The sequence below is a fragment of the Colletotrichum navitas genome (assembly GCF_030913465.1).
Source record: "Colletotrichum navitas strain CBS 125086 chromosome Unknown LY79scaffold_64, whole genome shotgun sequence".
NCBI classification, from domain to species: domain Eukaryota; kingdom Fungi; phylum Ascomycota; class Sordariomycetes; order Glomerellales; family Glomerellaceae; genus Colletotrichum; species Colletotrichum navitas.
In genome coordinates this window covers 1-66055 of record NW_026850610.1, presented here as the reverse complement: position 1 = coordinate 66055, position 66055 = coordinate 1, and the positions used below count along the sequence as shown (strand labels likewise).

At 51.3% G+C, this 66055-nt stretch overlaps 20 protein-coding genes and 2 non-coding genes across 22 annotated transcripts in view; 14 read left to right on the top strand and 8 right to left on the bottom strand.

Annotated features, from left to right (window-relative positions):
- The window catches only part of LY79DRAFT_582404 (uncharacterized protein), a gene marked incomplete at both ends in the record, with an annotated part of 999 nt that extends 645 nt beyond the window's left edge, over positions 1–354 (bottom strand). The window contains one exon of the mRNA XM_060560255.1: positions 1–354. This exon is cut by the window's left edge and continues 645 nt beyond it. Coding sequence (XP_060410704.1) covers positions 1–354 — 354 coding nt within the window.
- A 778-nt stretch (positions 355–1132) lies between these two features.
- Positions 1133–3322, bottom strand: LY79DRAFT_582403 (uncharacterized protein; the record flags this gene model as incomplete). Its single annotated transcript, XM_060560254.1, has 4 exons — positions 1133–1440; positions 2119–2224; positions 2573–2713; positions 3251–3322. 4 exons carry the CDS (start codon positions 3320–3322, stop codon positions 1133–1135), a joined length of 627 nt encoding a protein of 208 aa, XP_060410703.1.
- A 299-nt stretch (positions 3323–3621) lies between these two features.
- On the bottom strand, positions 3622–3964 carry LY79DRAFT_563738 (uncharacterized protein). Its single transcript, XM_060558591.1, has one exon. It carries the CDS (start codon positions 3945–3947, stop codon positions 3702–3704), a length of 246 nt encoding a protein of 81 aa, XP_060410702.1. The 5' UTR covers positions 3948–3964; the 3' UTR covers positions 3622–3701.
- A 1744-nt stretch (positions 3965–5708) lies between these two features.
- LY79DRAFT_563736 (uncharacterized protein) lies at positions 5709–7418 on the top strand. The gene has a single exon (XM_060558590.1). The coding sequence runs from the start codon at positions 5807–5809 to the stop codon at positions 7004–7006; it is 1200 nt and encodes a 399-aa protein (XP_060410701.1). The 5' UTR covers positions 5709–5806; the 3' UTR covers positions 7007–7418.
- A 4209-nt stretch (positions 7419–11627) lies between these two features.
- LY79DRAFT_672376 (general substrate transporter) lies at positions 11628–13496 on the top strand (the record flags this gene model as incomplete). Its single annotated transcript, XM_060564046.1, has 5 exons — positions 11628–11772; positions 11831–12501; positions 12591–12940; positions 13015–13298; positions 13360–13496. The coding sequence occupies 5 exons, from the start codon at positions 11628–11630 to the stop codon at positions 13494–13496; spliced, it is 1587 nt and encodes a 528-aa protein (XP_060410700.1).
- A 1340-nt stretch (positions 13497–14836) lies between these two features.
- LY79DRAFT_693763 (serine carboxypeptidase) lies at positions 14837–17068 on the top strand (the record flags this gene model as incomplete). The annotated part of the gene is made up of 6 exons (XM_060564784.1): positions 14837–15074; positions 15149–15351; positions 15459–15723; positions 15816–16193; positions 16251–16328; positions 16393–17068. 6 exons carry the CDS (start codon positions 14837–14839, stop codon positions 16635–16637), a joined length of 1407 nt encoding a protein of 468 aa, XP_060410699.1. The 3' UTR covers positions 16638–17068.
- An 854-nt stretch (positions 17069–17922) lies between these two features.
- On the top strand, positions 17923–19458 carry LY79DRAFT_672374 (uncharacterized protein; the record flags this gene model as incomplete). The annotated part of the gene is made up of 1 exon (XM_060564045.1): positions 17923–19458. The coding sequence occupies one exon, from the start codon at positions 17923–17925 to the stop codon at positions 19456–19458; it is 1536 nt and encodes a 511-aa protein (XP_060410698.1).
- Positions 19459–22963: 3505 nt separating this feature from the next.
- LY79DRAFT_672373 (uncharacterized protein) lies at positions 22964–23667 on the top strand (the record flags this gene model as incomplete). Its single annotated transcript, XM_060564044.1, has 3 exons — positions 22964–23341; positions 23427–23567; positions 23623–23667. The coding sequence occupies 3 exons, from the start codon at positions 22964–22966 to the stop codon at positions 23665–23667; spliced, it is 564 nt and encodes a 187-aa protein (XP_060410697.1).
- A 2319-nt stretch (positions 23668–25986) lies between these two features.
- On the top strand, positions 25987–26731 carry LY79DRAFT_563726 (uncharacterized protein). Its single transcript, XM_060558589.1, has 3 exons — positions 25987–26153; positions 26209–26304; positions 26371–26731. The coding sequence occupies exons 1-3, from the start codon at positions 26034–26036 to the stop codon at positions 26494–26496; spliced, it is 342 nt and encodes a 113-aa protein (XP_060410696.1). The 5' UTR covers positions 25987–26033; the 3' UTR covers positions 26497–26731.
- Positions 26732–27605: 874 nt separating this feature from the next.
- On the top strand, positions 27606–29500 carry LY79DRAFT_592752 (cytochrome P450 monooxygenase; the record flags this gene model as incomplete). The annotated part of the gene is made up of 3 exons (XM_060561466.1): positions 27606–28091; positions 28190–28741; positions 28817–29500. 3 exons carry the CDS (start codon positions 27606–27608, stop codon positions 29498–29500), a joined length of 1722 nt encoding a protein of 573 aa, XP_060410695.1.
- Positions 29501–29714: 214 nt separating this feature from the next.
- Positions 29715–32367, bottom strand: LY79DRAFT_582396 (family 31 glycosyl hydrolase; the record flags this gene model as incomplete). Its single annotated transcript, XM_060560253.1, has 2 exons — positions 29715–30701; positions 30760–32367. The coding sequence occupies 2 exons, from the start codon at positions 32365–32367 to the stop codon at positions 29715–29717; spliced, it is 2595 nt and encodes an 864-aa protein (XP_060410694.1).
- A 1959-nt stretch (positions 32368–34326) lies between these two features.
- Positions 34327–36231, top strand: LY79DRAFT_672369 (major facilitator superfamily transporter; the record flags this gene model as incomplete). The annotated part of the gene is made up of 5 exons (XM_060564043.1): positions 34327–34929; positions 34993–35052; positions 35115–35353; positions 35413–35699; positions 35765–36231. 5 exons carry the CDS (start codon positions 34327–34329, stop codon positions 36229–36231), a joined length of 1656 nt encoding a protein of 551 aa, XP_060410693.1.
- A 1768-nt stretch (positions 36232–37999) lies between these two features.
- Positions 38000–40072, bottom strand: LY79DRAFT_592749 (uncharacterized protein; the record flags this gene model as incomplete). The annotated part of the gene is made up of 4 exons (XM_060561465.1): positions 38000–38017; positions 38420–38478; positions 38500–39565; positions 39731–40072. The coding sequence occupies 4 exons, from the start codon at positions 40070–40072 to the stop codon at positions 38000–38002; spliced, it is 1485 nt and encodes a 494-aa protein (XP_060410692.1).
- A 2382-nt stretch (positions 40073–42454) lies between these two features.
- Positions 42455–43374, bottom strand: LY79DRAFT_563714 (uncharacterized protein). The gene has a single exon (XM_060558588.1). It carries the CDS (start codon positions 43050–43052, stop codon positions 42825–42827), a length of 228 nt encoding a protein of 75 aa, XP_060410691.1. The 5' UTR covers positions 43053–43374; the 3' UTR covers positions 42455–42824.
- A 17-nt stretch (positions 43375–43391) lies between these two features.
- LY79DRAFT_613420 (cofactor FMO1 FAD enzyme) lies at positions 43392–45931 on the top strand. Its single transcript, XM_060561964.1, has 2 exons — positions 43392–44611; positions 44701–45931. The coding sequence occupies exons 1-2, from the start codon at positions 43677–43679 to the stop codon at positions 45521–45523; spliced, it is 1758 nt and encodes a 585-aa protein (XP_060410690.1). The 5' UTR covers positions 43392–43676; the 3' UTR covers positions 45524–45931.
- Positions 45660–46138, top strand: LY79DRAFT_337868 (uncharacterized protein). The gene has a single exon (XM_060552550.1). It carries the CDS (start codon positions 45796–45798, stop codon positions 46051–46053), a length of 258 nt encoding a protein of 85 aa, XP_060410689.1. The 5' UTR covers positions 45660–45795; the 3' UTR covers positions 46054–46138.
- On the bottom strand, positions 46012–46083 carry LY79DRAFT_t208. The gene has a single exon. It is a non-coding gene; the product is annotated as a tRNA-Ala (tRNA).
- LY79DRAFT_t207 lies at positions 46091–46197 on the bottom strand. The gene has a single exon. It is a non-coding gene; the product is annotated as a tRNA-Val (tRNA).
- Positions 46198–46996: 799 nt separating this feature from the next.
- On the top strand, positions 46997–49837 carry LY79DRAFT_661687 (uncharacterized protein). Its single transcript, XM_060562794.1, has one exon. It carries the CDS (start codon positions 47246–47248, stop codon positions 49550–49552), a length of 2307 nt encoding a protein of 768 aa, XP_060410688.1. The 5' UTR covers positions 46997–47245; the 3' UTR covers positions 49553–49837.
- Positions 49838–50284: 447 nt separating this feature from the next.
- On the top strand, positions 50285–50965 carry LY79DRAFT_337844 (uncharacterized protein). Its single transcript, XM_060552549.1, has one exon. The coding sequence runs from the start codon at positions 50363–50365 to the stop codon at positions 50810–50812; it is 450 nt and encodes a 149-aa protein (XP_060410687.1). The 5' UTR covers positions 50285–50362; the 3' UTR covers positions 50813–50965.
- Positions 50966–51297: 332 nt separating this feature from the next.
- On the top strand, positions 51298–51803 carry LY79DRAFT_638326 (ACT domain-containing protein; the record flags this gene model as incomplete). The annotated part of the gene is made up of 1 exon (XM_060562295.1): positions 51298–51803. Exon 1 carries the CDS (start codon positions 51375–51377, stop codon positions 51801–51803), a length of 429 nt encoding a protein of 142 aa, XP_060410686.1. The 5' UTR covers positions 51298–51374.
- A 743-nt stretch (positions 51804–52546) lies between these two features.
- On the top strand, positions 52547–52962 carry LY79DRAFT_672364 (uncharacterized protein; the record flags this gene model as incomplete). Its single annotated transcript, XM_060564042.1, has 2 exons — positions 52547–52893; positions 52953–52962. 2 exons carry the CDS (start codon positions 52547–52549, stop codon positions 52960–52962), a joined length of 357 nt encoding a protein of 118 aa, XP_060410685.1.
- Between the last annotated feature and the right edge of the window lie 13093 nt (positions 52963–66055).

The window sequence follows — 66055 nt, the reverse complement described above, 5'->3', positions numbered from 1 at the left end:
GGCGGCGATGGCGTGACAGACGCTGCGAACTAGGGGACTTGACCTAAAGGCGGAGAGGAACGCCTCGTTCTGGTCAAATCCAGGAAAGATGTCCGCCCAGTGCGCCTGGCAGTGATGGAGCAGCTGCTTGCTAGGCGTGCCGGGCACCTCGTCGTCAGAGGACGGGTGCGAGGGCATGGCGAGGATGTCGGCCGGCGCTTGTAGATAACGGCAGACCCGGCGGTTTCTGTGGCATCGGGCACAGACAGGCTTGGCCTCGTCGCACTGTAGTCCCGTTCCCGTAGAAACCAGCAGATATGTAGGTGAGTCTGGAACAAGGGCACCTTGACTCGCTTCGCCTTGCACATGACGCATCCTGTCGTGGATTTGGCGTGCTTGACCTGCCTGCGATAACCCGGTATCTCCGGATCAAAGTCCTTTTCAACTGTGTATTAGGGCCTGGAAACAAAATTTCGTCGCATTCTCGCCGACTAGGTCTTTTAAGTGTTTGTTGATGGAAAGTTCATGGCAGCGCTACGTAGTGGGTAAAACGTACACGCGTGAGCCACCTTCGGTCAGTTCGTGGTTGGGTGATCAGGCATCTGCGTCTTGATCTTGTCGAAATTACAGCATCGGAATGTTCTAAGATAGATAGGTACCCGCCACGGAGAGGTTTAGTCAAAATCGCCCTCGAAACTCAGGTCGATGGGCTCGATCACCTCTAGATTAGGTACCAATACCAATAAAGACCGGATTTGAAAAGTCTTATTTCAATATAGCCAGTCTCCATCCATCACGCATACATTGTGGCGAGAGCAGTCTGTGGTACTCGGCCTTCGTACGCTTTCTGTCATGAGCTACCAGAGCACACAGCAGGGCATAAAATCAACTTGAGCCGAGGAACAAAGAACAAACAAATACTTTTTGATATCATCGACACAGGCCACAGAAGAACTAAGCGAAAGGCGATGAGCCAGGTACGCACAACCTGCAGTCAAATGACTTGACCAGAGACAATCGGACGGATTGTGATGTAGCATCGTGCCATGATTGTAGTCGACCGGCTTGGCTGCTTTCACCGAAATGCATGTTAAGCCCGAGTGACTCGCCGACTGGAGAGTTCTACGAATGCGCAGAGACGTTTGATGCATGGTCAGACGACGGCAGACTTGTTGAACCCAGCAGCGGGACAAGTACCAATATAGGCAATCTGCTTGTACGAATACGCTTCAAGCAATAGCGACCGAAAATGCAAGTGAGATGCCTTCAGCTCCCTTACAGTCGAAGCGCCCGCAAAGCGCTGGCGTTGAGACTTCGTAGGCGTTCTAGATTTGATTGAGTGAGGGGTTTTGGCAAATCTTGGGCCGCGATGGGCCGACGGCGCTTCCGCTTCGGGAGTCTTGCATTCACGGTGGAAAACTCTTCGACATGAGTCCTGGCAAGCTGCGTGGTTCTTTCGTTCTTGATTTGGGGGTAGAAAGCGGTATGTTTACTACCTAGTATTGAACAGCATATCAAAAAATGGAAGCCATAAGCGTTGGAAGGTCTGGATCGGTTCCCAGACGGGCGAATAACCATAAAATATGAAACCCCTGCTTCTGCTACTTCTACGAAGTGTCAATCCAAGGATATGGGGCTCTGGCTAGCCTCACAAGGGGGTTCACGTTCACAATGTGAGAACGAACACATAAGACCGTACCTAGGTAGTGTAGACACATAAAACCTATTAAAAATGACCTATCCTAAACGTTATGCTGCTCTCGCTCCTAACATTTACATGGGACTGGGGATGAAAATATTGCCTTCTGGTCACGCCGTGACCGTCACGCACTCATGTTCAGATTCTGGACTGACAATTGGAAGCAAGACATAGGCATGGCAGAATACTTCCAGCTTTGAGAATGAGCCTAGACAACGACACACAGTCTGAAGTTGAGCCAAGAGAAACTTGAAGTTGTTCCCGTTTTCAAGTTGCAATCGAAGTGAAGGTACTACATCCTAATCAGCCTAGCTGAGATGCTCTTACTGCAAGAAATACCCGGATATGTATAGACAATTGTTGACAGCGATTTCCAGCTGCTTAGTCTAGACAAGAGGCCTGCGAATCTGGACTCCTAGCGATAAAAGACTTCAGCTCACTTTCCAACTCTTTAGAGGACTTAGCAGAAGTAACCAGATCGACCCGTAAGGTCAAACCGCGGAAACGTCGCTGGTGTGGTGTGTCGCCGTTCAAACCTGCTCTTAACTATCATAAGAGATACACCTATTAATCCTGTGACGTTGCTTCACTATATAGTTCATTTCCCATGACGAACCTGCCACATACGACCATACCCACTGGAGAACTCGGGATCCCGTCCGCTCTCCCATAGATAAGCCAGTGAGGGCCGGATTAGTAGTTGGGTCGGTGACGACCAGCGAATACCTGGTGTTGTATGTTTTTATGCTTTTGTCTAGTCTGAATACAGACAGACATGTCCTGTCTCTCTCCGCCCTGTATTATGATCCAGCGTTGTGGTCCGATTGTGACTGAGGCCTTGGAGTAGGTGATGAATGATGAGTGATACTGATGGCCCAGTTGGTCGGTTCTTACACACCACAAGTTGCGCTGAACTGCTTGTAAACCTGCAGAATCTGGGGACATGGAGCAGGACAATGCGGGGAAACGGGGCTGGTCCGCGGACTTGTTGAAACGCTTGAAGCCACATTTGAGATCGCTGAGCTCTTCTGGAGTCTAAACATCACTTGATCAACAGCCTCAATCTTGGTTCCTGCGGCGTGCGGTTTGTGTCGCGCTAGGAACTAGGACAATGCTATTGGGAAGCCGATGTACCATTAGATATTTGACCAAGACCGAACAAATAGGAGACAAAGCCGAGAAAACATTTCCTGTAGTTAATTGGTTTTCTTGAAAGTCACAATTTCTGGTTTATCTCACTACTGAAGAAGGGGGAGGGGCGGTCGCCTTCTATTCGACTTTCTGTCAACTTCGTACCTCGTTTCAGAAATAAGCTTGTTAGGATGACTGCTTTTAATAACAGACATCAACGATGACGATGGCGACTGCCGGATCCGACAAGTCGTTCTCGGGACGCTTTTGCAGTAGGGGAGGTTAGAAATCGACTAGAGACTGGGCGATGAAATGGTAAGTGTGATCAGTCATCTGCAGCGCCCAATAGCCCAATGCATATTTAGATTTTAGAGTTGTTTAAACTTCCAGCCTGCATGCGGGCCGCTATTCTAATCTATTGTTACACCTAGGCTAGCTCACTCTCTTTGAGATCGCTACGCGGACAAGCCACATCACTGTTGACTTCTCAATAGCAGACATATGAAGAACCATGGCAAAGTTTTGAAGTGTGTATGTGGCAGGGCATAGATCGCCAGCTGCAGTTTTCAATTAATCAGTCTGAGTGCATGATGTTCTACGCCTTTTCCAAGGTAAGAATATGGCTTCTCAGGTGTCTGAACAGCGGCCCCCTCAAGGTAACCGAATCCCCCTTCTTTGTGCAGCGCCCCTCTGTCGCTGATATATTTTCCCTTAATACGGCTTCAAGATATTCCCCCTGCTCGCGGTGGGTCCATACATAGAAACCCACATTCGAGCGTATAACCCGCCAAGGTATCCTTGGGCAACCTGTGCCCTCTGTATCAAACTTAATTCCTTAGTTCTTGCTCTCGTTCAACTGTTGTGCTGTTTTCCGCGCCTCGACCTCGGACCACTATAACCGCAATGACTGGTTGAGGGCGTTGGAGCCCATGGGCCCGATAAGAGCGGGATTCCGAGTATCGGTGCCATGTTCCAGGTCGTAGGTGTAAGTGGGTGGATGTCCAATGTTCCGTAGAGACTTTTTTATTCTCTGCCTCAGAGAACGTCGTTTTGATTCTGGGAGTACCGACTCGGCGGATGATGTGGATTTTAATGAGAAGTCATCAGAGTCTGAAGAGTGCCACGATTCTCGACCCATCTTTGCGTTGTTCACGGCTTTCTGTGGTATTGAGTCAAGACACTGAAGATGGGAACAGCGAGGACGCTTGGTGGATGGTTACTGCTATGAGTTTGCAGCGGCCACGAGAGTCCTTTTATGGACGTCAAACCCGGAGGCTAGGTGACTGATTGATTGATTGATTCATTCATCTTGGCAGATCAAGTGCCAACAAAGGCCAATTTCTTTCGTTGCTCCTCGTTCATCTCCAACTTCGGGTACATTCAGAATCCGCTATCGGGTTAAGATATCTGGGCGATAAATTTAGCTGGTGTTCTCCGCTCCTTGGCGCTCCTTGGCAGAATTGGCGCGAGCTGGCATTCGGTGAGATCAGAGGAAGAGGATGGTTTAGACTTTCGACGACTAAGTGGGTTACGGACAACTCCAACGGCATCTGGTAATAAAGTAACATTCAGATTAGTGAGTTCTGCAAAGTGGAAGTCTGATCGTGTCATTTGCAGCTGTCATCCCTGCGTCGTCGGTAACGTGGACGAACACCCCAGCAATTTGCGCTGTCGGCCAATCAGCCTCATCTTTTAAGCTCTTCATCCATCGAGATGTCGTTTCTCGAAGCATTTTCCTACCCTAAAACCGCAGATGAACCCTGCAAAGCCCTGGTGTCATGGTCTCACCCAGTTATTAAGGTGGCTCCAGTATAGGTGAGCATCGTAGGCAAGAATGATGACTCCTTCATATCACTTGACGCCCACTTTGACCTTATGGATAGCTTCACTGACACCAGCATCAGTCACCACTGACAGGGCTCAGCGAGGCATGTTGGAAAATGGATGGAAGATTGCGATGCAGTGGCCAAATGTTCATTAGCATAAAGTATGAATCAAGACACCGCCTTAATTGTGGCAGAGAGCCTCTGAGGAGCAACTTTGTAAGGGCATACACTTCCTTGGCCGAGACAGCTTGGGAATGCCACGGGCGACCTCTGTTGACCCTCTCTGCATAGTAGGTTCACTAGTGGGCACTAGCCGAAGTAAATGCTTGTGAGCCAAGCCGCGATGGACCGACGGCCGTGGAGGCGTTCTTGGCCCTCTCCTCGTTACTGAAGTTTGAACATATGTTGTGGCCAATAGCCTTGCCCCATTTTGCGTCTGCTGAGGGGAGCGGCATGTGATTTTACGCGGAATGGAGGAGCGAATAGCCCCATGTACGAGGATCCAGGCATGGTCATTGCCTCATGGGCAAGCCATGGTGGCGAGCACCCCTTAATATCGGAGCAAAGAGGGGCTCGGAGAAGGGCCTCGATGCCTGAACCATATTCCAAGGCTTTCCTCATTGTCTCCTTAGCAAAATCCTGGAAGATTATGGTCGTAAACCGATGTTCTGCTGTCACGTGTTTTCCAACGTGTTTAGTGAGGGGGCCAGAAGCCATGGTAATATATTCTGCGAGAGGGTGCCTCACCCAGGACAAAGCTCAGCTGTGCACCCAGACCGTTGTGGCGCATGCTAGTGATGGACTCATTTCATAAAAACCATCCATTTGTGTCTCATTGGCTTCGCTGGTAGTGCGTGATTGGCTGTTGATCCTTATTGTTGTCGATCTCAACGCAGCCGAGCCAACAGACACCCTTGATTATTGGCTGTTGCCTCAATCCTGCAGGATTGGGAACACCGGAAACGTCGAATTCTGCCTCAGTGTCGCCACTCCTCGTCTATCGGGCGACTGGGCGTTAATTGATATATTGCAGAGCCGCAGTACGGAGTATTGCTGTAGGACTATATAGGCTCCTGGACCCATCATAACCCAGCCTTTTCTAAATCATGGCGCTGAGACAATTATTACACCTAAGCTGTTTTGACTGCCTTCTTTAAAACCAAAGTTTGCAATGGAGGAGTGCTCTTCCGTTGATTACCTGGGCTCACTGGTCACCCTGTGCAACACGGACAAGTATCAATCTATTTGCATTAACGACAGAAAGGGGCATTCCAGCTGCAACGTGACGCTGGGTGACACGTTTTCAGTCGCCGGAGACTTGCAGCACTTTTTCCTCCCTTACGGCACAGTTGCTTGGATAAGCAATGTCATCGGAATCTGGATTTGGGTCTGCCTGATCAACGGCAAGGCTCCCCTCAATCCCAATCGAGCTATTAAATACAAGGCATTCGTGTATACTGGCGGCATAGTGGACATGCTCTTTCTGGTACTGACAGCAATTGTCAGAGTACCTCAACTGAAGGACCGGAACCTCAAGCTCATTGCCATTGGGCACGTTGTGGCTGTGGTGATCATCCGATCAATCGGGCTCTTGGTTATATCAGAGAAGAACCCTACGGATCACAAAGAACCAGAAAAACAGGGTGATGAGGATGAAGAGACAAGAGCCGAGGACTTCACAGAAATGACCAACAATTACAAGGTTACTCCGCAACCTTCGGCGGAACTCACTCGATCGACATCATCGGGGAGCAGTGTTGTTTCGGTATCAGAGAAGACCAGCATTCTGGAACAAATCACCAGCAATATCCCCGGGATCCACAGAGTAGAAACGCCTTCGACATCCGTAGAAGCAAGCACGGAAGCCCCGAAGAAGGAGCAAACTGCAGCGGGAGGGTTGTGGAGCTTGTTTCTGGGAATTATCGCCTTTTCGCCAGGCCATGTCATGATGTTTTGCGGCGGTATCGGCATTGCGAAGCAGATATTTGCCACCCACACCAATACAGATACCAGACAACAGCGGGAAGTCAGGGACGTCTACATACTCTTCGCCACGATCACCGGCATTGTCATCATCGGCAGCATCGTTGGCGTTGTCACCAACGTCTTCGTAACTGCCACCCAGCTACCACACCATGAGAGTGCCGATCACGAGGCAGCGGGGAGAAGGCGAGCTGCCGAAACACAGACCGTGAGGGAGGCTTTCTTTTTGGGCGCACTTATACTGAGCTGTCTTCTCAGCCTGTGGTGTCAGTATTTCGTGCTTGCCGCTGCCGCGAGGGACACGCATGGCATCGTGCATATCGGACAAACTTCAAACCTCAGCCTGGTTTATCTCATTTTGTCAAATCTGTTACTTTTTGCACACTGAGAACCTGGAATTTGGAATTAGAGCTGGAATCATTGAACAAAGATAATATGGCCTTGAATTCGGAGTATTAGTGGCAACGTCCGGAACAGCACCGTACGAAATAATGCTGTAGGGACTTGAGTTGCATAGCAATGGGAAGTTTTAGACCATAGTGAAATTAAAGAAGAACGAGAATCAGAGAGTTAGAGAATGGGTCAATGCACCGACGTTTATCACAATATCCCGGTGGCTATACCTGGAGTTTGGGCGCGTTCTCGAATAACTGTACGTGCAAGAGGGAAATAACCAAGCACAAGCAATGTCGTAGCTGACAAGAAATAATATGAATCGAGTACAGTCGGGATAGGGAATGACAAAACCACGGTATAGAATGTGGAGGGTTCCCCGTCGAGTTCCGAAACGCTGAAGTTTGAAACCGAAGCATTCGGGCTTCTTTGTTGTTGAAGATTGGCTTTCTAACGTTGGGGGTTGTTTGACACACCCCCAGACCTGCTTACCATGGCCGACGTACCCGTTTTTGTGAGACCATACGCCTCTTGTTTACTGGCAATTGCGTTGTTTTGGGGTCTGACCAATGGATTTGTGATCAAAGTCGGCCGGGACTGGAATTGGAAGTGCTGAGAGCAGCTTTTGTCTCGAACATGTGTGAATGTCTCGAAACATAGTCGTTACATACCCACAAAACTCCTCATGGTGCGGTCATCAAGCCGAGCAAGCAAAGCGCAATGCTGTAGCCGCAAAACTCATCGCAAGAAGTCTCAAGGCCAGGCCAGAAGGGAAACTGACCTTGGCTTGCGTTGGCGGGGGGGCAGGATACGACTAAGTTACAGTACAGCGAAGCTGCATGAGAGATGTGCTGGCGAATCGGAACTCTCTACCTAGTGCAGCAGCCCATCCAATACTCGGCCTCACTCGTTCCAGTCTCAACAAGACATCCGGCCGATTGATCGGAGCCAGCTTTCCGTTTTACCACAGCGAGTGACGTCAAAAATCCCATCTGGGCTCACATGTCCTTCGCGTATCACACTTCGGATGAGACCATGCGCGCGCGCACACACACACACGGCACTTCTCGGTTGGCTCAAGTGCAGGAACCCGTGCCGTCATATTCCCATTGTATTACCCTTTCTGGGGTTTCCCATGGACATTTCGGTCTGCATACCTCGCCTCGCGGGAGGAAGATGGTCCAATATCGCAGCCTCGCATTGAACGTGCGAGTCATTGGGGCAGAAGTCGTCTGATGGCGGCCAGTACAACGCTCAACACCAATTGTAGCATTTTCATCCCATATGACTGGCATCGTGTTACACTGGATAGTAAGAGGCCAAAAGACCCGATTGCTCCAGCCTCTGTCATCTCATGATAATTGTATAGCCTAAGTCTGGCTGGTAAAGTGTCGTTATCAACCAGCAGGGAAGGCCTTGAACGCCCACCTATATAATTGCTAGATTATTAAATGCTGGTACAGAAACATGATGGTGACAATGACTATTGGCTCCCCGGGTTATTATGCGTGCTGGGAGCATCTGGCGCGGAACGCGAAAACTTTGATATACGGATATACGGGTATGCTGGCTGGCCGGATCAACTGCAGGGCTGCCTCGCCGGTTTCCTCTTTGCCGTTCACACGTTCAATGTTTGATTCTCCCTGGACCAAGGATGTCAAGGCTCGGAAGACTTGAGTGACCCCAACTATTGAGAGCGTCGTAGATCTATCAACCACGATGAGCGTTGATCGAGTATTCCATTTCGCCAAGACTGCGGGATGTGCACCTTGCTGCCACATCATGACAGATCTGGCCCCCCCACAACGTTTTGCTTGGCAGCGGGATGACACGGTGCGTGTGCGTTCTTCCCTGCTGAAGCTTGACTCCAAACATCGCAACCCACGCCGGTCGTGTTGGTGCACCATACATCATAAGGTAATTGGTTGTAAGCAATTGTGCTGGTGTGCCACTTCATTCTCTGTCGGCATATCTGAGCACACCCGGCCGAGACTTTCACTGGCAGAAGCAGAAGCGCATTGAGAACATGCCATCCGCAGCTTCCAACAAGGCCGTAGAGATGCACCGATGGGAACTGCTTGCGAACACTGATGCAGCATCGTTAAACTCCCTACGCCCGGTTCGATCGAATCTCGCAATCCGACATCGCGGAGTGATGATCCCGCTCTACCCCTGAGGGTGCTGGGCATATCCCTGCTGGTGGAGTGGCCAATCCTCACTTCAACGTTGGCGCCAGTGGCACTACGTGAAGAATCCTTGACGTTTTAGTGCCACTGTCCGTCCTCTTCGGGGTCAAGTTTCACCTGGCGCGGGGGCGGGAAAGGCGGGTAATGTTTCCTAGTGCCCGGCACATCGCACGTCTGACCGCAATGATGGAGCTTCGAAGCAAACTCTCTTGAGGTTCCGAGTGGGCGTACAGAATTCGTCTGAGGTGCGGTGTTTGAGCCTGCGTCGGCGAGCTGCTGTACACCGAAGAGCTTCTACTCCGTACCGAAGCGAGCCGATTGCATCGTATGACATTTGGACTATTCCGATTGTAGGGACAGCGTTAGCAGTGTCTCACGGGAGTGAGTATAGAGGCCTGTTTGTCGGACTTCCTGGGTCTGGATTGCTGGAGTGTTGCAGAATTCTGATCTGCCTCCCGCGAGAAAAGACCTAGGGCCCTCACCCATCTTCCACGTCCCTTCAAAGTAGATTCCAATTCCAGCAAATGGCAATATCGAAAGCACAGTATGTAATGCGGTCTGGGCGGCCAATGATCAGCTCATGTGGCTTGCTCTGACACGCCGTCTCGTTCATCGACAAATTACAATTTTTTAAGCTTCTGAGGGGGATGCTCGCTGGCCTCTCTGAGGTCTCCCGAATCGTGCTAACTTGCGAGCTAGGAACAGGACTTATTAGCCAATGAGAGAACCATCAGGCGGAGTTTACTTGCTCCCCGAATCCAGTTATTCCCCTCCTCGATGCCGAAACGCATAGACGTTTCGCTGTCGGCCAAAGCGCCACATCCCGCCTTTGGGGGGCAAAGGTCAAGGCTTTATCCGCCACAGACGATTGACCAGCCGAAACTTACAAGCTATATTTCCGAGATCTATGCCATGGATGTTGTCAAGGTTCAGCATTAGCAAAACAAGGCTGTAATGTGGTGGAGGGCAGAGTGTTTTCCTCTATGCGGGGCATCATCGGTGTGGCTCGCACGACTGGCCAAGGGGAGATTTTAGAGATCGCCCGGTGCAACGGCAAATCAGCACTTATTGACGGGGATCGCTCCTTTTCTTTTGCACAGCCGCTCCTCTGGTGTGTAAAGCCTGGGCATGCCAATCATACGGGTTCGGTGTCAGGTTACATCGGTAGTTGAGATTGAGGCTCTTGAGTGCGGGGTTCAACCTCCCGGGTTGCTATGCGGGAGCACACATTTCAAAGAACGTGTTGACAAAAGAGCTAGGGTAGAAGCGGGGGATGCCTGATCTGGTCCGAGTAGCATTCTTTCTGCAATGCCATCATCGGCATGAATCTCCAACGGGGCCGAGTCCATCCTATATCTGTTGGGAAGGTTTTGGCCACCCTCGCTGGTAATAGAGTTTCCGTGGTTATGAAGTGAGCGTCTTACTAATTCCACTCGTTTTGTCGTCATCAACACGCCGAATAAGAATAGTCCTAGCTGATTGAAGGCTAGGCGCCACCGGATCCGCGGTTTGGCTTGCATGCGAATGAGCCATCTCAGTCAGGCTGAATAGGAATCTTGTTCGGCCGGTGGATCAACTTGGTTCTCACAGAGTGGGGGGGTCACTCGGCATTACTCGAAAGTAAACATTTCGGACGATGCTCATGTACCCTCCACACGCAGCCAATAGTCGTAGCCAAGTGGTGGAGGCACGATGTATAGTACATCCGGCCCAGTCCCGTGAATACACATCTGCATGGAGAACACCAATGGAATCTTCGAATCACGCGGTATAACCGGGAGGGATCAAGGAAGACGGGGATCAAGGAAGACGGGGCTCCTTGTGCCGGGCTATTACAGAGCTCGCGCCTCGCGCCTCAAGCGGCAGGCCAGGGTCACCAGTGTTGACGAAACGCCGTGGGAGAATTCTGGCACATCGTACAATGATATTGATCGGCACATCCCATATTTTATTCGACGACGTTGGGGATGCACAGTGTCTTTTGACCGCGAGGTGGACCTGGGATTCGGGATGCTGTATGCTTCATGATCAGGGTGACGGCCTGGATTGAAACGATTTGTAGAACATCCTTGAAGGACAGAGCGCCAGAGAGATGCCGACTTGCCCCGAAGAAATACGTCGGGACGTGGTAAAACTCCAACAACCGGCCGAAGAATCGCCAATCCGGGGTCTGAGGGTTTGGGTTGGGTTTCCTCGTTGTCCGTGAACCCTGGGCCCAAGCCGCCTTGTCCAGACATAACCTTTCGCATCCCGTAGCACCAGGGCAAGGCTCTCATAAAAGAGATTGAAGGCCCAGCCTGTTGTGCGGTCGGTTGTCTTTGGTTTCTTGCGACGAGGAACAGAGACAGACGACGCCAAGACAAGGGGAAAGAAGTAAGTTGATCTTGCGAATATCTTCTTTCAGACGTCTCATCAAAACACCTGCCCATCATGCTCGAATTCCTCCGCACACATAACTACAAGGTGACGACACACATCACATCGAACCTGCTGATGGTCACCTTGATATTCGGCATGAGTGTCTTCACTTTCGGATATGAAGGTTCAACACTCAACACCATCCAGGCCATGACGCGTGAGTACCCCTTGAATGCTCCAGTGGCTCGCTCGATGTTGACATTGTTGGGGAAAAGCATTCGAAAGGAGATTCGGTGACTACCTGCCCGAGAAGCATGACTATGGATTCACCTCCAACAAGCTGGCCTACATGAATTCGTTCCCTCTGCTGATCTACGCGGTGGGCGTGATTGTTGGTGCCCAGATCGGCGAGCGCTGGGGTCGAAGGCTGGTCTTCGTCCTGACCAACATTGTCTGCTTGGCCGGAACCATCACCGTATACACGGCAAAGAACTACAGTCAGCTCCTCGCCGGTCGAATGATTGTCAACTTTCACGTGGGCATGGAGGCCTTCTTAATCCCCATGTTCCAGGCCGAGATCGCTCCCGCCCCGGTCCGCGGCTCGCTCACGGCGATCTACGGCGTCAACGGCGTGTTCGCATCCTTCATCGCGTCTGTAGTCACGGACGTTACGAGCAAGTATCAGGACGACAGGTGCTGGAAGATTCCCGTCGGCATCGGCCTCATTTTCCCGGCGTTTTCTCTGTTCTTCTGGGCGCTCATCCCCGAATCTCCCCGATGGTTGCTACGGAAAGGGAAATACGCAAAAGCAGTCAAGAACCTGGACTATATATACGGAGCCATGCCGAACTACGATGCTGAGAAGGAAGCAAAGCTTCTGCAGGAAGCTCTGGACACTAGCGAGATAACGGGGAAATGGAAAGATTTGACCAAAGGACCCAACTTGGTAGGTTGCCACTGGAAGCCCTTTTCCTTTTTTTTCTTCTTTTCTTCTTTGAAATAGAAACTGGTTACTAACGCAGCCTTTGTGCTCAGCGCCGAACCGGCAACGGATTGATCGCTTCTGCTCTGTCCCAACTCTCCGGAGCGTCATTCTCAAACCTGTACGGCACAATCTTCTTGAAGAGCTTGAAGGTCATCGACCCCTTTATGGCGACCATGGTCAAGAGAGCCATGTTGCTCGCAACAGCGATCATCTTCATGTTCATCATTGACAAGGCCGGCCGGCGTCCGCTCTTTCTGTACATGGGTTTCATGCAGACGGCGGTTCTGATGGTGATGGGCGGGCTGGGAACCATCGCGCGTCCTACGCTGGACATTAACAAGGGCATCGTCGCCATGACTATGGTGTACCCGGTTTTCCATTTTGTTTCCTTTGGCGGCCCGTAAGTTCCCCCCCACCCCCCGGAGCTGTCTTATACGATATTGAGAGGTTGGGCACGACTAACATGAGATGCAGCCTACAATTGACCAAAACCGAGATCCCGCACATCACTCTCCGAGACAAGTCTGTCATGCTTTTCTGGCTGACCGCCAACTTGTGCAACTTCCTCTCGTCTTTCACTTTGCCGTACTTGCTTCAGGAGCCTGCCAACCTCGGATCTAGAGTTGGTCTGATCTATGGCTCCATCTCAGCCTTGGGCTTGGTGTGGGGTTGGTTCTTCATGCCAGAGATGTCCAACAAGTCGCTGGAAGAGATCGACGAGATGTTCGCAGCCGGTGTACCGGCCTGGAAGTCAAGACGTAAGTTTCATTCTACCACAAAAGCTGCCACATTTGTATTGCCAGCTAACAAAAAATCTAGATTGGCGAGGCGAGCAAACGGCAAAGATCACCGAATTGGAGAACCACGGTGTGGTGAGCGACAGCGACAGCGAAAGGAACAGCATCGCGAAGAGTCAAACGGACCGTACGATTCAGGAAAAACCATCCAAAGTTTAGGAGGAGAGTCCAAACACTTACGACACTTCCATGAGCCAACGAAACCAGGCTCTCCTTGAATATACCCCTAATAATACCTGTACATAAACGGAGGATAGCTTGTCTTCCCTCTTCTCCCACAGGTGGAGCACTATGAAGAATAATTAATAAAGGTGTACTATACAATTGCCAAGATAATAGCCACGCGTTCGTGACGTTGAACGAAACGTGGCATTTTGAAACTAAAGTTGCCGCCTCTGCGGCAGAGGTTGTTCTATTGCGCTACCCATAGAGCCCTTCTAGAGCGTCAAAAATCTCTGCTGCAGGACATCTATCACCGAGCGCGATCCCAAATGTCAGATTGGAGGGAGCGAAGGTTAACTTTGGCGGTGTCTTGGAGTGTTCCGCGCTTCTCCGTGCCAGCGTTTCCAATGTGGCTATTGAATACTGAGGACCGAACGTTGGTTGGCTCAAGGGAGCCAAGCATTAGACAGAATAAGCTATCAGGATCATCGATTGTCGCCAAAGGCTATACGCTCTCTATGGATCTGTTTCTGCAGTGTCTAATCTCACATTTTTGACTGGCAGCTCGAGTTTAACCTCACTTGTAGTCATGGCCATGTTCCTTACTGCCAGCTCTTCAGTCTGGCCCTTCAACGAGTTCCTTCGCTGATGACGAGGCAACAACGTGGAAGCGGTTTGCCCCGCCTTCGCAAACGAAACAATTGATAACCTTATTCTCGTTTCTGGTTGATCGGACGATACGCTCAGACGAAACAACACCACGAACCCAAGGGTTCTTTGACCGAGATTGCCTGCGGGCGGCCGCACGTCCTCTGCAGGCTATACCCGAAGAGGACGCTGCTGTTCGTTGCCACGGGGCAGAGGTTCACGAGATGCTGTTCAACGGATCCTTCATCCGGGGAAGCATCCGCTTAGCCTGCTGGATCCTGACAACACACCCCATCGGTTAGCGCTGCTGAAAGGCGGGATCGTCGTGCCGGAGTCGTCATGGGCAATTGCCACTTTGCATCTGATTGACGGCATCAGGGAGACGTAATCTTCCACATCGCGGAATTCATTGTTCGCAGAGATGCTACACAGTCGAGAGTGATGTCGCTCGGCAAGATAATTGAAACAAGCCCCTCGTGGACGGGATGGGCCGGTGCCGACTGCCGCGTCAGGGTCGCCGCGTTGCTCATTCATTAGACTTAATGTTCACCCATGAGACGGTTTCAAACAACGACCTTCTGCCACCAACTACCGCATCTCGGAGGGGAGCTCTTAATACCTCGTCCTCCTCCCAACTGGGGCTTTTCATTTTCGGCTCTCAACTAGTTTGTTGCTGTTCTTGTGCTAAGATGAAGCATATTTCTCCTATTCTCTCAGGTGCCTTATGGTTGGCAGGTGTAGCTATAGGGCTTGCGATGCCCAAGACCTATGCGGCCGACAGGTCGTACAGCCTCATGTCGGAGGCGGGAACCAACTTCAGCGTCTTTGAGCACGCGGCCACGAACTCGAGGACGAGGTTTGTCCAGAACTCGGGTATCTGCGAGACGACCAAGGGGGTGAAGCAGTACTCGGGCTACTTTGACGTCGGTAGGTCAAATGTTTCCGGGAGACACCTGCGATGAATGAGCGATATGAGCTTGGGTTTTGACCAGTGGCTGTAGGGACCGACCAGCACACGTTCTTCTGGTTCTTCGAAGCTCGAAACAACGCCAGCACGGCGCCACTCGCCTTGTGGTTGAGCGGCGGACCCGGGTGTAGCTCTATGCTCGGCCTCTTCCAGGAAAACGGGCCGTGTACATTCAACAAGGGCGGCGGAGCGGAACCGACGCTGAATCCCAACTCATGGAACAATTTCGCCAACATGGTGAGTTGCGGCTCCAGTCACACGAGCTTGTAGAACCGGATGCGGCCGCCCTCGTTCATTTGATCTCATGTCATTGTATCGTTTTCCGTGCTGATAATCCGTCAAAGCTCTATGTCGACCAGCCGATCGGGGCCGGTTTCAGCTACGGCTCGGACAACACCACGAGCACGGTCAAGGCCGCGCCTCAGGTCTGGGGGTTGATGCAATCCTTCTACAGCAAGTTCCCGGAATACAAGAACCGAGATTTCGGTCTGTTCACCGAGTCGTACGGCGGCCACTACGGCCCGGATTTTGCCGCCTACTTTGAGGACCAGAATGCGAAGATTGATCAAGGGTCGGTCAAGGGCGACAAGATCAAGCTGGTTGCCCTTGGTATAAACAACGGCTGGATTGATGCAGGCACGTCGACGCCCTGTGACCGATAGAGATGGGCCGAGATGGAAGTGCTGACGATGGTGATCTAGCCACGCAGTACCGCGATTATCTCGACTACGCGGTCAACAACACGTACAATAAGCTCATCGACCAACGCAAGTATAACGAGCTTCTCAAGGCCTACGAAAAAGACTGCGAACCGGCCCTGAACAAGTGCACCAAGATTCAGGGCCAGAACGAGGCCTGCATGGCGGCCGAGAACGCGTGCTACAATGCCGTGGAAGCCCCGATTGAATCCGCCAAGACCTTCAACGTGTACGACGTCAGGGCTGCCGAGGGTAACTTCCCGTCCGACGCGTACGTCCAGTATCTGCAGAAGCCCGAGGTTCGGAAAGCCATCGGTGTGACATCGCAGTATCAAGAGTGCGCGGACGCGCCTTATGATAGATTTGCTTCCACGGGAGACGGTGAGGCCATGCTGACTGCATCAGACAAGATGCACGGGAAGCTGACATGGCATGCAGGCCAGAGATCGTTCCTCACCATGCTTCAGGACGTGACCAAGACGGGCGTCCAGGTTCTCATCTGGGCCGGCGATTCAGGTGAGCCCGCATGCGACAGGCATCCCCCTCCCCCTCGGCAAACTGTCCTGACCCTTGTTGACAGATTGGATCTGCAACTACGTGGGGAACTACAACGTGGTCAAGAAGATCGGAGGCGAAGAGTTCGAAAAGGCGGAGATGAAAGACTTTAATCTCAATGGCAAAAAACGGGGAGAGTACAAGACCGTCAAGAATTTGAGCTGGCTGAGGGTATACGAGGCCGGCCATGAGATACCGGCGTATCAGCCAGAAGTCGCTTTCGAGGTCTTTAGGCAAACCATGTCCAAGAAGCCTATTTCCTCTTCATAGATAGGTAGGGGAGAGGGAAGAGAGAAGAGGAAAGACCGGGGCCAAAATAAGTGGCAAAAAAAGAAACCCCCTGGGGGGAAAAAAGAAGAAAGAGAAGAAGAAAACCAAGATGAGACGAAAGACCCGGAGAAGGGGTCGTGGCCGGAGCCGGACAACCTGTGTGCCGAGCCCCCCCAACGGTTCCATCCAGTATCCATGTTTAGTAACATCAACAGCACTACTATACCCAGTAGTCTACGCTTCGGACCGTGCCCAGAGGCGCTTGTGTGGGGGTGGTGACGGAGATCTGGTTACCAGGTTACACGGAACCACGTGCAGATGAAGAGCCGTTGCAACGGCCGAAGCCATCTCCGCCTACGTAGTAGCCGCGGGTCGTTCGTGCGACACTGTTATGGTGCACACATAGCCCCTCCTCTGCCCCCTCGGGGCCGTCGAGTGGCACGAACCGAACTCTTTCGAAACTAGAGGTGATGGAACGGCCGCCGATCTAACCGGACCATGCGAGAGAACACGAGTCTGAGCCTCTGAGGTAAGAGGCGTTACCCGCGGCAAAACCAGGACGCAGAACAGAGCCCGGATCTGGTATTGAGTTCATTGTTGCTTGAATCGCAACTGCGCCTCACCCGAAGCGCTAAAGAAGATCGTTGGAAACGGAGTGAGGGGGGGGGGGGCAGAACAAAAGGCTGAACCAGCAGGGCGGACAGGGCGAGGCGGACAATAGCGACGCCAGATATAGGGCAGCCACCCATCGCATACTTCAGGGCACTACTATTTGGTGACGGTATCGAAATGCCTAATGGCCGGGTTGTGTGTTCTTACATCGTACATCGTACACATCTTGGGAAACCGGCATGATCCCCGTGCAACGTGGCAGCTTTTGCCCCTTATCGAGGGACACAACGTCTCAGTCATCATCAAGGGGGCTTGAATGACCGGTGGCACCAGCTGCCGGGGACACATGTTGCATCGTGGAAGCCAATAATAGGCCCTGGAATGCAGCCAGCATCCCCCCCTTTTCGGCGTCGACGTTGTTTTGACAAGGTAATATCCGTCTCGGCCCCTGCGTCAATGCGATCTCCGGGCCAATTTTGTTTACTTCACGTGATCCCCCACTATGCTTTCCCTTTCCAACGCGGATCCCATGGCCGGGCTTGAAGCTTGACAACCAAACCACCAGACGAGACGCAGGAGACGAAGAAGAAGCAGCAGAAGAAGAAGAAGAAGAAGAAGCACAGCAAGCAGAAGAAGGAGAAAAGAAAAGAAGACCAAGAGCAGTAGGCACACAATGTCGACCAAACGCGACAGCGTCGACTGGGCCGGCCTGCGGCGGCTTCCCTCCGTCAGGGAGAAGCTGTCGGGCTTTGTGCGTCTCAGACACGGGCTGTCGAGGAAGAAGACCATGTCGACACTCGGCGAGCACCAGGACGAGAGGCCATCGATCGACGATAGCATCAAGTCTGGCTTCCCGCGAGTCCAGGTGCAGGACTTTGGGACCTCGACCCTCGACATCGACCTACAGGCTCTGGAAGCCTTCCGCAACGTGCCCCAGCCGCAACAGACGCGGACGCGGCCCGACAAGAGTGCGCAGAAGCAGAAGCCTCCCACGACGGCGTCGTCGACGACGCCCATTGCCGACATGTTCTCCAAGAGATCGTCCATCCTCGAGCCCACGTCGGGCAACGCGTCCCCGCGCACGAAGCCCTCCTCGCAGGCCAAGTCTCCCCTCGCCAATTCCTCGCTCGCCAACTCCTCGGACGACAAGAAGTCTTCGCTCGCCAAGTCTTCGGCCGCCAAACCTTCGCTCAACAAGGCTTCGCCGTCAACCAACGCATCCTCTGCAAACAAAGCCGGCAGGCCTGCTGCCGCCGCCGACGGACGCCGCCCCGGCCATGCCCCCTCTCGCTCGACAAACGCCTCGGGTCCCGTCGTCACCGTGAAGATCATCAGCTCCGACCATGCTGAACCGCAACCAGCGAAACCCTGGCCGCCCCCGATGGCCCCGCGCGCGTCTGCGCCCATCCGCACTCGGGTGCTCACAACCTCGGACGCGAGACAGCCCGGCAAGCTGCAGCTCCGCGATCCGCCGCGCGCCGCCTATGCACCCTCGAGTGCCGGCCCCGTTGCCGCGGCGGAACCCATCGCCAGATACCGCCAACAGGTTGTCGCCGCCGTTGCCGAGGCGGACAAGCGCTTCTCGACGCCTTCGACGACGCCGGGCTCCCTGTCTGTAGGCAGCAACCGAACGGATCGGAGACGGTCCTGGCAGCAGGCTCCGTCATCGGGCGTGTCGACGCCCTCCGGACCGCCCTCCGCATCCGCACCGTGGCGCAATGCCGTCGACCGGCAGACATCGGCGCGCCTCGCGACGGACCGCCTCAGCTGGATCCGGGAGCTCGAGCAGGGCAAGAAGAACTCGACCATCAGCAGCGACCTCACCGTGCTTAAGACGGTGCGGGGGAGCGTGGCCGACAAGCTGGCCAAGTTCGAGAGCAAGCAGCAGCAGCAGCAGCTGCCGCCTCTCACCCGGTCCAACTCGACCCGGAGCCGGCCGGCGTCCATCGCCGACACGTTCTCCTCGTACGGGGGCATAACCACTGGCCGGTCGTCCCTCGACAGCCACCGCCCGTCGTCCGTCTTCTCGCACTACGACGACTCGTTCCGCGAGAAGATGGAGGTCATCGCCGGCAACGCCAACCGCAAGGCCGACGAGGACAGCAACGAGGAGAAGGAGAAGCCCGCCCTGACCCAGGTCAAGTCCGCCTTCGTCTCAGTCGACAAGGGATACAGGCCGGCGTGCGTCGACAAGCCTCAGCAGGTTTGAGTCTGAAAGGGGATAATTCTGGGCGAAGAGCAAAGTTTGTTTGGCATTCTTTTCTCCTTTGAGAGTTTTTGTGTTCCCTTCTTTATTTTAATTCGGCGCAGCGGAGGCGTACACGGATGGTCCGACAGCAGCATTGCCTCCCCCTTCGCGTTGCTTTTCTTTTGCTTTTTTTTATTCGTTTCCACGACAGCATTGTGGTCTGGTACAGCGCCGAGTCTGGTTTGAGAGCGTCTGGCCATGCTTGAAGTTCGACCTGCTATTGTATACTAGTACCCCCCCTTCCAGATGATTACGATATGACGTCCCTTATGATGAAATTTAAGATGCCCTTGGGCTAGCGTTCTGTTTATGCATAACCAAATTGGAAATGCGTCGTCTCTGATGTGGTGCCTGCTTTGATGAAAGAAGCTGGCGTTGAACCTGCGTATCAAAGTTGTTACGCCTACTAGCTTCACTTCTAGAAATGTAGTGACAACCTGGGGTCTCCCACGGCTGGTCCGTATCATCAGCAGTCTGTAGGCAGCAGAATCTACACGATAGGTGACTCTTCCCATTGTTCTCGTATCTCAACTCCATGCCAATGTAACTATCCCTGGTATCTGGTAATTACATCATTCCAAGTCGGTCATTAGGTCCCAGTTCTCGTATTAATGCCTACCGTGAGTCATTTGCCCACCAGCTCCTCCAGGCAACCGGCTAAAGAGAATGACCGCCTTGGAGTGTCTGGCCGCACCCCAACGACATAGTGGCGCCCCAGGAACTGACGAATAAGGGTCGGACCATCCCCAGCAACGGTCCGCAATCTTCCCCCTACATTCCAGGGAATAGTCGGTGTGGCATCAATGCTGGGAATGGTACGTGCCTTGCGTCGAAACGCTAGCCATATTGTTTATACTATGTACCACGGCATTCGTGATGTGCTTTTCTTGATTGGTTGCATTGTCCTCATTGTACGGTCTTTGTTGGCATCGACGTCTGGCATTATCCTGCCACGAGAGGTTCTATGCGCGCGACATTGACTTTGACTGGCCTGGTCCGTCTCAGCTATGGGCTCATAACCTTGTCCGTTTTGCCTTTTCCTGCACTGTTTCCGAGCGCGCGTCACGCCGAAATTGGTAGTGCTGATCTTCGTTTAAGCCTCGTCGGCTACCAGCATCCTCGACACTCACGACGTTGAGCATTACATAGCAAACTAGACAGGCGCGAAAACTAGCTGGATACGCTAGAACCATGAGATTCGATGTTGTTGATAGGCTCTAGCTTGTGCCAGGGATGCCCTCAGTCTTGGATACGAGCTTGAAACATGCTAGGACTGACAAGAAGGCTGACCTCCTCACGGCCAGACCTGTGTTAAGGGGAAACGGAGGACCCGTATCCTTAACCGATGAAGCACTTCATTCCCGAAATATTACGTCGAAAAAAAATGCATTGGAATGTGTCAGTCGATACGGAGACGCCCGCTCGGAGGCCGTTCGCCCATTGTCTTAGATGGCGGCTCACTGGCAGCTGCCTACAGTTGCGACGGACTTCTTGGCGGTGCTCTTTGGACGACGAAGATCTTCCGGTAAATCTCCCGAAGGAGCAATCTTCAGACGATAACAGACACATGTGCGACCCTGGGGGAGATCCCACCCAACCGAAGTTTACCAAAGACTTGAACCTCGGGCATTCCCCGCCTGATCACCCCATTCGCCGAGATTCGATGTGCGGTATGCACCACAAGAATCTCGATCCTGTCTACATGGCTGGAACAATAATGGAAGGCAAGCCTAGAATTCGCAGCACTAGTCGAGAGTTTAAAGCGAATCATGCCGTCTGAGTTTCAACTTTCTTTTACTTCCATCCGCCGCGAGGATAGCAATAAGACGGGGAAGAGACTAAGACCGGGTCCTTGTCCAATAGGGCAGGGCGGACAGACCACCGAGTAGCGCATTAGCAGGCTTTCATACATCGGACAAGCCTACTTCCTGCAATAGAACTGTTGAGCCTCACTTTGGGACTATATGGTCTACTGGTACCTTGTCCGGAGACGCCTGACCCAAACCTTGTGTCATGTCTACAATTTGATGAATAGCAGAAGAGACACATTTTGCCTAGATGACCCTTACGTGCAAAGTTCTTCCCAGTTGGTCAATCAAATCGCGGGCGAATCTGAGACGACAAGGTTCTGGTTACTCAGTTCCAGACCACCAGGCTTCCCTGTGCCCAGGTTCTGTATTTTCCAACTTTGCCGGGTGTTCCGGGTAAGATGCTTTTGAATTGTGGAGATCAAGCGTGCCATCTTCGGTTTACTTTCGACTGAGGGATGTTTGTCGATCCGCTTGATAGTTGGTGTGGCCTCGAATTTTATCCAGCCATGTTTGTTTCTTCGTTTGGTCGCGTCTGATACAAGCAGGTTCACGTCAAACAGCGACAGGAGGATCAGTCTGACATATCTTGGCGTCTTGGCGTCTTGACTGGCATTATTGAGTAACCACACACGATGTCTTCAGGGTTGTGAGGTTATTGAATTGATTGGCAGATGAACCGTGGCTGCGTCCAATATCTACCCACAGGGCCGGTGTTTATATCCAATGGCGACGTGTAATTGTGAAGAGCCATGATTGGAGAGTCATGTTCATGAAGGGCGTAAGGCAGACGGTAGAAAAAAAGAAGGAAAGAAAATCAGAATTAGACTTGGAGCGAGCATCGTGGGGCATGCCGAACCTAGCAAAGCTTCGAGGAGACTTGATACACCTTGCAAGAGAGATTGAGTGTGAGATGGAAAAGCCAGGTCCAAAGCCAGGCCCAGACCATAATATCACTCACGGCCGTGTCACCCTGACCACGGGCGATCGTAATGGACGCCATTCGTGAGAAGCATTCATCAATCGTTCGAGACCATCGACCCCACCGGCGAAGTTCATGATCCATGGTTAGCTTATTGGCAAGGCACCATGATTTGGCGGGATAGAAACCTTCTCGGTTTTCGGCATCCATTAGGGTAATACATGTAAACTAGATAATCTCCTACCCATGGAATCCGTAGCCGTGAGAAGCAAGGCAGAAGTTCAGCCTAAAACACAGATGCGGCTGAACTTTCTTCGTTTTGGGGCTACCCAAAAGCTTGTCGCTTGTCAACTAACTGGACTTCTGACAAGACATGGCGATGTGTGGATTGTAGTCGCAGTGGGCAGAAAGGCAAAGGCCGGATTCCCTCCTGAGCAAGAAACACCCCGAAAGCATCACGGGTTAGAGAGTGAGGGGTATTACGATCGGGCCGGGGCAGGGCTCTTCAGTGCCCCTTGCCGAAAGCAAACAGACTTGACCGTATTAGACAGCTTCACAAAGTGATCATGCAGTGATGGAGTCGAACAATCAACTATATATTCGGACTGTTGACACCCGTTGTATTCTGCTCGTCAGGCCGACTTTCCTCACAGCCACCACTTCTTAAGCATATTCTTCACATTTTCACATACTTTACTCTTAATCAAAGTACGTCGCCAATAAGAAGCCTCTCACAATGCGGTACTCCCAGCTCATTCTCTCCTTCTTCCTCCTCTTCGCCCTTGCCGTTGCTCTGCCTTTGCCAGCGCCGGTAGAAGCCGTCGTCGCAAGGGCGAACGGCGGGGCGAAAGCGAAAGCCGGCGGCGGCAAGGGCGGCGGTGGTGGTGGCGGTAGCAATGCCAAAAAGGAGGCTGCTGGCATTGACAAGAACATTTCCATCCAGAAGCAGGAGAAGAAGGACGCCAGCGCCGTGAAGAAGGCCGAAACTAACGGCAACTTCAAGGGCGCCAAGTCTCAGCTCGTCGGCACCATCAAGGAGGGAGAGAAAGTCCGCGCAAATAACCAAAAGAACGCCGATAAGAGCAACAAAGCCCTCAACGATGGCCTGAAGAAGGTGAGGAAAAAAAAACGCCTCCGAGAGCTGGCGTTGGAGGAGGCGGACGAGCGAGACTGGGTGCTGACTATTTTTTGCTTCCCAGGTCCAAGGCGCGCAGGCTCAGGAGGAAAAGCAGGCCAAGAGTCTGAAGGGCAACAACTCTGCGTCCGATAAGAAGACGCTCAACAAGCTCCAGGGTGAGTTTGATAAGGGTATACAAGTGAACAAGGATAACAAGAAGGCTGTGAGTACCATTGGCAATCTGCTGCCCGAAGCGAGATTCTGACATATAACCATAGGCACTCAATGGCGGCAATGGTGGCAAGGGCAAGAAGGGAAACTAGATGTGCAACGGCCGAGGTGTGACAAGTCTTGCAGTAAAGCCTCGTATGGGGCAGATGACAATGGTAAAAAGATGATGGGGGGTCAAATGTGGCGAAAAAGAACCGAGTTTACTATATTGCAAATGCGATTGTGTCGTATACCAGTGGCCATATGAGAGTGCGAACCCAATAGAAAGGTGATGATGATATCCAGAAAAGTTGTGATTTTGAGCGGATCATTGTAAAAGATTGATGTAAGCTCGGACTTTTGAGCGTGTTATGGCCATGCCATCTATGAGGTGGTCAATTTGATGCTGAGCATAAGAGTTTGCGTTGTCTTTAATAATAGCCGAAGGCTCTCCTTGGCCGTTGAAGCCTATCTTCGAAATTGATTCCGTCAAATATGCGATTATGGTTCGACCTTTAAGTTGCTTAGATTCCCTCCGATGACTTTTACCTCGCATAAAATCTATTCAATTTCCCCTTAGACACACCTTGTAGCCTTTCTAGATAATTTTTCTTCGTTGTCACTCACAGAGGACCTGTCTGTTTTATTGTATTGTACCTCTTCCGCTTTTTGTATAAGTAGCCTCGAAGTTTGCATGTCCCTTAACAATCCTGAGTGAACAACTTGAATCCCCGAGTAGGCATGCCAGAACTTGGTGAGGAGCTTCTCTATAAATTTTGCTTGGGCCTTGAGGCTATTTCGTTCTGAGAATGCACTTTGGGCAAGGCAGACCAGCATCGATACCAAGTAATGGTATTGTCATCATTGGCTGGATTATAGATGAGATAGCAGAGGGAAACAGGCCTAGTAACCGATATGCTTTCTTTGTCCCCGGATAGTGTCGAGCTTGGGAAACTAGAAGTCCCCCTTTTTATCCCTTGATGTTGAATCAGGCGCTTCTTGTTCGACCGAAGTGAACAAATCATGTGACTGGGTAGAGTCAAGGAATCTATGTTATCTAGAAACTCATTCTCACCATCATGGCACATCAACTCGAGATATCCCTCATCTGTTGCCATATGTATTCGTGCAGGTGCTATAATATTTTGGAAATTGGCCATGACCTCATGGGATGCCACGTTTCCTGCATTGTGCCATCACCATTTATCTTTCTTCCCGGCTTCCTCATCCTTGCTTTTACTTTGTCCAAATGCATTGAGCGTGTGCGTCCTTTTGTGGTTTGCCAGCCTGTTATGCTGTTTGGCAAGCTACTTCAGTTAAGTCTTCCGCGTCTAAGGTTAAGAATATCTATAGATATCTATACAAGTTTCACCTATATAGTATCCATAGGTATCTAAATTATTATAGCTTCAAAATAAAACAGATTAAGGCAGATAAGAAGGAACTAACTAATAAACAGAAGAGATTGAATCGTATAGAAATATCTCTCATCTCTTTTAGTACTTTAATAGTAAGTCTTGCTTTGGATCCCTATGGACGGGATATTTTTAACCCTATGCAGCGCGTCTGCCTCGTTCTGCCTCAAATCGGCCACCTTTTTAAGTTGAACAACTATACACTGATAGATTCGAAACATGGACAGAGCTGTATTTAGATGTCCTACCTGTAAATTGCCTTAACAAGTCGGCCCCCTACTTCGGTATTTGGCCGATTTAGGCTTGGATGGCTTAATCAAGCCAGGACAGAGATGCAGAAAAAAGTCATGACCATATGATCCTGCTCAAGAATGCCAAACGGCTTGCTTGAATGCGCTAGTATATCAGTAAGACGTAGTTGGCCTCGACATGACGCGAGTCCAGACGCATGATTTCAGGGAGCGCTAGAGCTCCCCGAGCTGCTGGACACGATCTTCGACCGCGGGCTTTCGTCTTTCATGAGACGGTTAACTTTCAAATCCAGTTTAGCATGAAAGCTGGCAATCACATCGCGCTTCCAATTGTACAGGTGAGTGTTTTCTACCGCAGAAGATACATGAGGACATGGGCTAGGACGAGACGGCACATGCCCAATGGCCTTTGACGCCAATGAGAACACAAACCTGCGGCAAGTCCGAAGCATATAAGGCAATGGAAAGGGCGGCAGACTGGGCAATTGACAGAGCGAATCGGTGGATTATCAGGTGGCGTCTGCGCAATCATGGATGGAGAAACTCGGGGAGGGTGTCAACTTGTTCCGGCCCACCGGGACGCATCCGAATTGCACTTTAGAAGGTTAGACTTCCGGAGCAACAATACCAGACATCGGATGGGACCCGTGGACTTATCCGAGTTGACCTGCCTATTCATCGCACATACTATTATGTTTTACCTGCTGGATTAAACACCCCACGTTGAGGAGCTAGGCTTGAATGGACTCTGATGTATAGGCACGGACCGATGTAACTGTTTCGTCAAACGGGGTAGAATAGCATCTCGGGCATATGATTCGCTGGGTTCCGCTATTTCTACACAGAAAGAAATTTCATCTTCCCTTCTGCCGCCACAATCAATCAATCATCGTGTCATACACAGTCAAAATGCCCATCAGCAAGAAAGCCAGAGTAAGTGTATTTCTTTCCCTGCCGGTGGAGCACGACTGAGGCTACGCTCTTCTAGATCCAGCGCGAGCACAAGGCCGCCGAAAAGGCCGGCACTCGCATCCCTCACAAGCCGAATGGTCTCCCTGTCAAGCCTCCCAAGCCCACATCAATCGTGAGTTGAATCAACACCGTCGCTTTCGCCGTCACCCACACCGCGAAGGCTGACTCATAACGTCAGTGCAAAAACTGTCGCAAGGAGATTGTCAACACCAACAAGGCCCAGCTTGAGGTTCACGCTGGCACCCATGACGCCAAGCTGTGGCCTAAGGAGAAGTGCTGGCCAAACGACTTCCCTGCGGCCTAGATCGGACGCGATAAGAGCGCAGGCATGAAGTCAAGTTCGAGGGTACGGGTGTAAGGGGTTCACACATTTCTATTTAGCACACTACGTTTTTACTTACGGAGAGGGCCCGTCATATAACCGGGTGACCTGGAGAAAACAATATTACATATAGACAGATATATAAACGTATGAAAATTGAACAGAGAAACGCTCATGTGACATGCTTCAGTAGTTCTAAATCACTGTATGCTGATAGGATGAGACTCGGACCTGTGCCCCAGGCTATCGTGGGAGCAGCTGCCCGTTACCCGAACGAATCCCAAGCTCGACGAGTGACGTCCGGAGGAACACCGTGCCTCCTCCTATAGGGAATAAGATAAGGTGTAAAAGTCTATCCTAACTCGGTAGCCTCCGGCTACACCGGAATTGGTAGAGTCTGGATTATAGCGTAACGCCATCAGCTACTTCGATTGGTCCGTCGGCTCACGTCAATTATTCAGCAGAATACGTTGTCGCCAGCACCAATGACACCATCTTGAACACTTATCGTAGGTTCCGAGTGCCATTGACCGTGACTACCGATTTCATTGTGTGGACGGATATCCTCGTCCGGAGCGAGGTCGACTGAGGAAGTGGAAACACATTGGTTTGCTGGTACAGAATCCGCTGCACCAATCAGCCATTTCCGGCGATAGTGATTCCCGACTTGTCTTTGGCTAAGCATTTCACTAAAATCTGACTGTACCTGTAGTGAAGCTTTTTTGACGCACACCAAGCTGAAAGGAAGCATGCGATTGGGGCCATCAGGCCGGAAGAGTCGGGAACTTTACCCATTCCTTGGGGGTTTTCTCCTTCCATTCCTCGGACCTTTCTCCCATCCCATTGGGCAAAGCAGCACGTTGGCCATTATATATAAAAGCTCGCGGTTATATCACACTTTCTCCCGGTTGAAGGAGCCCGCTAGATCCTGAAGGAGTGGCAGGATGGGGGCATAGAGTTGGCGCCTCACCCGGAATGGGCACAGCTTCTATAAAGTTGCACTGGGAATCCACACCGAGCCCCCGAGCATCCTCTCAATCTTGTCGTGGCCCTATCTCTAACTCTGCTTCTACTGTGGTCGACCTGTCGAGATGGAAGAAAAGATGGAAAATAGACTACGCGATGTCCTGTCACGGGCACCGCCTAGATGGATGATGGCCATCGTCGGTGTGCTACTCTTTCTCTACATCTTGCGCAACGCGGCGCTTCCAAAGCCCCTCGAGGGAATACACTACAACGTTGGCTCAGCGAAACGGGTCTTGGGCGACCTTCCGGAAGTAGGCTCCGCGGCATCTCGACGTGAGTGGCTCGCCGACCAGCCCCGTCGTCACAATACCCCTCTCGTACAGGTCTTCCTCGGTCCTTTCACGCGCCCTCTCGTGCTCTGCGCCGACCCGGTCGAGGTGCAGGACATCTCAATGCGTCGAACGTCTGAGTTCAAGAGGAATAGCAAGCTCAAGGACATGCTGGCCGGTTTGATCCCCAACCATCGTCTCACGATGGCGGATGGTGATCCCCGGCTCAAGAAGAACCGGGAGCTGGGCAAAGACCTGATGTTGCCGGGCTTCCTGAACGAGGTGAGAAGAGCGTCCCTGTCGGGGCTGCCAATGGCCGTCGCCGTCATAGCAGGGCGCAGCTGCTGACCGAGGGCCGGGGCGGGGCCGAACAAAAACAGGTGTCGGGGCCAGAGATTTATGACAGCTCGGTGCGTCTCATCGAGCTCTGGAAGCAGAAGAACAGGATCAGCAACGGACGGCCCTTTGAAGCCGCCAAAGATATCCATAACGTGGCCCTCGATGTCATCCTGTCTGCCGCGTTCAACCCGGACCCGGCCAGGAACATCACGGCGCGCAACGTCGCGCACTTTGAGTCCATTCCATCGCCGCCTGCCACGTCCGGCGACCAAAACCTCCCGGTGAAGCTTGAGAACCCGCAGCCGGATCCCCTGGTCAAAGCCCTTAGCGCCATGGGGGAAGCCGCCGGCACCCTCTTATCGTCGGCGTTCCCTCGTCTGCGAAGCTGGTCCATCTTGAGACAGCAGTCGATCAAGGAAGCTCTTGTCGAGAGGGCCGTCATGGAGACTCGGGAGCTGGGGAACGCGGTGAAGAGGATCGAGGCCGGGCTGCCGCCAAGATGTGCCATGGACCAGATGCTGATCCGGGAGAGGTCGATTGCGGAGAAGGAAGGGAGGAGTCCTGACTACTACTCGGGCACCATCAAAGACGAGGTGAGTTTTGGTTCCGATTCCTGCCACCGCAGGGCCGCGAAACTGACCAAGTACCACCCTTAACCCCCCCTACAGCTCCTCGGCTACCTCGTCGCTGGGCACGACACAACGTCGGCGGCAACGCAGTGGGGTATCAAGTTCCTCACCCGGAACCAGTCCGCGCAAACCCGTCTCCGGGCCGAACTCCGCGCGGCTTTTCCCTCCGCCGACGCCCCGCCGTCCGTCGGCGAGATCATCAAGACTTCGATCCCGTACCTCGACGCCGTCGTCGAAGAGGTCCTTCGCTGCTGCAAGGCCCTCCCCCTCATGACGCGCGAGGCTCTTGTCGACACCCAGATCCTCGGCGCGGCGATACCGAAGGGGACGATCATCATGTTCCTGTCCCACGGGCCGGGGGTCCTGCGTCCCGCGGTCCCGGTCGACGATTCGAAGCGGTCGGAGAGCGGGAAGAGCATCCTGAAGAGGACGCACGCGTGGGACTCGGAGAACGTGGGAGACTTCGTGCCGGAGCGGTGGCTGAAGGAGGGGAGCGGGAGCGAGGTGTTCGACTCGAAGGCGGGGCCGTTCATGACGTTTGGGCACGGGCCGCGGGCGTGTTTCGGGAAGAGGTTGTCGTATTTGGAGATGAGGATCGTGCTGTTCCTTTTGGTCTGGAGTTTCGAGTTCCTGGAGCTCAGCGAGGAGCTCAGTAGCTGGGACAGTTACTCTGGGCTCACGACGATACCGAAGTCGTGTTACGTCAAGCTGGAAAAGGTGTAGTTTAAGCTCCCTAACGCGGCGTTGATTGTGACGGGACCTTGGGGTCTGCTGGTCTAAGTCTGGGTTTGGCGTGCCTCCGCGAGGTCGATCAAGGCGTCTCATCTTTATAAACGTGGAGATGGCGAAGAACATCATTGTGTTGTCATGACACTTGTCTCATTTCATACATAGTCCCAAGTTTTGGTGCGTTACAATATTACAAGATGTTTTTCAGCTACAGGGATACGGGGACGTTCCACGTCCTGCGCCCCCTCGCATCCAAAGCCTTCTCGGTAGCCTCTCCCGCCTTGGCGACGACACGCCTCTCCTCGCCCACCGGCAGCAGCACGTCGATGCCCTTGTCGAGCCAGAGCGGGCTCCAGCCCTCCTTGGACCCCTCCGTGACGGCCGCCTTCACATCGACGGAGATGGCGTCGTCGACGATCTCGTAGCGGATCGTGAACTTGAACTCGGCCGCCACCTCGCGGCTGATGCCGTCGTCCTCGTACCAGGCGTCCTCGAACACGACGCCCTTGGCGGCGGCGCCGCGCAGCGCGGGCGGCGGGAAGATCTCGACGCCGCGCCAGTCGTCCTTGGCCTGGTTCGGGAACTCCGGGTCGTCCTCCTTGCGGGAGGTCGTGTCGACGGGCTTGCCGACCGGCACGGCGGCGCCGACGCGCGCGATGACGGGGATGGAGGTGTACCAGGGCGAGAGCACGGTGTGCCACTTGCCGGCCTCGAAGTGCTCGTAGGGGGCGTTGGTGTTGAGGAAGCCGTAGTCGCTGCCGTCGCCCTTCTTGGGGAGGTAGACCTTGGCCGTGTCGACGCCGGGCTCGTACACGCCGCCGATGACGAAGGCGTCGCCGAACCAGTACTGCGTGTCGCCGTTCTTGATCTCCTTGGTCCACACCTCCGGGTCGGACTCGTAGCCCCATCCGGTCCAGCGCTGCGGCGGCACGGCGGTGTGGTGGGCGCGCAGGTTCTGGGAGTAGGTGTAGGGCACCAGCTCGTAGCGGCGCTTGATGGTGGCGCGGATGATGGGCGTCGCCGTCGGGTACATCCACGGCTCGATGACGCCGCCGATGAGGTTGTCCTCCTCGCTGGTCTTGAAGCAGTTGATGGCGAAGCGCGGCGAGTGCACGCCGAGCTGGATCCAGCGGACGAGGTGCTCCGGGGTGGGCTGGGGTCCTTCGAAGCCTCCAATGTCATGTCCGTAGCACTGCTGCTTGTTAGTGACGTGATCACGAGGGACAGAAAAAGGGAGGTGTGCCGGGACTTACGTGAAGAAGAGAGAAACTGGCGTTCAGGGCCAAGGAGTTGCCGCCTCTCATGGACTCCCAGGCGGTGACGTTGTCACCACTCCACGAGGCACCGCAGTACCTCATGGTGCCGGCCGTGGCGCTGCGCGTCAGGACAAAGGGGCGCTCCTCGGGCTTACCCTCGATGGTGGCATCGTGGGAGGCCTTGCCCATGAGCTCGGTGTGGATGGCGCGGCCCCAGATGCCGACGTCCTTGCGGCTGAGGCCCTCGGGGATCGGCACCAGGTCCGTCTTCTCGAGGGCGCACTGCCACTCGTCGTCGGGGACGGTGTACTCGTTGTTGTCGTTCCACATGACGTCGATGCCGACCTTCTTGAGCGCGACGACGCCGTCGTACCACCACTGGTAGCCGGCGTTGCTGGTGAAGTCGAGGTGGCTTCCCTCGCCGCTCTCGCCTCCGCCGGCGCTCCAGAGCCTCGTCACGGCGGTCTTGCCCGTGTTGGGGTCCTTGAAGAAGGCGCCGGCGGCGGACAGCTTCTTGTACTCCGGGTGGGTGGCGAGCACGTACGGCTTGACGTTGGCGAGCAGGCGGAGGCCGTGGGAGTGGGCCTCGCGGGTGAAGGCGCGCGGGTCCGGGAAGCGGTGGTAGTTCCAGGTAAAGACGTTGCGGGTCTTGGGCTCCGTCTCGGCGACGGTGTAGCCGGAGCTCATCTGGAAGGCCGAGAAGGGGATGTCGTGCTTCTCGCACTGCTTGACCCAGCTCATGATGGCGTCGTGGGCGCGCGGGGTGTCCATGGCGCTGTACTTCATACCGCCGCCGATGTAGCCCATCATGTACCTCGGAACGCGCAGGGGGAAGCCGACAAGCTCGGCGTACGAGTGCACGACCTCGGCCACGGTCTTGCCGACGACGAGGTACTCCTCGAGGCCGCCGTGGGACTGGCGGTGCACCTTGTAAGCACCCCACATGCCGTCGAGCTCGGAGCCGATGGACCACGTCGAGCGCGAGTGCGCCGTGGAGAAGATGCCAACGGCGCCCTCGGGCGTGACATTGATGAGGAGAGGGATGTGCTTGTACAGCGGATCCGTGCGGTAGGCGTCGTACCCGAAGGTGTCGCTGGCCGAGATGATGAAGCCGCGGCCGCTCAGGTCCATGGGCGCCGCCTTCTCGCCGAGGCCGACGTGTAGCGTGCCCTTCTTGTACACCGAGTAATGGGCGATGCCGGGGCCGTCGGCGGCGTACGAGCGGAACGGCAGGTCCGCGTGGATAGGTTTGCCCGTGGCATCCAGGCCGGCGTAGAGGGAGACGATGGGCGTGTCGCCGGTCCATTCGACGGTGGCCTTTGCGGCCGAGGTGGTGAAGGTTTGTGTGCCCTCCGACGTCTTGACCTCGACATCCGTGGGCGCCGAGCCAGAGCTGGGCTTGTGTGCGCTAGGGAAGGGGGGCAGGGGGCGGGACTTGGAGGTGACGGTGGTGCGGAAGACGGTTGGCCTCACGACCTCGAATGTGAAGGTGAAGGGCTCGGTCTGGCCCTCTGATGACTGCAGCTGGATGGAAGCATTTGAAGCCGCCCCCTTTGCCTCTTGGGGTGCGTACTTTGTAGGAATCCTCTCGTTTTGGAGAAGCATCTTGGGCAAGTGATATCTGGGTCTCTGGTTGGGACTATCCGCACTCCAGCTTCGTGAATGAGGAAAAGAAAGGCACAAGACAGAACGAAAGGACGTATGTATTCAGGCAAGCAGACCGTTCTTATTGCCGAGCGGATGTGAGCAAAACACACAAAGCAGGTGGGGTTGAGGAAGGATGCTGGACTTTGCATGCAGATACTACGGATACATAGACAGGATGAGGGGAATCGGATGCTGGGAGATCCAGTAAAAGGACAAAGTTTTCGAGGCCTCACCCGATGTCGCCCCTTCTCTCGTACAAACCGCACTGCCGCAAACCGGCGGCTTTGGTCCTCTGGCATCGTGAACCTGACTTGGCAGCTCGTGTTTGGCCGAACCTCATGCAGAGTGTGATGGACCAACGACGCGTCCCTTTTCACGAGACACCATTACCATTGAAGAGGAGACGTTCCCCCCACCGAAAGCCACCCGGATATCCACATCCCCCAGACTGATGAGGGGTTGCGGACGGGGTAGTTTACACGGCTGCTGTCACGGATGGAGACCAGGACCAATGAGTGTCGGATCTCTGACTCGTCGGCGGGGGCTTGTCCGAGCCGTTGTGGAGTGTTTGCTGTAGGATCGTATCATAAGCCGACCCAAAAGCGGTTAGATGCCGACACCCGTGCCGCCCCAAAAGCGGTTATAGACCGCCGTATGCTACGCGGGGAGCACATTAACGAGCTGATCTTTCTCTCACCATGCTTTAGACCATCACGTGGCTCTTCATCTCCGAATCCTCCCCGCCGGCTTGGCAATGGAGGTCGGCAAGTTACGGACCACAGCCAATGAGAGCCGGAGTGGCTCAAGAACATCATGTCGTCTCGGTGGGCTCGTCACGATATCGGCCATCTTCCGGTGCTCTGACAGCCCCGTCCGCGCCATTGTCGTCTCATCCATGGTCCTCTTGTCCAACCAAGGCAACTCTCCTCCGCATTTCCCTCCGCTTCTCTCTTCCAATGTCTGGGGTCGTCTGGGGCAGCCAGTCCATTGTGCCGGTTCTCTCCGCGGTCCTTCGCCGCCCTCTCCCCCCTTTCTCCTCCTTTTCCCTCCTCCACGAAAGAAAGTAAATCCCCAAAGTTCCCCGCGCGGAGAAGCCGGTTTTCCATGTGGGGGAGGGACATGTTAGCTTCTTTTCCGAACCCCAACAACCCCACACAAAGAGTTCGGGTTACGAAACGTCAACGCTGACCCGGGCCACACTCGTGATGCTTTTTCTTACTGGTGAGGGACTCCATGTTGTGCGTTCCGCGCTTACGGAACGAGTCAAGTTGAACCCGTTCCTCAGCTTGTCGCCGACATATTGGGACGGACAACGTGCCGCGTGAAGTCCTTCCTGGTCTGACCGACGACCCCTGGCCATCAAGACCAGATGGCGGTTTGTTTTCGACCGTGAGGAATTACTTGCTTGGCAGCCGAGTACTGCGTGCAGCTATAGTCAAGATGTGAAGTCGACTTCGTCACACATGGTCCGTCATCTTGGACTCCTTGCACACTTGCTGAACCAATCGGGTGACGATAAGGCGTCCTTTTTCCTTGGAAAAATCACTTGAGGCTCTGTTGACACCGCCGCCATGGTCTTGGCCAACGGCACCCCCCCTGCCAATCGCTTGTCCCCCCCAGTCCTGGCTTGATGCTCTGAGATACGGATACACACCAATGATACACACCAATGATGAACAATGTGATGATCCACCCCTCGTCACTTGCTCTCGGCAACCGAGTCGCACCCGGGCTGTCAGCCGATATGTTCCCGGGCTGATGGCTGCCCATATCTCGACTGCTCTTCCCACTTCTCCCGTTCGTTCTGGTCCCTTATCGACTGTATCTCGCTTTCACCTGAGCCAGCCTTGCCTACCTTTCAACACAAAGAATCCGTGTGTCTGGTCAGAGGGAAACGACGAAGCACAGAGAGTCATCATGGCCACCACCACCGAGGATACCAGCAAGACGCCCGTCGACCAGGTCGAGCACGCGCCCGTGCAGCCCGCCCACCGCCGCGATGCCGCCGCCGAGCTCCTGGGCAAGGCGGGCGCCTCGCCCGAGGACCGCGTCGTCGTCACGCCCGCCGACAACGCCCGCGTCCTGCGCCGCATCGACATGGTCATCCTGCCCCTGATGCTCTTCGTCTACTTCCTCCAGGGCATCGACAAGTCCACCCTCGCCTACGCCTCCGTCTTCGGCCTCATCCAGGACACGAACCTCGTCGGCGACCAGTACAGCTGGCTGGGCTCCGTCGTCTACCTCGCCCAGCTCGTCATGCAGTTCCCGCTCGCCTGGCTGCTGGTGAAGCTGCCCATCGGCAAGTTCACCAGCTGCATGGTCGCCTTCTGGGGCGTCACGCTGTCCTGCATGGCCGCCGCTCACAACTTTGGCGGCCTGATGACGGCCAGGTTCTTCCTCGGCGCCTTCGAGGCGAGCGTGGCGCCCTCGTTCGTCGCCATCACCCAGATGTGGTGGCGCCGACGCGAGCAGACGCTGAGAATCAGCTACTGGTATGCCATGAACGGCTTTACCAACATGGTGTGTATTGTCACCTCCTAAGCTGGCCAATGCCCTCCTCCCCCCATCTCTGATATCCCGTAGTTTGGTAGTCTCATCACGTATGGTCTCGGCCACATCTCGTCGCCCCTCAAGGAGTACCAGGTACGTCTTTCCTTCCCTCCTATGACCCTGCTGAACTTCCCCCCTCCCCTGACATCAACTAGATCATCTTTATGTTCTTCGGTATCATCACGGTCGTGTTCTCCGTCGTCATGTTCATCTTCATGCCCGACTCCCCTGTCGAGGCAAAGTTCCTCAAGGAGCACGACAAGCTCATCGCCATTGAGCGTCTCCGCATGAACCAGCAGGGTGTCATGTCACGCGAATGGCGGTGGGATCACCTGAAGGAAAGCCTGCTGGATGTGAAGACCTGGTGTTGGTTCTTCCTGGTCTTTTCCATCTCGTAAGTGTTCACCGCCGTTCCTGTAACCTGTCGCTACCGGCCTGCTGACACTGCCGCAGTATCCCCTCCGGAGGTATTTCCACCTTTGGCCCTTTGATCGTCAAGTCCTTCGGCTTCGACTCCTTCCAGACCATCCTCTTCAACATCCCCTTTGGCTTTGTACAACTCGTTTCCACCGTTGGGGGCTCCTGGATAGCCACCAAGATCCACAAGAAGGGCCCTGTCATTGCCGGACTCTGTGTCCCCCCCATCGTCGGCTGCGTCGTGTTGCTGGTTCTTCCTACCACCGGCCAAAAAGCCGCGCGTTTAATCGGATATTACCTCATCTCTGTCTACCCCGGAATCAGTAAGCCCTTTCTCCCTTCTCGCCTCCTCCGCCAGGAAAACCTCCCGACTAACATGTCACCCCAGCTCCTCTTATCTACAGCTGGTCCGCCGCCAACACGGCCGGTGACACCAAAAGGAAGTGCACATCCGCGTTCCTCTTCGTCGGCCAGTCCGTTGGCAACATCGTCGGCCCGCTCCTGTACAAGCCGTCCGAGTCGCCCAAATACACCCGCGGCCTGACCTCCAACCTTGCCCTTTACTGCGTCATCGTCGTCCTGGTCATCACGACAAGCCTGTACCTCGCCTTCCTCAACCGCTCGCACAGCAAGCGCCGCGTCGCCATGGGCAAGAGCGCCGTCATCGTCGACACCAGCTTGCTCTCCGCCGCCGAGGCCGAGAAGATGAAGCAGGACCAGGCCGCGAGCAAGACGGGTGAGGCCGGCCACGAGATGGGTGCGTCTGGCGAGGAGCCCGTGCCGGAAGACGTCGGCGCGAGGGCGTTTGACGACCTGACGGATCTGGAGAATGAAGAGTTTTGTTTTGTGTTTTAAAGCAGAGTTACCGCGAGGCGGCGCAGATATACCCGGTTTCATCATTGGCATAGTTTGTTCAAAGGCCTGTCTAGGACTCCTTGTTGTTGCCAACAAGATGCGCAGACACCGGAAGCGCCGTAGAGGTGTCATACGGCCAAGGTAGAAACGAAATACCACGAGAAATGAAATTTCCAAAGACTTGATGGTGACAAAACTGTCAGGTGCACGTGCTATACTTCGTATGCGATATGGTATGCTCGCCCGTCTTGTCTCAGGAGCAACTACTGAAGGTCGAGCCTCGCCCATGAGCCATGGTCAGAGTTTCGGTCAAACCTGGTTCATCGCTTCTGGTGTAATGAACACCGAGCCTAAGATTCCTTCAGGTTGACTGACGATGATAACGAGGTCAAGCACTACGGTAGGGACGTACTATCTTGATTGAATAGGCAATCCTCATATTGCTAGCAATAGGGCACCAGAAAGCATGGGCTGACATTATTCAGCTATAGTAGTCTCCATGTATCTAAGGACTTTTCCCATAAAGCGTAGCGCGTCGGCGATGTTGAGGAAGTCGATCAAGAGCCTTGGTCAAAACTGAATTCAGGTAGGACTGCACCTCATCGTTGATAGTACCTTGTGTACTATGTTCAAAGTCTACGACTCTCTTCGTTAACTCGACCGAATCAATCACTCTGGACATTAAGGGGTAAATGGTAATCAGAGATGCCGTGATTGTTGACTGAGGTGCATCCGTAGTTTTAGCTAATCCCGTCGCGGGTGCCGTCCTGGACAACGTATCGTGTATGTGTTGTCAGTGCCAAACCATAGCACGTTGAAGATCTCGCTCTCCGTGTCCTGGCTCAGGTCAAGAACTTGCGCCAGTAGATCAGAGAAATGAGCCGCTGCGCTCTTCCACGTAAGAAGGAGGCTGTCCTCGTCGACCCCCTCTCTCAACGCTTCTTTCAGCGATGTAACGTTCTTCCAGACGTACATGGACCCGACAGCTGCGCCGGAGAATATCTTCCGAGCGGCTTCGTCCGTCACTTGGAACCCCTTTGTTCGCCACGTCTCGGTCTGCGGATGAAACGATCCCACGAGGAACGCCCCGACTAGGAGCCACACCGGCTCCACGCATGCGCCTTTCAGCCCGGAGGTCAGGGAAGCCCTCACGTTGTACGCCAAAGATGTCGATGTGTCCCAACCCACGGCTGCCCAGTATATCTGGTCAACTGCCGGTTGGCTGAAAGTTCTTAGGTTCAAATCCGGCTGCTTGAACAGCTTTACAACTCCACCTGCAATGAACCTGTCCGGAGACCACGTGATCGCGGGCCCTGGTTGTAACTGCTTGAGCTTACAGTTAGGACCTGCGGTTAGTAGAGCGTCTTTTTGACCTGTATTAACATGACAATTGAAGGGGCCTAGCACTAAGTACCTATGGGTTACTAATGATATATACTACAGCGAATACGGTTCACCTAGATGGCTTCTTCTGTTCCCTACGCATAATTAAAGTAACAGATAACTATTAATTAGAAGCGTCACCCCCTAAGCTGGATATCTAGTATATACGAATACCCTGTGATCCTTACTAAATCCTTTATACAGATAGGACAATAAGGACCCTAAGTAGTGTACTACATTATGAGGAAGAATTTGATCCTAACCCCTACTCAGGAGAACCCCTACTATACCCTTATTTTTCCCTAACAAGCCGAATACTATAATACGTGAACACTAGGAAGGACTAGCGTCTCTGAGTTGTGGGCATGAAAGCGGCGTAGCTTGCTTAATCTACTTTACTAGTCTTATAGTGATGGATCGAGAGAGCTCTGAACGTAGGTTCTACGGAATGACTGTATGTGCTTGAAAACGGCCCCTTTGATAGCTACTACGGCCTCATAGGAAACAACCAAGGTGTGTTACTAGAAACGAACCTTGGTTGAGGTTCTAGTGTGAGGGAAGAGAATTATCCTTAAAGGCGATCTACACGCCGACCTGTAAGTCCTGTGACAGCAACAAACAGTAAGGTAAAAGCAGCTTGTTTTATAGAGGGTAAACTCCTTGTTATTTTCTAACACTAAGCAACCACGCCCCTATCTAGACACTAGTCGCTATCATTACCTAAGACGTAGGGGACAACTATGAGTACGTAACAAAGAGTAGTCGTAGCTTGACGTACTTAGCCTTGTATGTAACCAGGAATCACTGACGTTTTTGGATACTTTGGCTGGGGAGGCGGTCCCGTTCTGCGTTTCCGGTCCTCGTCTGTTGCATATAGACGGATACCCCCCTTAGCCTTCGCTTCTTGCCTCGTCCTATCAGTAGCACTAATTAGTCTCTGCCAAGCGCCTAACTGCAGATGCATGTGATAGTTCAGAAGGTTTCCCTCAGGCGGGCTCCACTCCTCTTCCCAGTCTTCGCTGTGGTTGTCGGGCATGTTGACGAGCTCTGGCGGCATGGCCAGGGCATAGTAGCCTCTATAGAACTCCTTGTTGGGTCGCAGGTAGTCCTTACTCCAGTGGGACTCGGGGGGCCACGCTTCGCCTCCCGGCAGGTTAAAACTGATGCGTTGCTGCAGCTTGAACCCCTCTTCCTTGGCGCGCTGCTGTAGGTGTTTCCGGTAGAACTCGTTCGGAGACGAGATTGCGGCCTCCCATTGCTGCTGTGTTGGCTTTGTGCCCTCGGAAAGTTCGAGGAACAGACGACGGTGATTTCCAGCGATGCAGGCAAGCGTGGTCTGGTGTTCCAAGTCGGGCCGGCGCCACGCCAGCTCGCGCAGTGTATCCTCGTGCGGACAGTGGGGCCACCAGAAGAACTCGGGAAGCCTCTCGCCCCTGACCTCGCTGTCAATACGAGAGAGGTCGTCGTCCATGATGAACCTCGCGTGGACGGCTTGCCAGACAAGGGTGTTGTCGTAGTCACAGGAGAAAATCTCGTCAACACACGCTTCAAGCCAGCGCGCGAACGGCGTGTGGTGGTACGCTCCCCGCACAACGGCCGAGACCTCGTTCGGGATGGTGACCGGGCGGCGCAGGCGAGCGTATCGGTCGATGTTGCCATCCCAGGCGGCCATAAGGATCAAGATGTCTTTGTTGAGGGGAGGCAAGTCCCTGGGGAGGGGCTTATGCAGTAGGTTGATGTCCCCGTCCTTCAAGACAGCGCACCCGGGCCGGGGCCACTTGTAAGGGCCGGCATTGGAGTCTTCTTGGATATCGAAGTAGTGGGCGGGCCAGAGGCGTATCAAGGGCTCGTATTCCTTGGAGGCAGCCTCGACCTCTTCAGGGCTTGCATGGCGTTGCAGGGAAGATCGCACGGCGGCGTCCCCGTTGAGGCAAGCCCCCGGTTGCGGGTTCTGTAGGTTAACAGATCGCGTGTAGTCGTTCATGACGGCATATCGTACAGGCTGAGCGACGATGGCCTCGAAGATGTTGGCGTGGCCATTGTCCCGGGCCTCCTCGGCAATCGAGACATCCGGCATCAAGCCGAGGTCGTCGTAAAGCTTTTTGTATCCCGCGACGGCACAGGCTCGGCCGGCTTGGTAGCGCATGTCCGGGTACCGGCGGACAAGCTCGCGATAGGTGTTCTCGGTGGCGACGTCGGGATACCAGATGCAGTATGGCTTCTCCGCCGCAGAGGCCATGTCTGGGATAGCGTTACTCATGATGAGACGGGCGTTTCGGGCCCTGGTGTACAGGTCGACACCCGAGCAGACGCGTGCGACCTCCGAGGACGTGGCGAAGGCTTCGACGTGTCGAATGCCATGGACGAGGAGGTCGTCGCTTGCGCCCCATCTTGCTTGGTTTTGCCGCAAGGCAGTTCCGCTATAGACGGCGAGGTCCTCCCTGTCTCTGTCATCCATGACTGTCCTGACTGCAACGAATGGGTAAGTTCGTGGCCGGGTCCGATGTCTACACGGAGAAGAACCGGTCCAGAACGGACGCGGCCGCGAGCTTATAGCCGTGGCCAGGCTAGCTGGTCGCAGCATGGTACGCGGCCTTGGAGATGGATATCCGTAGGGCGTTTCCCGGTGTTTGCGTCTGCTGGTTCTACAGAGGAGAAGAAGGGACAGGGCAGACAGGCGAAAGGTCTTTTGTATGGAGGACACCAAAACCCCTGTCAAGCTTGCGGGCCACGCCGCCGAAGCCCCGTGGGCCGTCATTTTATCACCATAGGGTCCATCGTATCCCAGTTCTACGGCTGTTACCTTTGCACCACCTGCAAGAAGAAAAAATACAGGGGCATATCAGCTTAGGTTGCAGGTGGGCCACAGAAGCTAGTCCGGGCTATCCTCCAAGGATTAAAACAGAATCACGCTGGCATCCTGACGCCGCGTCCTGTAATACACATCATCTTACCTACTTGCGCACTTACTGGTGGGTTGGATCCGATCAGTGGACTGTGTGTGGGGCCTTCGGCTCCGGGCTCCGGAGCCGACCCTCGGTACCGATCTATCGGCTCCGGCAGATTTGATACTCCTTAGCTATCTACGTATCACCAGACTAGGAGCCGGACAAGTTCAACAAAATCGCGTTGAGTATGTGAAAAGAAACAGCTCAACGCTAAGTGATATTGTCACGATGTGATATAAGGCGTTAGTTGTGTTGCTGCGACTAACGGCGTCGTTTTTAGCGCGACAGATATCTTGTCAGGTCTCTTGGAGGTTTGCTCAGAAACGCAGTCAGGCGGATATTGGGCCGTACGTCGCACGCATCATTACGGATTCGCGGACGATAAATCGGTCTGTGTTTGCATACGGCGATTTAATGACGCAGAACGCAATTTGGTCCGAGCCTGGTCCGGCCAAGGGCGTTTCGAAACCTTAGTCGTGCGCGACCTAGCTGGCGAACCGTATTCCGTTCCTGGGATCCGGCCCCTTTTCCGTGGAAGCCGTGCTGTCAGAGCCAAACTTACTGTCTCAGGGATCGCTGTCGATGAATTCCTGCTGATAGTTCAGGATGGACATCTTCCAGGGGATGGGGCGGCCCCAGAGCGTTTCCGAGGCGAGGTGGCAATCGTCGCTGTCACCGAAAAGTGGCTAGAGGCCCGTTGATGAGAGCATGAAAAAGAAAGGTTCATTGACGTTGTCGATGATTCTGATGACTGTCAGAAGCTTCCACTTGGATGCGGACATACGCGACATCGCCTGCGGTAGCAAGCTGGAATGACCGTCGCCATCATTACTTTATCGAAAGTCAAAGCATATTGAACTGAGGTCGACGAGCGTCGATCTATATCTAGGGTATTTTTCTTTTCTTTTCTTTGCTTTTTTTTTGGGGGGGGGGGGGGGGGGGGGGGGTGGGGGGGTTGAGTGTAATTATTGGTAGAAAAACAATACATCTCAAGCCTTTAACCGCAGAGGAGATGATATCCGTCTGTAGATGATCTGGTAAGGCATTGCTACTTGTATCAATATTGGGTTGGCGCTGGGTCCGGACTGCGCCGGGGAGTTTGGCGCAGCATTATCACCCGCGCCAATCTCAAAACTTTAATAACCCAGGTCCAATCGTTCCAGGCCGTGCAGAGGCCTCGGTTACTTTGGTCAAATGGTTTTCCACTTGTTCGTATGATTTGATTCTCTATCCGACTCGACATTGTTTTCAATCACTCAAATCAAGTCAAGTAAGTCTTGATACTGGTGCCAGTCTTTCTGCTGAGGATGTTCTTGGGTTGCGAGATTTTTGGGATGAATCCAGAGCTATACACACCGAGAGCGTCTCAACTGAGGTCCCTCCGAGGTTCTCCTTGATGTTTTTGGTCTCCATGCCCACATCGAGCTCATTCACAAGCGCCAAGACGGCTCTTCCCGACGTGGCAGAAACATCAGAAGGAACCGTTATTTCGGTAAAAGCGCGAATGTTATTGGTGAAGGTTATGGACTCGTCCGAGGGTTTGTGCAGTACAGGTTTGTGAGGAGCGCCAAAATGGAAAGAGAGTGAGAGGCGTTGCCAGATAAGCAAGACATATTCAGTGCCAAAGAAGCCCATACTTACCGTAGGACAGAGTGGCACTCACAAAGGTCGATTTCGGCTAGCTGGCATGCCCGGTCTCACTGACGGACGACAGCCGAGAACACGTCTCCCGGTCTCGAATACGGTATATTCCGACGACCTCGCCGACGTACTAATGAGCGCGCAACACGTGGCGCGTCCTTGGCAAGCGGATGCTGCCGCATGCTCGACACGTTATCAGACTACATGCCGATGCCCTCGAGCACATCCAGCCGGCAATCCGGCAGCTCTTTGGGGCCTGTGGCGTTCGGGGATCTGGTCTCCCTGAGCCCCCGAAACGACGCTCTGCCGCTGATCATGCATATGTAGGCGACCACGTGGAAACAAACGTTGGCGTACAGAGAAGAGGATCAAGAAGAAAAGCGTCTGCTGCTGAGTAGATGGGAAACCTGAGTGGACAGCGCTGCCAAACTAAACGTCAGCTGATACGAATTCTGGCAACCGTTGTGTCTCCCTGGTGTGGTTACTATCATCTAGTAACAGATTGCCGGCTAACACGGGTGGAATGGAGAGGGACGTGCGAGTTTTCACCGTGGTACACGCTTTAACCGTCCCAATTTCGCCCCTCATCCTCCTCACAGTCTAAGACAAAGTTGCCAACCATCAACATGCGAATCCGCACCAAGGATCGAGAGGCGGAAGCAGTCGGCGCCCCCCCCTAGGTTCCAAGCTCACTCGTTCGAGAACGCCACGCTCGACTGCGCTGGCCTCAGCCGCCGGCGACCCAGAGTCGTGGGACGCTAGACTTGCGCCATCTCCCAAGGGGCTGGAATGCGCCTCATGCATGCGCTGTCTGACACCTGCGCCCGTGGTCGCACAAAGGACTGACATCGTCTCCAGAGGAATGGGCAGCTAGTGCTAGTTGGAGGGCCCATGGCATCGCCTAATTGCAGGTGGCGCGTCGCGAGGAAAGCTTGAGTATACAGCTCGCGGCCCGATGATTGCGCGCTGGCCATGACAAAGGACCGCCACAGGGCAGATATGTCAGCTTATTCGTCTCTCTGTCGCCTGGTCTATTCCCCTTCCGACATAACCGTCAGACGATGAGCGGAATCCGGATGCTCAGCTCTCGCGCGCCGGCGGACGCCTCCCCGACCAAGCGCATAATCCTCGTTGGCAATGTTGGTTACCGAAATCAGATGCGGCACTCTGAGCTGGGGGGGGGGGGGGGGGAGGGGGAATGAGGGGGCCTCATCGCCCTTTGGGGCAGATTTCAGGATGTCCCAAACTCACCCGGAGAACCCGAGAGTCTGTCGTCGTGTTTTGGGTATCAGCCAACCACTGGTTCCGGTCATCCTTTTTTGGGTTTAAGAACAACGGGCATCTCTCCATGTTCTCTCTCCGAACCGTTGAACTTGACTATTGTCTCTCACCTCCTCATCCGAAGTGCGCCCCCCACCCCCCCTCCAAACAACGAGCTCCCCTACGAAATCGCGATCTGGAAAACCGTGTGCCATGGCGCCTACAGTCGAGACGCTCATCATCGGCGCCGGGCCCAGCGGCCTCTGCGCCGCCAAGACCCTGCTCCAGCGCGACCCGGCCGCCGACGTGCTCGTCGTCGACGGCCGCGCCTCGGTCGGCGGCGTCTGGTCCCGCGAGCAGATCTACCCGAACCTCAAGACCAACAACCTCGTGACGTCCATGGACTTTTCCGACTTCCCGATGGATTTCAAGCGGTTCGGCCTCGAGATGAAGCAGCACGTGCTCGGCGCCGTGATGCACGAGTACCTCGTCGAGTACGCCAAGCACTTTGGCGTGTGGGACAAGATCCAGCTGAACACAAAGGTCGTGCGCGTCACGCGGCCCGAGGACGGGGGCGAGTGGCGCGTCGACGTCGAGGAGGCCGGCGAGGCGAAGACGATTGCGTGCGCGCGCCTCGTCGTCGCCACCGGCGTGCTCACCGTTCCCCACGTGCCCGAGATGCCCGGGTCCGAGGCGTTCGCGGCGCCGATCGTGCACTCGTCCGACCTGGGGCCGCAGGCGCACCTGTTCGCGTCCCCGGACGTCAAGACGGTGGCGGTGCTGGGCGGGAGCAAGTCGGCGTACGACGCCGTGCACCTCGCGGCCTCGACGGGCCACAAGGTCCGGTGGGTGATCCGGCGCTCCGGGCGGGGGCCGGTGTGGGTCGCGACGGCGTTCACGCAGCTCGGCCCGTTCAAGGTCTGGCGCGAGCGGCTCGTCACGCGGCGCATCTGCGCCTTCATGTCGCCTTGCCTGTTCCCGGACCTGTCGGGCCTCTCGTGGGTGCGGCGGTTCCTGCACGAGAGCGCGGTGGGGAGGGTCGTCAGCCGAACGTTCTGGAAGCTGATCCGTAACGACACCATCAACGACTGCGGGTACCAGACGCACGAGAAGACCAAGGTGCTGCAGCCCGAGCAGAATCAGTTCTGGTGAGCATCCATCTCCCCCCTTTTTTGCTTGGCCGTACAGGAGAATCTGGGGCAGATGTGTAAAAATACTGACACGATCGGTCACGCAGGTACGGTACCGCCTCGGGCATCCTCAGCTTCGAGGACGACTTCTTCGAGTACGTCCGCAACGGCACGGTGCAGATCTACCGCGAGGACATCGACCACCTCTCCGACCACACGATCCACCTCGGCGACGGCACGACGCTCACCGCCGACCTGCTGGTGGCGTCGACGGGCTTCTCGGCGAAGCCGACCATCAACTTCGAGCCGGCGTCGCTGCACTCGGACCTCGGCATCCCGACGACGTCGCTGGGCCCGAAGCAGACGGCGGTCTGGAACGAGGCCAACGCCAGGGCCGACGGCGTCATCGGGGCGCGCTTCCCGCGGCTTCTGGACGGGCCGTTCCTCGACCCGTCGTCGTCCAAGACGCGGGCGTTCCACCCGGGGGCGTCGGCCGAGGTGGCCTACACGCCGTGGCGGCTGTACCGGGGCATCGCGCCGCCGGGGCTCGCGGCGCGGGACGACCGGTCGCTCGTGTTCGTCGGGGCGTTCAGCAACCTCGCCAACATCATGCGGCTCGAGGTGCAGTGCCTGTGGGCGCTGGCGTACCTGGAGGGCCGGATCCCGTCGCTCGACGTGGACCGCAGGGCCGGGCGGGTGTTGGACGAGACGGCGCTGCTGCAGCGGTGGGCCCAGTACCGGGCGCCGTACGGGCACGGCCGGTGCTACCCGGACCTGGTGTTCGATCAGCTGCCGTACTGGGACATGCTCCTCGGGGACATCGGCGTGGAGACGCGGCGCAAGGCCGGGGTCTGGGCCGAGCTGTTTGAGAGCTACGCGCCGCCGGACTACCGCGGCATGGTGGCGGAGTGGATTGCGCAGAACAGGTAGCGGCTTTGGTGGAGGAGACGGAGAGCGATGATGATACCCTCGTTATATCGATGTCATGTTCCCACGTTTAATGAGTCGTTTGTCCAGGCTATATGTATGTATGCATGCGTTTATGAAGAGAACACTGGACTGTGATGGTGAGAACAGTGGAAGAATACAGTCAATACATAATGCGCAGCCATAGGTCTATAAATAGCTGATTCTTCTCATCGTGTCTTGCTTCTTGCTTAGCAACCAAGTCTTGTACAACCACTCTCCCTCATCTAGGCAAAATGACTATTTATACAGACTATTCATACAGACTATTCATACAAACTATTCATACAGACTATTCATATAGACTATTCATACAGACCATTCATACAGACTATTCATACAGACTATTCATACAGACTATTCATATAGACTATTCATACAGACTATTCATACAGACTATTCATACAGACCAAGGACCCGGACAGCTGCAGCGAAGCTCGTTAGCAAAAAGATGGACGATCAGGGAATCGAACCCTGGACCTACCGCATGCTAAGCGGTCATTATACCACTAAACCAATCGCCCATGTGGATGATCTAGCCCGGACTTGAACCGGAGACCTTCAGTGTGCTAGCCAAGAGAGAGGCGAGTCTCTCGAAGCTGTTAGACTGACGTGATAACCAACTACACCACCAGACCATTTAGTTGTTGGACGACAGGCTGGAATGCGGGATTATTATTCCCAGGCGAGAATATCTGGCGGTGTGAAGTGGGATGTGTGGTGGGGGCGAGATGGACAGGGATTTGGAGGTGCAGAGGCGGGCCGAGATGCAGGGTGTCATCCAATGGTTAACGACGATGGCGTCGACAGGGGACTGGGTATGTATCTTGTATCGAGCCGGGACAGGAATCCAGAAAACAACAATGTGCGTCTCGAGCCTAGATGGCCCTCTTTGAGCCAGGGAGCGTGGGATTCACGGACGTCCATGACAGCAGCAGAGACAAGACTCAATGTTGTCAGGCCTTGAGCAAACGCCCTTGAAGGCGGTTGCTATGGACTAAGTAGAAACACGCAAACCCTCGGGGCCTTGTATCAGTCTGCGCGACCAATGAGCGCGTCCAGAATCGCGATCTCGCCATCTCCAAGTCAAGGGTGCCTCGGACCGCGACGAGGCGTGTCCCTCGCAACTTTGTGAGCGTATGCTGTAGTAACCCATCCACGGTGACACGGCTGTGGACAGCGAAAACACGCCAGAACGGCCACAGACCCGGTCGAGGTTTGTTTGGAACGACCGCGACGGCGATGGAAACGATTGGTCGACGCGCGTCGACGGATCCCGGCGCAGGCGGAGCCGAAACGGAGGCCCGGCAGGGGGGGAGGGAGGATGGCAGAGCTAGTCCGAGATAGGCAATGTGTAAACAAGAGCCTTTATCAACAACCTGGGGTACAAGAAGGGAGGGGGGGGGGGGGACACACCGCGAGATAGACATAGTGGACGAGAGAGAAGCGTGGGTTGAGCAAACATTACATGCATTGGCTAATGGAACACATGCCCAGAGACGGGAGCCGTTGATCTGTTTACGTCGTTGTAATCGATCAGTGTTCACTCGCAACGGGTGTAGCAGGGCATATTTCTTGCTTCCGCCCGCGACCATTGTCAGATATTTTCTCCGCTGGACATCTCTCTGTTCGTGTCACGATAGTCAACTTGCTGTTGTATCGAATCATCCAGCCGTCTGTCTCACCATGAACAACGACGACTTGCCTATTGCGCTACGGCGCACGCGTCGAAGCTTACCCGGGGCGAATCCCGCAGCTTCGTCCGTCCCAACGTCACAGCCTTCAACATCACAACCCTCGACATCCCAGACCCCACGCAAGATAGCAAAGCGCAAAGTTCGCTTCTCAGACCCTGGGCCGTCTGTGTCGACACCGCGCACGACGACCCGTCACTCATCCACCACCGGCCTGACCCCGATGATGAACCGCACGCTCCTCGGCCGGAACACGCCGTCCACCTCCCGCCGCCGCCGCCATTCCACACCCGCCGGCAGCAGCACCCCCTCGGGAAGCGGCGGCCGCACAGCCGGAACGACAACCGACCTGCCTACCAGCGGCGAGGTTCACTTCCTCCCCCTCCGCCAGGTCCTCTCGGGCCGCGTCCAGCGACGCATCCGCCGCAACGGCCTCAGCGAAGAGATGAACGCCATCGCCGCCGAGAAGCGCCGCAGCGCCAAGGCGGCGCAGGCCGAGGTCGAGCGGCTGCGCCAGGAGCTGCGGCAGAAGGACGCCGAGATCTACGAGCTGCAGAACGCCACCATCATCCTGGACACCGAGCGCATCTGGGCCCTCGAGCGCGAGGTCGACACGCTCCGCGCCGCGCTGTCGGAGCGGTCCGCCGCCGGCGCCGCGCGGGACCGGACCTGCTTCGACTGGACCCTCGCGGCACGGGACCCGTTCGCCGACGATTTCTTCATGGAGACGGATACGGTTGAGGCCGAGTCCGTGTGCGGCGAGCGCGCGCAGTTCGGCGACGACACGGCCTTTGGGGACGCGACCATGGCCGACATGGTCTGCAGCACGCCTTCGCGGGTGCGCTCGTCGTTCCTGACGCCGCCGCTCACAAGCCCCGTCGCCGCCTCCGGTCCTGGACCGACACCGTCCTCGCGCAAGAGGACGACAAGAACGAGCGAGGTCCGCCCGCTGGCCGACGTCGGCGTGCAGGCCTGCTTCCCCGATCCCGACACGGAACGTCTGGAGGAAGAGGTGGCGTCGCTGCGGCTGGAAATGTCCAAGCTGACGAGCGCCCTCGCGTCCTATTCGACCCTCGCCGACCGCCTGTCCGGACAGCTGTGCACGGTGGCGCCGCTGGAGAGCTCGCCGGACCCGCTGGCGACAATCGAGTCGCAGATCGCCGCCCTCCTCCGCGCGGCCTCGGACCGCGCCGCCGCGCTGCAGGACATCGACGCGTCCCTCTGCGGGCTGGGCTTCCCCGGCGCCGACGCGTCCGAGGTCATCGCCTCGCTCTCGGCCGCCCTACGCACCGCCCGGCTGGAACTCGAGTACCTGACGCCCGGCGAGATCACCCTGCCGCTGTCGTCGCACGGCGGCGAGGTCCTCGACCTGCTGCTGACGCGGCTGCGGGATCTGGCGAAGCGCGCGCGCGAGGACGAGGCCTCGATCGACGAGTACCACGAGCTCGAGCTCTCGCTGCGGCAGCAGCTGGGCGCGCGCGTGTCTGCGATGGAGGACCTCGACGGCGAGCTGCGGCGCGCGAGGACGGCGCTCGGCGAGCGCGGGGAGCGCGTCGCCGAGCTCGAGGTCAGCGTCGAGCGGCTCAAGGGCGCCGTGGCGGGCTACGTGCGGGACGTGGCGGAGCTGGAGGGCGTGGTCAACCGGATGGAGGGCGAGCACCGCGACGCCATGGCGACGCGGGACGCGCAGGTCGAGGTCGGGCGGCGCGTGCTGCGGGCCAAGGAAGACGCCATCGCGAAACTCGAGGGCAAGCTCGCCGACGCCGTGGCGCAGGGCCGGTCGCTGCGCCGGCGGCTGCGGGAGGCCGAGGAGGCCCGGGCGAAGGAGGTCGCCGAGGCCACGCGGCGCGGCGGGCTGGCGCTCGCGGTGCGGGACGCGCGGGTGCAGGAGCTGCGGGAGGAGGTCGACAGGGTGAACGCGGGCCTGCGGGCGGCGCACGAGGGTATCAAGGACCTGCGGGTCGAGAAGAGGGGGTTGGAGGTCGAGATGGTGCGCGAGCGGGAGGCGGCCAAGGCGGTGATTGAGGGGATGCGCGGCGAGCTGGAACGTGTCGTCGGGATGAGTCGCGAGTTCCTGGGCCCGGCGGGCGCGGAGGTGGCCGGGCCGGAAGTGGTTGGGACGGAGGAGACCGGGGCGGATGGAAGAGTGGGGCCGAGCGACGGGGTATCGGACGGCGACACCGGGACGAAGCGGGGGCTACTACTTGCTGGCGGCCTGGCCAGGAGGTCGTCGGCGAGGAAGAAGAGGAGGTTCGACAGCGGGTTGGGGTTCTTGGACGAGGACGAGGTTGATGCATGATGCGTTGGTCATCTTTGGCCATTGCCCTGCTAGGCTGCTGTCGTATCATGCATGCGTTCACACACGTACAGGCACTATGTACACGCACACACACACACACACACACACACACACTCGGAGTCAAGGAGGATGGAGTCTAGGCTCATGTTCGATCGTTTGCCGTCACCAGCAAGGCGGATGTTTTCTTTGTCGGCTTCATAGATAATGTCGTCAAGGCACGACCGGTTTGGGTAATTGACTAGAGGCTCCGGAATGCAACGGGGTGGCTTATCTTTTGAATCCGCGTGCCAACCGAGCCAAGCTTCCGAATGCGTTCATGCAGCTCCTCGGGATGCGAGCCCGCGGCGGCCGCTGACTTTTCAATGCTTTGTTGTCGTCTCACCCTTTGTGGCCTCCTGTCGTCACCACTGCTCGCCAGCAAGACAACTATGGACGGGCTCCCAGGCTGCGCAACTGATACACGATGGCCCATCGGACCACGGAAGCCGGCAATCAGGGCGCGAGGCAGGATGGGGGAACGGCCTCCTTTGCCTACTCCCACCGAGCTGATACGGCCACCGGTGCTTGCAGCGATCCCAGTGTCATCGTCCCTCTCTCGGCCAGCCAACCCATCTTTGGCATATCTTTTGTCACGTAACACGGCCGGATGCGTGCATCGCCAGCCCGCACACCGCGGCACCATGTCCGACGCGAGATCTAAAAACCGGCTCTGGCCAGCCACCTCCTCGGTTGCTGTGTCCGATTCCAGCATCTGCTCAAACATCCAATTTCCACCCAGACACATTCCATGCAATCCGCGCAATCCCGAGCATGCTTGACCATTCCAGCACACTTCCCCCGCCGCCACCGCCACCAGTTATCACTATGCTCCCGCCAAAGACCAAGTTCGTCCGCGAGATCGAGCGCGGGCGATGCCATTGCGACACGCCCTCGCCGCCGGGGGCGACATACCTGCATCGCGTCCTCCGCCGCTGGCGGTATGGCGACGACGCCGACTCGATCCTGCCGGTCCACGAGAAGCGGCGCCGGCCGCTGCGCCACGCCATCTACACGCGGCGCCCGGGGGCGAGGCTCGCTGCGGCACGGGGATCCGGCAGCGCAGCGTCCGCGCGTGTAGTCGAGGAGTACCGCCGGGACAACGCGGCGGCGCGGCGACGGCGGCGGCGTCTCACGTTCCTCGCCCTGATGCTGGCGGCGACGGTCCTCATCCTTGGGGCGGCGATCTTGGGGTTCGTCCTGGTTTCGGCACAGAAGACATGACGACGGGGCGTTGTCGGGATTGCTGAGCTGTCTACATTTCTCCGAGATTGGGGCGTGTTGAGTTGCACGCCGGCGATGACGGATACGGATTGACTTTATGCCATGACACTTGGGCTTCTAGGCGTTGGGGTCGACAAGCCAGACACTTTACGTCTTTCCTCCTGTTATTTCTGTTTCTTATCGAGCTTCTTTGTTGGCCGGACAGACTCAAAAAGCGTAATAGAGAGATTGAAGCAATAGTTATTATCATGTAATGGTATATCGCTGGCTGACTAGAAAGTCTTCGTGCTGGATCCCCCCTTGTTCATGTCATTGACGCCCTTGGTTGATAAGAGACTCCATATAACTCACGCGCTACTGATTGCGCCGAACTCCTTTCCCCCTTGGCTTCTTCCGCCCTCCCGTCGCCGGCGTCATCGAATCGCAGAGCCCCAGTGTCACATTTACACGGAGAAACCAGCGCCGCATCGCCAGTGTCGATCACCAAATAAAACAAAGGAAGCAAAAAAAAAAAAAAAATACCAGCAAAACTCCGATCGCCGTCGTGGCCCGCGCGGCACAAATGACTGCGCCCCTCGGCGAGACGTCCCTCAAGACGCTCCTGTCAACGCTCACCCCCGTCCTCGACCCGGAGACGTACGTCTTCGTGACGCTGCCCTCGGGGGCGGAACCGCCGCCACTCGCCGACGTCCGGCTCCTCTTCCGCGAGCGCGAGGGCCTCACGCTCGTCACGACGCTCGCGACGGCGACGGCGCGCGGGATGGAGCACGCCTTCCGGTCGAGGATGATCACGCTCGACGTGCACTCGAGCCTCGAGGCCGTCGGCTTCATGGCCGTTGTCGCGGCGAGGCTGGCGGCGAGGGGCATGGGCGTCAACCCCGTGAGCGGGTTCTTCCACGACCACCTGTTCGTGCCGGAGGGGAGGGAGGCGGAGGCGGTGGAGGAGTTGGAGCAGCTTGCTCTGGAGCACGGATGCCGAGGGTCGATTTAGAGAGGGAGAGGGAGAGAGTGTGAAAGTGAGTGAGTGGGTGAGTGAGTGAATGAGTGAAAGTGAGTGAAAGCTGGTGAGGGAACAGGAGGAGCCTTTTTAGCTGGGGGAGTGAGAGTCAAACTAGAAGCAAACATTGGTTCTTTTTTACAGTTTCATAATGATATAGTCCAAATGGATAATGCAAATGAGGCGCCGATGGCTCACTCACCCGATATGGTAAAGTATCATTTTCAGAGTGTAGATTGCGCATAAGACGTCCTGCTCACTTCTGCCCGGCGTTGCGTCCGAATACCGGTCCCGCAGCCGCGCAGAGAAGAGTTGCGGTTGCACCTGAATAGCCTCTCTCAAAAGCATCCGTCAAGGTCATCCCCTCAGTAGCCTGGCTGGGTCTCATTGAAGGGTCTCATTGAAGGCTATATACACACACGTGCATGGATGCTAAGTATGTCCGATTGGCCTCAAACGGTCCTTGTGTGCGGTGTTGGCTCGGGTGTTAAAGAGTATCAAATGCTGATATCAGAGCGGCTTGTTGATCTCTTCCTCTTCAACCACAACGTCTTGGCAAAAAAGACATCCGTCCTCGCCGCTCAACAATAAGTCAACATCCACTCCTTCTTTTCTTCTTCCTCATCGCCATCTTCTTCTCCCTCTTCTCGCGCCAAAGCATCAAGCTCAAGCGGCATTTTCCACTCGGACGCCACAAACGCCTAATCACACGCTCTCGGCTCGGCCCAGTCAAAGTCATGGCGGGTTTCTTCGGCCTCCCTCGCGAGATACGCGACATGATCTACCGACACTACGTGGCCGTCGAGGGCGGCTACCTCTGCGATACCGAGGGCTTCGTGAAGGGCAGGCTGAGGCGAGCCGACGGCGGACAGGTCGACATGGCTCTCATCTTCACCTGCAGGCAGGTCGCCAAGGAGATGCACGGCCTAGCCCTGCGCAAGAACTCCATCACGTTTTCGACGCTCTCCGGCGACGACTATCTTCGGCTGCTCGCTCAAACATTCGACTACCTGAGCAAATCCCTCGACAGTCACAGGTGGGCCATGTTCCTGGGCATGTTGGGGGAACACATGACCCAAGAAGCGTACGACAACCTGAGAGCCTTGTATCCGCAATCTACATCCCTACTGGATGCCCCGAGAGCCGCAACTAAGGCAATGCCCATGAGGTGCGACATTCGAGGGCCCTACGGCGAAGCTCCGTCTGTGTACCGCCACTTTGTAAGAGACGTTTTAGGCGTCGTCCACTCTTGCAATAACCGGCCTATTGCTTAAATGATGACAAATTACACTCCCGCAAGGTCATGTGTGTGCGAGATGCACTCCCTCTCTCTGCTTCACTGTTCAATCGAACCTTGGTAACGAGTATGTAGGTGTCATCGACGTGCGCCATGGCAATGACGATCTCGGCGTCGGGATTCTCCTTCTTGAACTTTTCGAGCATGGGAAAAGTAAAGAAGACGAACAGGATGGGGGACAAGGTGTTGCCTTGAGGGACCCCGACATTGACCCAGAAGTCGTCGGCCACGTAACCGGCAAGGTTCAGGCAGGTTTTGCGGGCAGAAAGGAATGACCTGACGTACCGGATGATCCAGAAAGGGATTCCCTTGCTGGCCAAGATCCTGAGGAGCTCGTCGCGGTCGACATGGTCGTATGCCCCCCTGATGTCGAGGCTCAGGAGTGTACTGACCCACTTGAACCTCTTCCGTGTTTTGTTGAGACTGGGTGCATGAAGCTCTTGTACGCGGGCGTCAAGAGATACTCGAGGGCCTTTGAGGGACATCCTCGGCTCTTGCCGAACTGGACGCCAGGGAGAAGATCGTATTCCATTGCCAGGTCCTTGGGGTAGTGGGTTATCAGCCTCCAGACGACCTTCCCGGGGCAGGGCAGTAGCGCGACGGGTCTCCAGGCCCTTGGACTGGAATAGTCGGCTTTGTCCGGCGTCTTCAACACAACAGTGTTGCACAGCTTGAAGATATCAGCGTGGTACGACAGGCGAACGCAAGCGCTGGCCAAGTGTGCCAGGTAAGGCCCCAGCGGCTTTGCCGTCAAGCTTATGGCATCGATTGGAATACGATCAGGGTTATAAGCCTTGCCGTTGGCCAGTCGCTTGCAAACCGCCCCAACCTCGCCGGCGCTAAAAGGGAATGAAGAATGTTCGGCCCTGTCTGGTGGCAAACGGGGCAGCGGCACGGGATCCGGACAAGTTCCCACGCTTGTGTCGGACCAGATAGACTTGCGTAGGCAGACGGCGCTCTCAGCGTCGTCGCGGTATAACGAACCGTCTGGTTTCCGCAGGTGTGGCCTGTGGGCCGTCTCTTTGTTGGCGCACCAGGCCAAAGACTGTCTTGCCATATAAATAGAGCTGTAGAGTATCACGGTCCGTGAGACGACGAACTGACGCCACATGCGCTTCCTCTCCGTGCGAAGGTGATGGGAGGTTGCCCTGAGGGCCTTTTTGTACCTCTTCCCAGAGCTTGCCATGCCTGCGACCTCTTCGGCGGCATGCTCGGAAGGCCCGCAAGGCACGCTTCTCTGCCTTCGAGTGTTTGTCGATCTCGGATGACGCAGGCGGCTTGAACGCAGGACGCTGAGGCTTCCGCCTAGCCGACGGAACATGTTCATTGATGGCGTCCCTGAGGGCGTCGAGAATGCCTTCAGTGTAGGCGTCAGTGTCGGATTCTTTGCGGAGCTCAGGAAAGCCGACTTGTAACAGATTGCGCTTAGCAGTTCTTGGTGAAACGATCATCATTGTATCTGCCCCAAAGGAGACGCGTGGTTATGGGGCTCGGGGGCAACACGCAAGCCATGCCGGCGGCGTCCGTCCTCTGGACCAAGCGCCTGGCCCCGGGGTGGGTTTGTTTGACCTTGACGCCGCCCCATCTCTTGTGGTGAAGATTGAAGTCGCCGAGAAGGATAGAGTTTGGGTCGGTAATCGGCGGGACCAGTAGTGATTCAAGGTTCAACCGGTTATTTGGGTTGTAAGCGTTGTGTATCACCACCTCGCCGCATTCTGTGGCGAGAGTAAGCGGCGACCAGGGTCGGGTTGTTTCCTGTGGCGAATTTGACTCTCCAAGAATCCAGACCGACTAGTTTGCGGAAGTAGAATGCAACGCGCCGAACTTTGAGCGTCCACTGCCGCCTGGTCAACCAAGTAGGGAGGTTCGTATGCGGTGGAATGTTTGCGTGGCAGTGGACGGCGGGTCATGGATAGCAAGAATGTCTGGAGGATTGAGTTGAAAACTGACTGACATAATCCATCACCTTCAACAAGCTAGGAAGCGTGACAAGGCGATGATAGATCTTGATGCTCTCCCGGATTTGTATGGGGCGCGTATTCTATACACCATTATGGCCGCTATAATCAACGGCTATAGACCCATTGTTGTCAACACCAAGCCGGTCCGAAGAGAACGCCAGAGTATCGATGATACAAATAGCCGCCCATTCATCTATCCGTTCGTTATCGCGGACAAAGGGTATGGCCGCGAACGAGTTTCGCCCCGGGCTATTCTGGATTCGTTGCCATCACACCTCGCAGTCAAAGCCCTCCATAGCTGGACCAAATCTGTCTTTCCGATAAAACCCTCGCACCATCACCGCTTGCTGATATTCAAGCATAGAGCAAGCGAAATGGGAATTACAAGTACCAGGTGTCCTGTTTTCCCACTCTGCCTTATGGTCTGATAGATGAGGCAAACCATCCAACGGAATGGGCCAATAAACAAAAAGCAAGCAGAAGAAAAAAATAAAGGATTGAACGAGCACTATGGCACACCCATACCCGGATAATCTTCTCCCCGTTTAGGCTTTCGGATGGTAGTTTCCGGGACTGAAGAGCGTGTGGCCACGAGCAGACCCCCCCTTCTTGGAATTGTGGTGGCCGACGTCGAATTCAGCCCGGTTCTCGTCGTTGTAGAAAGCTGGCCACGCCACGCCCTAGGCTTGTTTCCAGGTGCGTACGGCGTCGACTGTCCGGGAACGAGGGGCACGTGTTGGATCAGCTTAGACGCCTAGAGAGGAAGCATTTGGTCCAGCGGCAGGGCCTTGCTCCCGAAATAGCTAGGGTACCTGTGTTAACCAAACCCTCTGGGCGCCAAGGCGTCAGCGACCTGCTGTCTTGCATGTTCTGCGTACATTCACGTCGGCGTGCCAGGCCCGTTGTAGGGCTCTCCGTTAAAGCTGAACTGTAGCGAAAGAGGTCTTGTCAGTCGTTTGAAACAACACACAGGGAAATTTCGTCTAGACTCTAGAATAAAGAGAATGTCCTAGTTTCCCAGAAGTAAGGGATGTATATATGCTTACGTAGGAACAGTTTGTCGGTGTTCGGTTCGGTGCCGTTGTGGACGGCGGTCCAGTAGGCGCTGTAACAGGAGTCGGATCCATCTTAAGTTAATCTAGTCGAGTTTACAAGAGCAGACACCAGGAAAGGGCCTAAATCACGATATCCTAGATATTCAGCCCTGCACCATCTCCTCACAGAGGCAGATCTTTGACGTCCTGCAAAAGCATCTCCAGAGCGTAGACAACGCCAACCAAGACGCCTCGGCACTGGCCGCAGCCGACTGTGCCATGAAGTAAGGTGGTAGGAATTGACGACTGTTGAGTCTCTACTAGGATAGGATAAAAGACGAAGGGCTCGATTCAGAGAGAGTTTGTAAGTCATCCTCCTACCAAGAAACAGGGATGCACACCACACCCCGCAATAAATACGCAGATTGTGAGTCCTCCGCTGACCTGGGCTCTCTGCAAGATTTACGTGCTTTCCGGGTATGGCAGTCGTGTACCTGTAGATTTATCCGGTCTGACACGCCAACGCCCTCTGCTTCCGTCTTTGTTGACCGGCAATCTTCCCCCATTACGGAGGAGCGTGTCAAAAGTAATGATCCATAATGCCAAGGCCCACCCCCTCACCTAGACCCACTTTATATATATCCAACCAATCAGAGCAATAGGATTATTTCTTCTTCCCCAGGGCCCCTGCCTACAACTATCTATCTACTAATAACAACAACAACAACAACAATAACTATTATAACTATCTATTATAACTACTGCTGTTATGGCCTGCGTTGACCCCTACTTATAGGCATCTATTCTTGCCCTTTGAAGCCGCGCTGGAGGCAAATCCGCTAACGAGGCTGCAGAGGCTCTTAATATACCTAAAGTTACAGTTAATAAGATTCTCGCACACGTAAAAAAGCATAGCTTTGACCCCTCTGCTCCTACCTTTTCTCTCCTTCCTAAATATATTAAAGATGCCCTTTAAGCTAGCTAGCCTAAGAAGGCAACACTGTCTATTACTAGCCTTATTATACAAAAGGTTTACTGTAATTATTATAGCAGAGAAAAGACATATACTAATATAGCTAGCAAGCTACAAAGGGAGCATAATATAGATATATTAGCCTTAAGTATTTACTAGATCCTTTGTTAATATAGGTTTAAGAAGACTAAACCTATACATAAACTAGGATTATTTAGCTAAATTATTAGAGGTGTTATAGTACTAAGTAAAGAAGTCTATAAATAGCGTAGTTAGAGGTTAATTATAACTATTTTCTAATCTACTTTCTCCTAATTCTCTTGTTCCTATAAACTCTACTTTTATATAACCCTTAGATAATAGTTTTCTTAGTTATAGCTCTATAGCTAGTAGTCCCCTAGTGCCCTCTACCTCTAGCACCTAACATAATCCCCCCCCTTAAGGTCTTGTCCTTAGGACCTTAAGTAGTACTCTAGTAGGCCCCTAGGGCTTTACTACTAGCTAGTATCTTAAAAGTATCTAGGAATACCTCTAGGCTTAGTAAGTTACTAGGTAAATAGCTATCTCTCTAGCTAGCTAATTACCTTTAACTTTACCTTTATAGCTATTATAGTCTAACTAAGCTAAGACTATTATTTTCTTAAGGTTATAGTTATTTTTAGCTAAGTTATAAGCCTTTGTTACTTAACTAGCCTTATTAAAGGTTACTTACTTTATAATAAAGATATTTTATTTACTTATAATACTTTTATTATCTCTTTATTTTTTTAACTATAATACTTTCTTAGGTACTATATACCTTTAGTAGGCTTTTATTATATAATTACCTCTTTTATTACTTTTATTTCTTTATAGCCTAAGCCTTAAGTTATATTACTTTTATAATAAAGAAAAGCCTTTATTTTACCTTTTAGTAGGCTATATTAGTAACCCCCTAGGTTTTATTTTTTTTAGTTTTTTTTACTATTTTTTTTTTACTTTATAGGCTTAAAATACTATTATAACTTACTTTATTATTTTTACTTAGCTTAATTAGGTAACCTTTTTAGCTTTATTTTTTTTTAATTTTTTTACTTTTAATTTTTTTTTTTTTTTTTCTTTTAATAGCTTTACTTTATTATTATTTTTTATTTTTCTTATTTTACTACTACTACTACTATTACTACTACTACTTAGTAGTAATAGTAATAATAATAGTACTAGTATTAGTACTAGCTCTTTTATTATTACTATATCTTTTTTTACTTTTACTAATACTTTTACTAATAATACTACTACTACTACTATTAGCTTTACTACTACTAGTTTTACTAACTAAGGTAGTTTTATTAGCCTCTTAGTACTTTTTTTTACTTTATTTACCTTTTACTACTTTTATACCTATATTAAGAAAAATAAGCTTATTTATAATATACTTTATAATTACTATATTTACTAAATAACTAACTAGTATTTTAGTATATTAGATACTTATACTATTACTTTTTTTTACTATATAAAGACTACTTATATACTTTCTTTTATACTTAGTGCTCTTCTAGTGTTCTTTTTTTAGTACTTTAGTTAATATATCTTAGCTACTAGTAATAAGTGTACTTATTATACTACTATATATAGTAAGCCTTATATCTTAGTATATTTACTTTTACTTTTATTATCTTTATAACTCTTAGTAGTTATTAACCTTTTAAATAAGCTACTTATACTACTATTATAGCTAGTATTAAGCTATATTATGTTTTTAAGGCTATAAACTATTTTACTAAGCCTACTTATATCTACTATAGTATTACTATATATTTACTTCCTTTAGTATCCCTTTAGTAACCCTTATACTAACGTTAGCCTAGGATAAGATTAATAAGGCCTAGGTTATAGCTAAGAAAGCACTTTAGTACTAGGTTAACCTAGCTAAGGCCCTTAATACTAAGTATAAGGCTAAGGCTAAAAAAAAGAAGTAGCTCTTTTACTAGTACTATATTATAGCCCTTAAGACTACTACTAACTTTTTTTATTACTAGGTTAAGCTAACTAAGTTTATACTTTATACTACTAAGGTTACTACTATAGCCTTTAAGGCCTAGACTATTACCCTCTAGGAGTAGACTACTACTATTATAGCTTAGACTACTCTCCTTTTAGAGTAGTCCTAGACTTACTCCTAGGTTATAAGTATTCTCTTTAATACTTTCTTAGTGCTTCCCTAGTACTTTTATACTAGTTATTAACTTCTTTTTAGTATACTAGTAAGCTTAACTCTAAGGCTAATAAAAATAAAAGTAGTACTTTTATATCCTTTATATTCTTTACCTATAATAATAATAATAATAATAATAATAAAAATATTAGTAATAGTAATTTAAAAGATAATAAGTAAAGTAGTAAATAGGCTTTACTACTATTACCTTTAGTACTCTCTTAGTTTTCTTTTTAGTTTATTTTTTTTTACTTATTATACTTTTTAAATACTTAGCCCTTAGGCTACCTATATTCTTTAGCCTTAGTACTATAATAATTAAATCTTTAATCTAGTTATCTTTAGGCTAATTTTTACTTTACTTAGCTATACTTTTATCTTTTTTTAGTAACCTCTTACTTATAGTTATATTATAATTCTTCTATAATATTTCTCTAGGGTTCTTAAGAGTTTTCTTTTTTATTATACTTCTTTTACTTAATAAAGTACTACTAATTTTACTATAGCCTCTTATAGGCTATAATTTAATTTACTTTATATATATTTTTCTTTTTCTCTTTAATTAGTATTAGTTAAGGCTTTACTAGTAATCCCTAGAACTTCTCTAGCTAAGATAAAGAGAAAATATTATAGATCTTATATCTAGTACTTATATTTATTTTATAGGCCTTACCCTTATTAACTACTTGCTTTACTATAAAAAGGCTAAGGTACTTATCTAATAGCTTCTTAGATAGTCTTTTTTACTTAATAAACTTAGCTAATAAAAGGACTTTCTTTTTAACCTTAAAATCTATATTAGACCTCTTAGCGTTATACTACTTCTTATAGGCTTAATTAACTACTTTTAATATCTTACTAATTATAGTTCTCTAGCTCTATAGTTACTTTACTTTCTTATAGGCCCTAGGGACCTTTATTAGTTTTACTTTTACTAGGTATATATTATATATACTTTATAGTATATAGCCTATTAGTGCCTTTACTAGTATAACCTTAGTTATACTATACTATAAACTATTATAAATAAATTTAGCTATAAGTAACTATTTTACTTAGTTATTTTACTTAATATTATAAAAGGCTTAGAGGTAGTATTTAATATTTTAGTTTTACTTTTTAATTTATTTATTAGTTTAGGGGTAATAGGCTATACTAAGCTTCTATTTAATAGCTAGCTAGTAATATACTACTGCCTAAAAGTAACTTATAAACAAAGAACTATAATCTAACACTATTAAGGTTAAGAGTCTAAAATAAAAGAATACTTTATTTACTAAGAAGGTTACTAGTTAATCTACTATTAAGGTTTCTTTAGTAGGTAAATAGATAGTATACTTTATAAGCTTATTAACTATAACTAAGATACTATTATACACTTTACTATTAAATCTTTTTAACTTTAGTAGCTTAGTAATAAAGTCTATAGTAACCTACTCTTATAGTTAGTTAAGTAGTAGAAGAGAAGCTAGTTTCCTATAAAGTAAATAATGTCTTAGTTTTATATATTAGTAAGTAGTATATATATTAATATACTTCTTAATATCCTTTTTTATTAATTTTAGAAGAATATTTATCTTATATATTTTATTATTTAGGTTACCCTTAGGTGCCTCTTTAATAGTTTATTATAAAATACTATAAGTAACCTTATCTTTATTATATATCCCTTTAGTACTATAAGCTTACCCTAGTATTAAAGTAACTTATTTTTCCCTTTAGCCTAGTAACTCCTTAGTTATTACTACTCTTTAGACTAAATTTACTTATCCTCTAGTTATACTATAGTAACTTCCTCTTCTAGGGTAGTAGTAAGTTCCTCTAGGGCTACTATATCTTAACCTAGTAGTCTACTATACTTAATTATTACTACCTTCTTTTTAAATCTACTAAGGAAGTTCTCTAAGAATATATCTTATACTTCTTTTTTTTTTTTTTACTAGGCTAGTAGTTTAGCCTTTATAAAAGCCTATTTACTATATTATTTTTATTTAGGTAATATTTAATCTTAAAATTAAATAATAAGAGGTCTTATAGTAACTTAGCTTAGTAGCTATTAAGTTATAGCTTAGCTACTAAGTAATAATACCCTAGGTAGTCTATTAGGAATATAATATAGTACTAGGTGTATAAGAGATAATACTTTTAATATATAGCTACTTCTTAAATTATAAGTAACTTAGCCTTTAGTACTCTATAGTATAACTTTACCCCCTAGAGTTTCTATAATATATAAGCTATAAGGCACTAGGCTTTTTATAAAGCTAGCTTAGTACTACCCTTATTATAAAGTTAAATATATTTATCTTAACTTAAATAAGTAATATAAGGTTAAAATACTATAAGATAAAGGCATAGGTAAATATAGTATAAATCTTATAGAAGGCTTCTTTAGCTTTCTTTATAATTACTTACTCCTTTACTGCCTTAGTAAATAGTTAGTTAGTAAAGGGGAAATATACCTTAGAATAGTTCTTAATAAACTACTTATAAAAATTTATAAACCTTAGGAAGGTCTATATCTCTTGTATACTAGTAGGCAGTAGCTACTAGGTAATTACCTTTACTCTCTTTTATTTTATTAAAATACCTTTATTAAATACTATAAAACCTAGGAAGCTAATAGACTTAGTATAAAAAAAGTACTTCTTAAGGTTAATATATAGCCCTATAGTATTTAACTAGCTTAGCACTATCTTTACTGCCTTTATATAGCTCTCTTTATCCTCTATAAAGATTAAGATATTATCTAAATAGATAATATAGATAATATCTACTAGACCTACTAAAGTATTATTAATATAGAATTAGAATATTATAGGTATATTAACTAGCCTAAAAGGTATAACCTAATACTTATAGTGTCTATAGTAGGTGTAAAAGGCTATCTTTTATTTATCTTTACTATAGATCTTTACCTAGTAGTATATATCCTTAAAGTCTAGCTTTATAAATTATATTACTTTTACTAGATAGTCTAGGATTTCCCTTATTAAAGGTAGTAGTACTTAGTTCTTAATAGTAATCTTATTAAGCCTATAGTAGTTAATATAGAAGTAAAGCTTACCTTTTTTCTTAGGTATAAATAGGATTAGTGCCCTACTAGTGACTTTAAAGGCTATATTTAGCCTTTAGCTAAGGATTTATTAATATACTTCCTTAGCTCTTCTAGTTCTTTCTTTACTAGTAGGTAAATAAAGCTAAATAGTAGTACTATACCTAGTTTTAATTTATTATATATATCTATATATTATCTTCTACTAGTTTTACTACTAGGTCTATATTAAATATATAGGCCTATTCTCTATATTCCCCTAGTATTATAGCCTTTATACTATTAGCCCTACTAGCCCCTTTGTCCTTCTTTAGTATATAAGTAGGTATCTCTAGTGCCTCCTCTAGTGTTCTATACCCTAGGTGTTAAATTATAAAGGGGTCTATAAGGACTACCTTAGTATTCTTTAGGGCCCTCTTAACTACCCTTTAGCCTTATATAAGTTAAATATAGTCTTTACTTAGTAAATAGGTCTAGCTAATTATTTTTTACTTAAGGTTAAGCCTTACTACTTACCTCTAAGAGATCCTTAAGATAGTATTATATTTCCTTATATTACTTACTTATAAGGTATAGCTTTATATTCTTAATATTCTAATATTATCTTTTACTTTTAATACTATCTTCTTTAAACTATAGTCTAAAGCTTTGCCTTCTTATATACCTTATAGTAGTAGTCCCTTTTTATAGACTACTAGTAGCCTCCTTATATATAATATTCTCTAGTATATAAGGTTTTTATTTACCTCTAAGTTAATTAATACTCTCTTCTTTTTTTATATACTACCTATTTTAGTATAAAAGTCTACCTTAAATTAGTAGTATAGCTTTTTTTCTTAAGGTAATTAGATAGTATTAACCCTTGTTACCTTTATTATATATTATTTACCTAAGTGTCTAGGTTAGCTATACCTATAGTATTTTTCCTTAGTGTAACTAGCTAATAGATACCTTAGCTTACTATAGTTAAAGTAAGTTAAGAAGTACTATAGCCTAGTTAAAGGTAAGTAGTTACCTTTTTTCTTTTTTACTCTTAGGGCCTCTAGTGTTAGCGTTAATATACCCTAGGTTATTATAGGTATAGATATAAAGTATATAGACTAGGGCTCTATTATAAAGACCCTTATATTAGGTGTTATAGGACAATGTGGCTAACCTTTAGATTTACTTTCTTAGCCTTGCCAGTAGATCTATTAGTTAGGCTAATATCCTGCTAACAGCTGGTGCCCCACTAGGCCCTACCTATTACTAGTCTATAAGACTAGCTATTACTAGCTATAGCTCTAGCTCTTAGTTAGTTATTAAATCTATTACCTATTTAACTATATTAAGTAGTAGTATAACCGCTAGTTGTAATACTATAGGTAATTAACCCTCTGCTACTATTAAATTTATAATAAAAGGTAAATACACTAAATTACTGTTAAGAGCTATTTAATTAGTTATCTTAAAGGTAACTAATTAAACAAAGGCATTTACTTTACTAGCCTAGCTACTAATATACGCTTACTAGTAGATTTTTTTACTACTGCTAGCCTACGCTAGACTAACCTATCTAGCTAGATTTACTACACCTCTAGCTACTACTATTACTAACCTTTACTTTAATAACCTTACTTTTCTTACCCTTCTTTATACTCCTTTATATTAGTTATTTTACCCCTATAGATATTAAGGCTACTGCTACTAGAGCTACTGTTAATTAAAGCCCTTAAACAGCAATAATAGTAATAAAGTTACTAGCTAAAGCCCTACTATAAGTACAGTACTAGATTTCCCTTAAGATCTATACTTTTTTACTATATATACACTAATAACTATAGCTAATAATATTACTACTAACTTTACTATTAAGACTTTATATCTTAGAATACCCTTTTTTACTACCTACTAGACTACTAGCCCCTATTACTTTTACCTTTAAAGCCTTTACTACCTTTGTTATTAACTTTACTATTACTACTGTTAATAATAACTATCTTATTATTATCCTCCTTACTTATAAGTAAATAGTCTATATTGCTAGTAGTACTAACCCTCCTCTTAGCTATAAAGTTTTATACTACTGTTACTGCCCTTTATTAGAGGATAATACTAATCTAGAACTAGGAGAATATAGTCTAATAGGAGGGTAAATAGGCAAAGGACATATAAAACCCTTAGCTAGCAGTAAAATACTTAAAGCTACTGCTACTAACACTGTTACTAGTATACACCTAGTAGGCCTAATAACCTAATAAGTTATATACCTAGCTATATAAACTACGTTAACTACACCCTAGATTTAGAGAAGGTTACCTACCTAGAGGTAAACTTATCTATTAGCGCCTTTAAGAACAAGAGGAGGAAATCTAGTCCCTTTAGCAACAAGTCCACTAGCTTTAAAACAGCCTACTGCCGCTGCTACCTTACAAAGCTACCTAGTACTATAGTTAAGATACCCTAGATAAAGAAGACAAAGATAATAAAGACAATAATACCACTAGTTATACTATAGAAATAGGTCCCTAGGATAATAACAATAGATCTATTTATATAAAGAATTATTACTATAACTTTAATAAATCTAATAGCTAGCTAGTAGCTAATAGCTAGCCTACTTCTAGCTAACTTACCTATAGTTAACTAGTATCTAGCTAACTTGCCTATAGTTAGCTAGTATCTAGCTAATTATCCTATAGTTAACTAGTATATAACTATTAATACTACTAGCCTACGTATATAACTAACTAACCTATATATTAATAACCTATATCTACGCCTAGCTAGCTAGCTTATAGTTAACTAGCCTAAGGTTTATACCTATACTTATATACGCCTAGCTAGCTAACTTATAGCTAGCCTATATATATACTTAACTAACTAGAGTACTAACCTAACTACTATTAACCTAACTACTTAGCTAGTAATAATAACTAGGATTATAGTAGTAATAATAGTAACACTATTAGAGACAACACTAATAAATATAGGGACTTTAACAACTATAGAGATAAATATAGTAATAATAAATATAGTAATAGTTATAGTAATAATAATAACTATAATAAGGACTATTAACCCTTAGGTATACCCTTTTTATAATAGCTATAATAGCCTTATAGAAGCCTAAGGTATATAGTTAATAACCCTGTTAACTAGTAATTAAATAATCGCTGTACAACGATTATTTTTATTATTAGGGGGGCACTTGTTATAGGACAATGTGGCTAACCTTTGGATCCACTTTCTTAGCCTTGCCAGTGGATCTATTGGTCGGGCCAATATCCTGCCAACAGCTGGTGCCCCACTGGGCCCTACCTGTCGCCAGTCTATAAGACTAGCCATTGCTAGCCGTAGCTCTAGCTCTTAGTTAGTTATTAAATCCATTACCTATTTAACTATGTCATTAGGACTTAGTAGTATAGCTAAGGCCTACTAGTCCCTTTGCTTCTAATTTTACCTCTACTAGTCTACTAGTTTATCTTTAGTATAGGCTTTAGCTAGTGTCTTAGCCTATTATATAGTATTATTAAAGGCTTATTATATCTCTAGTATCCCCTAGGCTAATATATAGCTCTTTAGATTAAGTAGTAACTAGTTAAGTATATAGACTACCTATTACCTCTTAGCTTATAGGTTAAAGTACTTTACTTTAATAGTCTTATATTTATTAATAAATTACTAGTATAACTAGTTAACTTTTTACTTTATATTATTAAGCTTTACTACTATACTAAAGGCCTATAT

Excerpts from the sequence above, each read along its gene's own strand:
- LY79DRAFT_563738 (XM_060558591.1), bottom strand. The coding sequence starts at position 3,947 with ATGGGTCGAGAATCGTGGCACTCTTCAGACTCTGATGACTTCTCATTA.
- LY79DRAFT_563736 (XM_060558590.1), top strand. The coding sequence starts at position 5,807 with ATGGAGGAGTGCTCTTCCGTTGATTACCTGGGCTCACTGGTCACCCTG.
- LY79DRAFT_563726 (XM_060558589.1), top strand. The coding sequence starts at position 26,034 with ATGATTCGCTGGGTTCCGCTATTTCTACACAGAAAGAAATTTCATCTT. Across the intron at positions 26,154-26,208 it reads CCATCAGCAAGAAAGCCAGA|ATCCAGCGCGAGCACAAGGC; the intron begins GTAAGTGTATTT and ends ACGCTCTTCTAG. Across the intron at positions 26,305-26,370 it reads CTCCCAAGCCCACATCAATC|TGCAAAAACTGTCGCAAGGA; the intron begins GTGAGTTGAATC and ends TCATAACGTCAG.
- LY79DRAFT_563714 (XM_060558588.1), bottom strand. The coding sequence starts at position 43,052 with ATGTCAGTCCTTTGTGCGACCACGGGCGCAGGTGTCAGACAGCGCATG.
- LY79DRAFT_613420 (XM_060561964.1), top strand. The coding sequence starts at position 43,677 with ATGGCGCCTACAGTCGAGACGCTCATCATCGGCGCCGGGCCCAGCGGC. Across the intron at positions 44,612-44,700 it reads CCCGAGCAGAATCAGTTCTG|GTACGGTACCGCCTCGGGCA; the intron begins GTGAGCATCCAT and ends TCGGTCACGCAG.
- LY79DRAFT_337868 (XM_060552550.1), top strand. The coding sequence starts at position 45,796 with ATGACTATTTATACAGACTATTCATACAGACTATTCATACAAACTATT.
- LY79DRAFT_661687 (XM_060562794.1), top strand. The coding sequence starts at position 47,246 with ATGAACAACGACGACTTGCCTATTGCGCTACGGCGCACGCGTCGAAGC.
- LY79DRAFT_337844 (XM_060552549.1), top strand. The coding sequence starts at position 50,363 with ATGCTTGACCATTCCAGCACACTTCCCCCGCCGCCACCGCCACCAGTT.